Here is a 72,089-nt window from a genome sequence, read left to right as displayed (position 1 = left end):
TGGAACATCTTTCTGGATGAGAACAAACCACAGGCCAATAACTGACCCACTTTTTTTTAATGATTTCCCAAATCAGAAATCATTCAAATTCTACCAAGATGTCTTTCTCTGCAGGTGTCCCAGATTGCAAGGCAAGATGCATTCTATTTGCCATCTGTATGGCAGTTTTCCTTATCTCTTCCACAACCACGCCTCCCTCCTGGGGGGACATCTGCTGATAACAGGCTATTGAATGTCACTGCATGACTGATAAGAACTACAGCATCCCATTAGGAGATGCTCCACCCAGAGGGAAGAGCTAAGCATTCCTAGCTGCATAAAATATGGAGATTCTGGAATAGCAGCACAACTTCTCCACTGGATTTCCCAGAGGAATAGCAGCTGCCTCTTCTTCCACTGGATCCTCAGAGAAAGACTACACCCTTTTCTACAGGACCCCCTGCTCCAACAGAACCTGACACTCCAGGAGGACTGCAGCCACATTTCCAATTGGATTGCTACCAACACCCTGACCAACAGGGTGTCATATTGTGTTTTGACTCTGCCATAGTTTTTTCAGTTTACTGCATTTTTCATTTTATCCTTTTACTGTCTTCCCTATGAAAGAACTGTTATTTCCTGCTCCCATATTTTTTGCCTGAGAGCTCCCCTTACTTTAAAATTTATAGCAATTCCCAGGGGGAGAGTTCACATTCTCCATTTCATGGGAGGCTCCTGCCTTCCTTAGCAGGCACCTGTCTTTCCAAACCAAGACAGCAGGACAGAAGGCACTTTGATTACTTTTGTCCCAGGTTTCTCCTGAGTTTACGACTTCAGATGAACTGGAATTGTCCCAACAGCACAAAAGCAGCCACAATGAGCAGGATCAAATCCTCAGGTCACGATTAAATGCACTCGATCCACACCTTCCACAGCCCAGCAGCAATTCCTGCCTGTGCCCCCAGCTCTGGCTCAGCCTGAGGGGCATCGCTCTGGTGTGTGCAGGGCCGGCTCCTGCAGGACACAGTGCTGGGAGCCGCTCTGTGTCCCACAGCTTCAGCATCTCAGGCACCGCTCCACAGCTGCGGGGCTGTGCCACCACTGTTCCATGGCTGGAGTTCCTGTGCCACCACTGTTCCATGGCTGGTGTTCATGTGCCACCACTGTTCTGCCTTTTCCATGCTCATTCCATTTCTGCTCAAAAGCTGTGCTGTGCTGCTTCAGCACGGTTCCTCAGCTCCTCCACCACTGCTCCACTGCTGCTCCAACACTGCTCCTCTCCCACTGTTCCACTGCTCCTTCTCTGCTCCTCACCTGCTCCCCTGTTGTTCCATGGCTGTTGCTTCTGTTCTAGTGCTTCTGCCACAGCTGCAGAGTCACAAAGAGGGGAACGTTTGGGCAGCAATCACTGTGGTGTCATGGAAACCGGGACAACGGGACTGCCACAGTTGTGGTTTCACAGAGAGGGGAATAATGGGGCTGCCAATGCTGTGGTGTCACAGAGAAGGGAATGTTGGATCTGCCACTGTGGTGCTGCCATAGAGAGTAGAACTTTGGCTGGCCACCCCTGCAGTGTCATAGAGAGGAGAACTTTGAGGCTTCCACTGCTGCGGTGCTACAGAGAAGGGGACATTGGGGCTGCCACAGCAGTGGTGTCACTGGGAGAATTTTGGGGCTGCCACCACTGTGGTATCACAGACAGGGGAAGGTTGGGGCAGCCACTGCTGTGGTGTCAGAGAGAGAGGGACATGGGGCTTTCACAGCTTCAGTGTCACAAGGAGGGGAAAGTTGGGGCATTCACTAGGTCTCCACCAAGGCTAACAGTGAAAGCAGGGTGCTGGGGGAGGCAGCAGGGAAAGCAGACGCTGTGCTGGGTGAGCGAGGGAAGAGGATGAGTGCAGAAGGCACAGGAGGCCACTAGGCAGAGCCGTGGAGCCTCCCCAGTGAGGGTGACCTGCCCAGGGAGTGCCCTGCTGCCCCCCAGGACTGTGCTGCCACCCTTGGCAGAGGTTTTTGCCCAGCAGGATGTCCCCTGGTCACCCGGGGCCATGTTGCTGCCCACGCGGGAGGGCGCTGTCAGCTGAGTGTGCCATCCCTGGGGTCAGTGGTGGAGGTGCCCCGAGCAGCCTGGCTGTGTTAGATGAGCACCCTGCAACATCTCCGTGCCCTGCCGTGGCTGCCAAGACTCCTGAAAGGACTGGCTGCTGTGCTGCTGTGCCCTCTGCTGCCCCTTGTTCTGCCCTGCTGGCAGAAACTGCTGCAACCGCCCAAGAACAGCGCGGGTTGTCAATGGAGCGCTCTGCTGCCGATCCAGAGGGTGGAGAGAGGTCATGCTGTAGACCCACATTGAACAGGCACTCTGCCACTCTTCTGTGCCCTGCTGCCACAGCTGGAACCCCAGAAGCAGCACTTGGTAGCAGCAGGGAGGTGCTTTTCCCCTGCAGCCGCTGCAAGGCACCCAGCTGCCACCACTGTGAGATGCCTTTTTCCTGCGGGACAGTGCCTGGCCATGGAGCGGGATTTGCTGCCCCTCCACCAGGCCTGCCATACCAGCTGAGATCTCAGAAGCAGTGCCCGGCCCCTGTGAGATTCCAGCTCCTCTGTGCCATGCTGCTGCCCCTGTAGCCATCTCTGCCTGTGGTGGAACCACCTCTCTGTGCTTTGCTGTGACTGAAAGCGCCCCTACAGCTGTGCCCAGCCACGGCGAGACAGTGCCGGGCCCCGGCGGGAGAGCGCCCTGGCACTGTAAGGGGGTGCCTGGCTCTGAAGGCATTCCTGGCTGCTATGGAGCTGCCCGTGCCTGTTGCCAAGCTATCCCTGGCTGTGAGACTCCCAGCTGCTGTGGAACACCTGGCTACCATCAAGCCATATCTGACGCTCCATGTCCTGCTGTCAACTGCTCTGAAAAGGCGTCGGCCGGGCGGTTCACATGGGGGAGGTCACCAGGGGGTCCCCAGGTGGGTGCCCCGCCTTGGCCAGCACCCAGCAGCCATCTTAGAACTGGTGCAAACCAGGGGAATCTGACTTAAGTTAAAACAAAGCATCACAAAGGCCTGAGGTGGGTGTTGATGCAATGTGATTTCTGCCCAGTGCTCTGAATGTCAAAGTGAAGAAATTCAATGAAGTGCAGGCAAGTCGCAGGAGCGACTATGACTCTCTTAAGGCCGTTTTTGAGAATATAGTTACAAACTGGGCATTGGTGCAGAGATTGCACCTCCTCGTGGTCCTGCTGGATACCTTGTGTAATGTAACCCAGTCGATCTCTGCCCCAGCACAGAGGCAGTGGAGATGGCCAGTTCAACGTCCTCCTGTTGAAATTTCATCCTCCTGAAACAAATTTAGAGTAAGAGTTGTGTGGCTTTTTTCCAAAAACCTGGCCCCAGAGTTTTAAAGTGGGCAAAAGATTGCTATGTGGTTGAGGGTCCACTACTGTTCTTATTCTACTGCTTCTAAAATTGTGGCAAATTTGCTATCCTGGTCTGTAAAATGGGGCTGCTGATACGCCTGTACCACATATCAGTTGGCACCCAAAACTCTAGGCATCACAGGGCAGACCTGGTGTCCCAGGGTCTTAAACCGGACACCTTGTCTCAATTTTGCAAGGTAAATCTGGTGTCTTTATTTTCTAAACACCAGCTAGACCTGTTGTCTAAAAACCGGCTAGACCTAGAGCCTCAAAATTTACCATCAGAATCCCCCATTTTGGCAGAACATGAATTGGCTTCTCTGGTAAACTTAGAGTTTTATAGATTGGACTTGTTCATGAATAACTTTGAATGTGTTCATTTTTCCACAAGCTGGGAGGGTTTGAGCAAGCTGCCTGAGGTGCATGAACAGCTTGCACCACGGCCAAGTGTGGGACTGAAGACCTGCCTTCCAAGGAACTGTGAATTGTTTGTGCTTGACAACGGGAAGGGAAACAGCAATTGTGAGATGGAGGGCACGCTAGAAACATCGCCTGCTGAGCTGGAGAATGACACCAAGCCGGCGACATCCCCAGCTCAGCCAGAGAACCACGGGGAACAGACACTGGAAGACATTCTTACTGTGACTGTTCCTGATAAAAAATCCACCTTGTCCTTGCTGTGGTACCTGAGTGAGCTGTGTGTTGGGCTTGATTAAACATCTGAGGGTAACCCATGGGAAAAGGAGGGTTTGTTTTCAGTGTGCTCAATGTGGAAAAGAGAAGAGTAATTATCATAGTATTGTTTGTCGCTTTCCTAAATGCAGGGGAACAGCAGAAATGGCTCCAGGCAGGGAGTGGATATGTGAGGAATGCAGCATGGACTTCAAGATGAAAATTGGTCTGGGACAACAGAAAAGATTGGCACATTTATTGATTAGAAATCAGGAACGGGTTGCTGTTTCCCACCCAAAAGAGACTTCCAACCAAGGAGCCCACAAAAGATGCTGGACTAAAGAGGAGGAAGAACTACTGATAAGTTTGGAGGCTCAGTTTGAGGGGAACAAGAACATCAATAAACTCATTGCAGGACACACATCACAAGCAAAACAGCTAAACAAAGCAAGGACAAAAGGAGATTGCTGCCCAAGAAACCAGCTGAGGATGTAGATAAAGAAACAGGGACGAGTCATCAAACCAGGAGAGCACATGAGGGCCTGAGAACGGACTTGGACAAAGATCTTGGGAGGGGTCAGATGCTTGGGAGAGCAGCTGCTGGAAGGAAAACAGATCCCAAGATGAGTCACCACCCTGATAAGGATAACAACAGCTGGGAAACAGCAACTGACAGAGGGAGGGGCAGCTGCAGGCCCATTATCTCAGAACCCTCAGTGAATGGTATCAGCTGGGACAATTAACACCTTCCCACAGGCATTCAAGCACTTCCTAGATGGCCAGGAGATGCAATCAACAGTCAATCAATCAGCACACCAATGCTTCTGATGCTTTGAATCAATCAGCCAGATAAGAATAGCAACCAGAGATAAGGGAAAAATGGGACCCAGGAAAAAGGAACAATAGGACCTTTTCAAAAATGGATGAAAAGAAGAACAATTAAGAAAGGTAATTTTCTTTTTGTCCAGGGCCTGTTCCATCTAGATAGGGGAAAACTTGCTAAAATTATCCTGAATGACACAGTGTTTGTCCTGTGAAATCATACCCATTGAACATTTTTCAGTTTTAAAAGCCATATGAGAACACTTGATAGCCTTGGGAACTTCCAAACTAATGGGAAAACCGACAATGGTGCTTTCAGAGAATAAATTACAGCAAAAGAAATTGAGAAAAATGGGCAGGAGATGAGCAAAAACTCAGCTCCCAGTTTGGGATAACTCTAAGAGACATCAAGAAGATGGACCCAGAGAACTCCTGGACCACGGAGATCTTCAGCTTATGGTTAAAATCAGGAAAAATCCCAGACATGGTGAGGAGTTGCAGGACTGTTTTGATTCCTAAGTCAACCAAACCAGAGCGCCTCAAGGACATTAACAATATGTAGTAAAGCTAAGGGGACTGCAATGCTACTAAATGCATATGTATAATAAAAAGCTTAACAAAATCATGTAGCAGACAGTGGTGAAGGGGCCTCCCTCCAGACGAGCACAAGGACAGAAAGCCAACAACCACCTGGAAAGATGATGAAATTGCTGATTCCAGCTTATTGAAATTTACTCATTTGTACTAACCAAGCACATCGAAAAATGCTTTGTAGGCTTCAAAACAGTATATATACTTTACTGAATTTGTAAGTACTGTGTGCCGTGAGTGGAGCAGTGACTCCCCGGTCCTCCAGCACTGCTTCCTTGCCTTCTTTCAAAACAAAGATATTGAAATAAAATTTGCATTGGCTATTGAAATTTTATGTATTAGTATGATCCTTGTCACATGCCAGCACTCCCAGTATGGTCCCAGAATAATCCCAGTTACTTTCAAGCAGTCCCAGGATGGTGCCAGTTGCCTCCAGCTAGATCAACCCAGTCAATCCCAGTATGATGCCATTTGCTCCCAGTGTGCTCCCAGTTGCTCCCAGTCACCCCCAGTCCAGGGATGATGTGCATGGTGTGTTCCCAGTCACTCTCAAAAACTCCCAGTGTTAATCCAGTCAGTCCCAGTATGATGCAGAGATGAGCCCACTGTGGTCCCATTTGCTGCCAGTATGAACCACTTGTGCCCCGCATGGTTCCACTTGTTCCCTTTCACCCTGACTTTTGTTCCAGTCTCTCCCAGTCTTTCCCAGTGTATCCCAGTTCCTTCCAGCATATTCCCAGTCCTTCACAGCATGATCCCACTTCATCCCAGTAGAAGCCCAGTTGCTTCCAATGATGCCCAGCATGCATTCAGTCACTCCCAGTTCTTCCCACTTGCTGCTGGCATGATCCTAGTGGCTCACAGCTGCTCCTGGTCACTCAGAGCATGATCCCACTTGCTCCCAATATATCCCATTTGCCTCCAACAGGGTCACAATTGCACCCGGCAGGCTCCTATGCAGTCCTGGTATGATCCCACTATGATCCCACTATGATCCCAGTCTCCTTAGTGTGATCACAGTCTCCCCTGGCATGGGTCCAGCTGCTCCCAGTATGATCCCAGAATGATGTCAGTACAAACCCAGTACAATTCCAGTCACTGCCTGTATGATCCCAGTATGATCCCAGTACAGCTCAGTCCCTCCCAGTGATGCCATTCCTGGGATCCCTCAGCCCTCTCTGTGTTCGCCCCTCCTGGATCTCCCAAGAGGAGCCCCAAGGGCTTGCAGTGCCCAGGCAGGGTCCCCAGCAAGGCCCAGTTTGAATGTTCAGCCCCCAGTTTGCCCAGTTTGCCTCTCCTTTGGCCTGGGCCGGGTTCCCCCCACCCACAGCGGCTGGGAGCAGCCGAGAGCCCCGCACTGCCCATGCCGACCTGTCCCGGCTCCATCCCCGCTCCCGCCGCGGGCTGCGAGGGCTGCGGGAACGGGCACCAGGGGCGTGGCTGCTGCTGGGGGAGGAGGAGGAGGGAGAGAAGAGGGGGGAAGAAGGAGGATAGCAAGAAGTGATGAAAGTAGGAGAAGGAAATGGGTTTAGGGAGGAGGTGGAGAAGGGATGGAAGAGGAGGAGCGGGACGAAGAAGAAGAGGAGGGACAAAGGAGGATCAGGGAAAGCAGAAGGAACCACGAGGTCGAGCACTCCCTGAATTCACAGCCCCCACCTGTGGGATCATCACCTCCATCCCACAGGTGACGAGGGAAGGGGAGCTTAGCCCAGATATCCTGGGGGATCCCTGGGTTGGGTTTTTTCAGGGGGGATGTTTGTAGAATGTAGAACTCCAAATCTGAGCATAAAAGGCCCCGTGGGGCAACACCGGGGGGTACCAGTGGCAGCTGCTGGCAGAGACAGCCTGGAGGAGCAGAGCCCTGTGTCCCCCAGGAGCCCAAAGTGGGGAGCCCAGAGAGGGGGGAGCCCAGAGAGGGGGGAGCACCGCCATTGGCGGGAGCCTCAAGAGCCTGAAGAGGGGAAGGGGGGGCTCCTTGGAGCCGCTGCAGCCCAAAGTAGAGATTAACAGGAGAAGGGACCTTAGGATCGCAAAACCCCCCAGCATCCCTAAATGGGGAGATGGAAAAGGGGGGAGCTTTTTGATTCTTGGGACTCCCAGCAGCTTAGGGAGGGCGGGGACCAAGGAGACAGGGGACCCCCAATACAAGCGTGATCCACAGCAGCTGGGACAGGGGGCAATCCTCAAACACCAAAGAGGAGAGACCAGAGACAGGGAACACCTGGGAAGCATTTTCAGGGCTGAATTTTGGTGTTTGGGAGGTTTTCATGGAGCCCAGATGCTGGTGGCTTCTAGAGATGGACTTGGGCAGAGGGACATTCAATCTCAATGTGCTCATCCCTTGTTTTTTCTGAACCAGGACTTTCCATTCCCAATCGTTGGTGGCATGGAGGAGAAGGCTGTGAGGAAGATGAAGATTCCTGTTTTAGGTTGCAAGATGTAGCTGGGGGTTTGTCATCAATTCCCATCTGTTAGAAGTGGGGCAGGTATCATCTCTTAATTGAGCAATTATCTTTATCTCTTCTACAACCAATTCTCCCTCTGGGAAATATCTTCTCTTAATGGGCCATTGAGTGTCGCTGTATGACTGATAAAAATTACATAATCCCATTATGAGATGCTCCACCCAGAGGGAGGAGCCAAGCATTCCTACTTGGATATAAGCTCAGCCTTGGGACCCCATAGCCAGCCTTTCCCACAGGACTCTCAGAGGAGCAGCTTTCTTATCCACAGAATTCCCAGAGGAAGAGCAGACCCAACACTACCACCACTGAACCTTCAGAGGAAAACTCCACCCTTCTACAGGATCCCTGTTTCAACAGAGCCACACCTGTCACTGCAGGCCCTATTTAACAGGATTGCTACCAGGATCCTGACCCACAGAGTGTCAGGTCGTATCCAGACTTGGTGAGTGGGGTTTTTTGTACAGCTGCATTTGTATGTTTAAAATGTTCCTAGTCAATAACTGTTATTCCTAGTCCTATATTTTTGCCTGAGACAACCTTTATTTCAAGGTTATAATAATTCAGAGGGGGAGGGTTTACATTTTCCATTCCAAGGGAGGCTCTTGCCTTCCTTAGCAAACACCTATCTATTCAAACCAAGACAATGCCCCAGGACACCCAGGTGGGTGAGGAGGAAGTCAGTGCCCCATTCCCCCTCTCTCCTCCTCCATCTCCCAGCCCAGCACGGACCCCGGCTGCAGGAGAACCCCACTGCCAATGCCGTCCATCCGGGGAAGCACTCGGGACATCTCCTTCCCCTTCCCTCTGGCACAGAGGCAAATCTCATCCTCTCTTTGTCCTTCCTCCCCCAGACAAGAAGCTGAGGATGGAGACCAGGAAGGACAAATCTTCCAGAGCACAACCTGGTGGAAGAGGCCACTTTGAGTAGCTCCACTGCACATGAATCCAATGGGGAGGAAAAGTCCCAGAGGTCCCACAGGACGAGTGTCACCAAACCAGGCCCAGGTTACTCTAAGGAGGAAAGACCCACCCTGGGCCAGGAAGGCGGACAGACCTTCAGCCAGGGCTTGGAGCTGGTGGTGCATGAGCAGCTTCACGATAGGGAGAAGCCCTATAAGTGCTTGGAGTGTGGGAAGAGCTTCAGCCAGAGCAGCACCCTGATCAGCCACCAGATGATCCACACTGGGCAATGGCCCTACGAGTGTGGGGAATGTGGGAAGGGCTTCAGGTGCAGCTCTGAGCTCGTTACCCACAAACGCATCCATACCGGGGAACGGCCCTATGAGTGTTCCGAGTGTCAGAAGAGGTTTTGGATCAGCTCCCATCTCATCCTGCACCAGCGGATTCACACTGAGGAGAGGCCCTTCTGCTGCCCTGAGTGCGGGAAGGGCTTCAAGCGAAACTCCCACCTTGTCACCCACCGGCGCATCTACACTGGGGAGAGGCCCTACGAGTGTCCCCAGTGTGGAAAGAGCTTCACCCGGAGCTCTGCCTTGACCAAACACCAACAGAGGCACCAGTAAGGGAAGTCCTGCAAATGCCCTAACTGCAGGAAGAGCTTTGTGCACAGCTCCAGCTTCATCCCCCAGTGGAGAACCCATGTTGGGAAGAACGCTGGTGCTCCATGTTCCCTGTGATCCTTACTGGCAAGATTCCTGTCCCTTTTCCTGCCCCTGCCAACGACTTGATGTCGGATCGAAGAACATGAGGGTCTGGCTAATGCCATGTCATTATATTCACTCCTGCTTCAGGTCAATGCCAGAGGCAGGAAAGGGACGCTCTCCCCTTGAGAGAAGGGTGTCCTTTCCAGGCAGGAGTGAATATGTGGCTGGAAAGAGACAGTCAGTGGTGTTGTAGTTTTCCCTGTAAAAAGTTTTTCTGATCCCTTCTGTTACCAGTGTTGTTGCTGTTCCTGTTTGTTCCTTATCTGGTTGCTGTTCCCAATAAATTGTTCTCATCCCAGGCTGGGATCTTTGCCTTTTGTGCTTTCCATGGGAGGCGGGAGGTCAGCGAGCAGCAGCGCGGTTTTAGCAGGAGCAGGAAATTGGGGAATCCCATTCCTGAACCCTGGCCCATGGAAACCGAGCATCCCAGCTGGTCCCAGCCCTGGTGGCCATGGCAACAGCCTTGGGAGCAGGTCCCTGGCTGGGCCTGTGGGAACCTCTTCCCTCTGGTGCCCAGGGACAGGAGTGGAGGGAACGGCTGCAGCTGAGTCGGGGCAGGCTCTGGTTGGATGTCAGGAAAAGGTTTTTGCCCAGAGGCTGCTGGGGCCCTGCCCAGGCTCCCCAGGGAAGGGTCCCAGCTCCAGGGCTCTCTGAGCTGCAGCAGCGTTTGGACAGCGCTGCCAGGCCCAGGCTGGCATTGTTGGAGTGTCCTGTGCAGGGCCAGCAGTTGGACTGGAGGATCCTGATGGGTGGCTCCCAGCTCAGCCAATTCTGTGGTTCTGGGATCCCATGAGCCTGGGGATGGGGCTGCCAATGGTTGCCATGGCAACAGGCTGTGGCTGCAGGCCTGAGCTGGTGTCCATGGCAACCACCCCAGGCATGGGGTCTCCATGGAGCTGCCAAGGGACTGATGATAGCAACAGGGGGCTGGTGATGGTTGCCATGGAAACTGACCATAGCAACACGGGCTGGAGAGGGTTGCCATAGAAACTGTGCAGAGCAACAGGGGACTGGGGAGGTTTGTCATGGAAACTGTCCAGAGCAATGGGTTCTGGTGATGGGTGCCTGCTAAGAACTGAGTTGCCACAGGCACTCAGAGGGGTTTCATGGGAGTTGCCCTGATTTTTTAAGATTTTCTAAGATATTGACATTCTTGTAGCAAACTTTCTCACACACTTGCTGTAAATAACTCATTGTTTTGCATTCCTTTATGGAGGAGGAGAAAGTTGATGGACTCTTGGTTTGTCCAGTGTCATTGGAGAGGTGACACTGTCACCCTCCAATCCACTGTCACTCTTGGGAAACTCTAAGTGTTGGAGTCAGAAAATTAACTTCCTTTTTTTTTCACTATGATAACAGCAGTGTGCACTTGTGTTCTTTCATGTCCTATAGCAACACATGGGGACATTCCAAGAGTCTCCAGCCTGTTCCAGAGCTGGAATGTCACACACAGAGACAGGGGCTCCATGGAGACCTCCCAGAGCTTTCTCGGGATGGTAAAGAGCCCTGTGGTCAGAGGCAGTCACAGCCATTCCATGGTGACATCCCAGGGCACCTTGGGCTGCAAAGGCACCGATCTGTCACAGGCACTCACGGGGGGCTCCACGGTGACATGCCAGGAGTCCTCAGGCTGCCAAAGATCCAAGATATCCCAGACACTCACAGGGGTTCCTGTCATGGGCCGAGTGGGAGCTTCAGGCAAAAGCTTTGTTTCTTTCTTGGAGAAACTCCTGCTGAGTCATGGGGTGGAGAAATGGCACACAGCAGCCATCATAGAACCCATAAAACCCTCCAGAACCCCATGACTTCTTAAATTCCATCTCAGAGAGGAGATTGGGAGTGGCTGGATCCAATCCCATCCCCAGACATTGACAAAGGTGCAAAAGATTGGACAGGGGGAATTGAACTTGTCCCAAAGATTAATGATAGTATACCAGATTTCTAGAAATACAGCTCTGATTGATTCTGATCATTAGACAGAAAGATTTTGATGAGAGTTATTTCCTCCACAGCACTGGAGCTCTAACAATTAGAATATTCTTCCCTGGGAAGAAATTTTGAAGTCAACAGGGAGTTGCTGGAGTTGTTGGAGCCCACTGCAGGCAGAGCCTCCTGCTCCAGCAGGAACTGCCTTTCCTGTGCCATCAGCAGGGCAGGTCCCGCTGCACGAAAAGCCCCAGGTCAGCCCCAGCACAGGGGAGGCCTCGGGCACAAGGGCAGAGTGCCGTGCTGGGAGCTGTGCCAAGGAGAGCCTGAGGCACCAAAGGCACCTTGGCAGCAGCAGCTGCTTGCAGGCCATGGCCAGAAGCCTCCCTTGGCAGCCGGGCCTGGTGGCCACCACTGCAGAGCTGCTGCCTCAGGGCTCATTCCTGGCTGGGCTCTGAAAAGCCACTTCTGCCCCAGGAGCCTGACTGAGAAGCCATTGGCCCCAGCACCTTGGGGACAAGATATTAATGACAAAACTCTTCATGCCAGCAGAGCCAAGGCAGGGGCAGAGGAAAGGGCAGAGCCAGGTCCAGGGGACAGGGCTGCCATGGTGATGGCTGTGAGGTCACTGCCCCTGCAGCAGCCTGGCTGCCCTCAGCAGACATTCTGGCCAGAAGCCTTGTGAGGGTACCCAGCACATCAAAGAACCCACACTACGGGAATTCTCTTCTTTGGGTGGGGAGGGTTTCACTGGGTCAGGCTGTACAAAGCTCCCGCTCTTGGACAATTCCTGGGATGCGACATCCAATTCTCTAGAATAACAGGTGCAGTTTCATGCCACTTTCATAATTGTAAAATATTTTTTCCTTCTAACAAATGTAAATCCACCTTCATTCATTTTAAAGATATTGACCCTTTTTCTGTCATGGCAAGATTTGGGAGAAAATAACTTTGACCACAATTTTTCCATTTTCACAGACCTTATTTTTTTTCCAAACATCTCCCAGGATGGGGTTTTGGAGGCCTCATCACAAAACCAGCAGGGGGAGTCTGCAGGCTCTGGGCTCAGTGGTGTGGAGACTGAGGACTGTGGAGAGCTAGGAATATGCATGTGGAAGAAATCGAGCTGTACGGTCAGTCAGGACATCCCCCTCCCTGCAGTCAGACCTTCGCTCCGTACCTGGCTGCACCCAGCCGGACGTGGGCAGAAGGAAATGACACTGACTGCCCAAGCTATAAAAAAACCCTGTGACCCCTCAATAAAGGCCATTTGCTGTCCACCACGTTGGTGTCAGGAGCATATGGACTGAGTGACCCTGGGCTTTGGGCCACCGTGCTGGACTAAGAACCAGGTAGCCACGCCTTGAAGGCAACATCTGGTGCTGAAAACCCAGGACACGATCAGTGCCCGGGGTTCGGGGATCGCCTGGACGAGGAACCGGCGGCTGCACTGCTGGCCTAGGGCAGCGGGGGGGACGCCCCCGGACCAGCGAGGAGCATGGATGCTATCGTGAAGGTAGTAAGTCAGATCTACGTGCAGTGGAGTATCGAGTGTAAGCTTAAGGATTTATGTCTGGAAATACCGACACTGATTAAGCTTGGGGCTATAGAAAGCCCAGTAGAAATTCTCCATCCAGAGATATGGGATAATTGCACAAAGGCTCTGGCCGAGAAACCATGTCCTCAGGCTCAGGGAAAGCCCTCAAATCGTGGGGCAGAGTTATCCAGGCTCTGCAAAAAGCTCGGCAAGAGCAAAAACCTGGAAAGCCACGCAAACTTGTTTATTAGCCACGCCGCAGTTGGGGGTAGGGGCAGCGATGCAAACCACAGAGGACTTTGACCAGGTCGGGCGCACGGAGGCGCGAACGCCAGATCCCCCTCAGCGAACGGATGGACTCACCATCGGAGGAGGGGGAGCGCGCGCGGACGTTTTGGCAGGGGCTAGCAGAGGAGGCGCGGAATGCTGCTATAATATCGGACCCCAAAGCGGTTGATAAAAACACACCCCCACCATATGCATTTGAAAAGGGCACCAGAGCGCGCGACCAGGTCTGGAATGAATACACGGGGGGCGGAAATGCAGAAGGATTGCTGAACAGCGCAAGCGTGGGTGAGCGGGGAGGAGGGGCGGCCCCCGAGAAGGGACGTAAGACCAATCAGAGTGCTCAATTCGAATTAGGTCCTTATAGGGCAAGGACCTCCCCCAGCAGGAGGCGGGGGGAGCCCAGAGGGAGGGAACGGACCGACCCCCACACGAAGGGGCGGGGTCAGAGCCTGAGAAAACGGCTGAGCAGCCCGGAAATGTCCGGCCAGTCGACTTCCAGCTCGGACTCTGACTCAAGCTGGGACGGGCTCGAAAGGTGCTCGGAGGACGATCCCAACACCGACTCGGGCTTTAACAGAAATGGAGCAGTGGCATACAAGATCACTAGCTGCAGCGCTCCTGCGTGGGTTAAGGGGATATCAGAGAAAGATCGAACCCCGCTTACAGACTGCCGGAAAATAAAAATGGCTTGCGCAGAGTGGGCTCCGTCTGCCACACTGGTGTTCCTGGTCCGCGGGGGGGGGGGGGGGGGGGGGGGGGGGCAGGCGGAAACCAAAGAACCTACTCCCCAGTATACCCGAAAGATGTACAGGCAATTGTTAAAGCGGTTGCAGAGGGATTAATTCTGCCATGGTTTCCACACTCACTGACAGTGTTTTTGGAGGGGATGATATGCTTCCCTTTGATATAAAACAGACTTGCAGGCTGATTTTTGATGGGGTGGGATGATAGTTTTTAAACAGGAATGGGAGGACAATTGTGTAAAGCAGCTAGCCTTGGTAACAGGGGCAGACCATCCACTGCACGGCTCCAGCATACAGAGGCTAATGGGCACAGACTCCACTATGATCACCCCCCAGGCACAGGCTGAGGGCCTGTGGGCCCATGAGGTTATGACAACCACCCGTGCTGCCCGAGAAGCCATCCGTGTTGCTTCCAAAGTAATAGCCAGACCATCGCCACGGTCCACTATAAAGCAGAGTGAGAGTGAGAGCTACACTCAGTTTGTGGACCGCCTTCAGGCAGCATTAGATTCCTCTGCATTACCCTCAGAGGCGAAGGATCCTGTGCTGCCTAGGCCAGCAATGCAACTCAGCCACCAAGGACATTTTAGGATCACTGCCACCAGGGTCCAAAGTTGCTGCCATGATCAGACGTGTGTCAAAGGAAGAATGCCTAGCTCCCATCCAAGCAGCAGTTCGCACTGCAATAACCAGTGTGATGGAATGCTTTAAGTGGGGCCAAGCAGGCCACGTGGCAGTAAACTGCCCCCAGTCAGGACGCCCACCAGCTGCTGCTCCACCACGCCAGGGGAAACTTAGGGGACCATGCTGGGCATGTGGAAAGAAGGGGCATTTAGCTAAGGAATTCAGATCCAAGCCTCAGGGAAATGGGAAGGGGAGGGGGCAGCCGGGCCGTACCCAGCCTCCTCCCACCTGGAACATTAAGCGGCCCAGCTACAGCAACCCTCAATGGGGCACAGGGCTTCCATGCCCACTACCCCCTCAAGAAATTATCAACTTCGTCATCCAACCAATGGCTCAATCAAACCCATCTACACCTCAGGAATACCAAGAACAGCTCCCTGGGGGCGAGGCCCCTGGGTGGCTTTGGCCATGAAAGCATGGGAACGAGACCCATGGGTGGCCTTCGCCGCAAAGGTGGGCAAGCACCCACTGATCGTGTGGGCAGTGTGTCGTCTCCACAACAGTTCCGACGACTCGGCCATCTGCCTTCCCTTCTGGGTGAACACAGGATCAGATGTCACCGTTATCCCAGACATACACTGCCCTTGACGATGGAAACTAGGAGAAGCCCCCATGGTGGGTGGAGTTGAAGGGCTGTCCCGAGCCCACAAAAGCACCCAACCAGTAGCAATAACCCTCTGCACCAAGAGAGGACCAGGAAGAACTATCACCCTCACTACATATGTTATGCCAGATTGCCCACCCTTGTTGGGGAGGGATGCCCTAGCCCTCCTGGACGTTAGGGTGACAAATTTATTCTAAGGGCCACTGTCGCATACCCACCATTGCCCATCAAGCTGGCTTGGAAATCAGTCGATCCGGTGTGGATCGAGCAGTGGCCCTTAGAATAAATGCCTCGAATGACTGCTCCCCTTGAGCTAGTTGGCCGTGAGTTACACAAGAATCATATAGAACCGTCCACGAGCCCATGGAACACCCCGATCTTCATAATACCTAAACGGTCTGGTGAAGGCTTTCGTCTCCTGCACGACCTGTGGGAAGTGAACAAGAGAATCCAGCCTATGGGCCCGTACAAATTTTGCTGCCCATGAACTCGATGATACCGAGAGGACAAACCTGTGCAGTGCTCGACATCAAAGACTGCTTCTTTTCTATTCCCCTGCACGAAGACGACAAGGAGTGGTTCGCCTTTTCCATCATCTTTCCGAACAGCCAGCGGCCCAACCTACGCTTCCAGTGGAAAATGTTACCCCAAGGAATAATCAACTCCCTTACCATCTGCCAGATCACAGTAGACCAAGCGCTAGCACCAGTCCGGCAGAGCAATCCGACTGCGACCATCATGCAGTACATGGACGACATCCTGATCGCCGCGCCATCAACAAGACAAGTAGACCAGCTGGTATCAACCATCTCCGAGACCTTAAAGACAAATGGCTTCAAGATAGTGAGTGCGAAAATGAAAAAGGGACCGTGCATGACCTTCCTAGGAGTGGGAATCACAAGCTCCTACATAACTTCTCCCCATATGAAAATCCGCCGAGACATCAAGACGCTCCACGACGTGCAGCAGCTGGTAGGGTCCTTACAGTGGCTCCGCAACATCGTCCTGATTCCTCCCGAGGTCATGGACCCTCTGAATGACCTCTTGAAAGGAAAGAACCCATGGGAGCAGAAAACCCTGACACCAGAAGCGATAAGCTCGCTCAACTTCATCGAACGTCAGATGTCAGTGAGCATGCTCACCAGATGGGATTCAAGTGCACCAGTTGATCTGTATGTCCACTTTACAAAAAAGGGGGGAGTCGGAGCCTTAGCCCAAGGATCCCCCGACAAAGCCCAACTGATACTATGGGTGGTCTTGGGGAAACCGTCACGTGCCTTTTCCCTGGGAGTCGAGTGCCTCAGCAGCCTCATCATGAAAGGCAGGAAACTCGCCCTAAGACATCTGGGCATCGAACCTTCCAAGATATACTCGCCCTTCCGCAAACCGCTCTTGGCGCGGTCAACAACAATATCTGAATATCCAGCCATGGCCCTTGCAGGCTTTGGAGGAGAGATTCACTATGTGGCATAACCCCCTTGGACTCGGCTGCTCACGGTCATTGACATCGACCTCCCACCAAAGATCATCAACCGACCGCAGGCAGGACCAACCATCTTCACGGACGCATCATCGCTGGCCTCCACCGCAGCGGCAGTATGGCAGTCAGGAGAACAGTGGCAATGTGTCAAGACAACCAACCCCACGCTTTCAGTCCAACAGCTTGAAGCAGCAGCCGTAGTGCTAGCATGCGGACTGTTCCCAGAAGAACACCTTAACATTGTGACTGACTCCATATTTGTGGCCAAGCTCTGCCTAGCCATGTCCGGACCAGGTGTGTCAGTGTCCACAGTGGCAACGATGCTGGAGGAAGCACTCTATTCACGGAAGGGCACCATATCAGTCATCCACGTCGACAGCCCTGACCCGATCAAAGGATTCTACCAAATTGGCAACGACAAGACTGACACCGCCGCAAAAGGCGTATGGACACTGAAAGAAGATCGTCAGTTGCACGAATCCCTTCACATTGGAACTAAAGCACTTGTGAAAAAGTGCGGGATTTCTACCGCGGACGCAAAACACGTTGTCGCCACGTGCCCCCACTGCCAGAAGTCACTGCTGTGGTCAAGTGGTGTCAACACCAGAGGCCTCAAAGCCTCAGAAACACGGAAAACAGAATTTACAAAATGCCAGCTGTTTAGACCCCGAGCGTGGCTTGCAGTTACCGTAGATATGTACAGCGGTATGATTGTGGCCACACAGCATCCCAAGACCGATTCCAAAGCGACCATCCAACATTGGCTAACAGCCATGGCATGGCTTGGAGTTCCAAAACAAATCAAAACAGACAACGGCACAAATTTAATCTCAAAGACGGTCCAAGCATTCGTCTCGAAATGGGACATCGCCTTGGTACATGGCATCCCATACAACAGCACCAGACAAGCCATCGTCGAAAGAGCAAACCAGACTCTGAAAACTAAACTGGAAGTACTAGCAAAGGCAGAAGGCTTCACCAATGCCATTCCCCCGAGTGACCAGGCGCGCATACTAGCAACTGCGCTGCTAGCATTAAATCAATTCCCTAGGGGGGATGAAACAAACAGTCCTGCCCAGAGACACTTGGCCACTCGAGCACTAGAGAAAGGCCCACGGGTTGTGATCAAAAATGAACTAGGGGATTGGGAACAAGATTGGAGACTAGTGCTTACGGGGCGGGGGTATGTAGCCGTTAAAAAAGATGGGGACAATAAATGGTGTCCACTCAAATCTATTAAACCAGACCTTTAGAGTGAAACTCATGAGAATTGTGAGACTTTGTTTGCAGAACTGGATCATCGGACGCCCCCGCTACCCATACGCCCCACTACCAGGAAAGAGAGAGAGACCACCGAGCAACCTGACATCACCTGAGAAGCTCGCACCATCAAAATCAAAGCAGCAACAGTATCTCTGTGTGATCTTGTTTCTAGGGTTAGCAGGTGGAGGACAGGCAGACACAAAACATTACCCTCACCAGCCATTCGGGTGGGTTCTACGCCATCTCTCAGGTGAGGGGGTCATCAAAGAAATTGTTACAGCCGACACCCCATCTTTCGAGTTCAGGCTAAAAGACATTTTTCCCTCGCATACAGGGCACACCAAATTTGAGGAGACGACATTATTTCAGACCTACTGGTGCCCTGCTTCCAACCTAGGAAAAAGTTACTGTAATTACCCAGGGTATGGATATTGTGGATATTGGGGGTGTGAAACTATTGTGACAAGCAATAGATGGAAACCACAACAGCCTGATAAGTTTCTGCAAATTAAGTATACTCCCCACAGATGTCTCGAACCAAAATTTGATATGGATGGGTATGTGATTTTGCCCCAAGGCAGGAAAGAGCACACCCGCACAGGCTATATAATGACAATCCTGCAGCCAATCCATGATGGCTGGGCCACGGGCAAAGTGTGGAGAGCGTTTGTTTATCTCTCTCACCGCATGTGGGTGAACATACAAATTATCAGATTCCCACCTCCAATATCCCAATCAGTCGGACCCAATCCGATTCTTGCAATGAGTAGACCCAGGAAGGGGATCGCAGCTAACGGTAGTTCTAGCCACAAAACACAGATGCTAAAACTTACCTCCTCCCCATCCGATCTCTTAGCCAAACCAACTCTCTCTAATCCATTCTTAAGCGTGTTAAATGCTACCTTCTTATCGTTAAACCAATCCAACCCGAACCTCACAGGGTCATGCTGGTTATGCTATGATGCATGACCCCCTTTTTACGAAGGTGTTGCCCTCGATCTCCCATTCATCTTCTCAAAGTCAGACAATCCACACCAATGCAGATAGGACACCCCCCGGAGAGGAATTACCCTAAGTCAGGTTACGGGCCAAGGTAAATGCTTTGGCGATGCAACCTTGGCAAAGCAGATGGGCAACATCTGCCGGGAATTTGTCAAACTTAAGGGAGGGAAGTTCCAGTGGGTGATCCCAGCTGCATTGGGAATGTGGGTCTGTCAACGATCTGGGGTAAGCCCATGTGTACTCCTTGACAAATTCGATCATTCTACTGACTTTTGTGTCCAAGTTCTAATTGTCCCCAGAGTCCTGTATCGCCAGGAAGAAGAGGTGTACTGCTTGGTCGAGGAACCTGACCGGCTCCACAAACGAGAAGTGATAACAGGCATCACCATCGCAATGCTCCTCGGTTTAGGAGCTACCGGTGCTGCCACAGGCGTCTCGGCCCTTGCAACACAACATCAAGGACTGGCACAACTGCAGATGACTGTCGACGAGGACTTGCAGAGGATCGAAAAATCCATTTCTTCCCTAGAAAAATCCCTTTCCTCGCTCTCAGAGGTTGTCCTCCAACACAGGCGAGGGACTGGACCTTTTTTTCATGCAGCAAGGAGGCCTGTGTGCCACCTTGAAAGAGGAATGCTGCTTTTATGCGGACCACACCGGAGTCATTAGAGACTCCGTGGCCGAACTGAGAAACCGACTAAACCTAAGAAAAATGGACAGAGAAGCTCAACAGGGCTGGTTCGAGTTGTGGTTCAACTGGTCCCCATGGCTCACCACCCTGATTTCTCCCTTAATAGGCCCACTCACTATAATCTTACTAACCCTAATCTTTGGGCCTTGCATATTAAACAAACTGGTGCTATTCGTTAAAAAGCAATTAGAAATGGTTAACATTATGTTTGTCGAGTGCTGACAATTACTTTAAGGCGTGCCAGTTACTAACACACAATTTTATACTTATTTTACTAACCCATGAAATTTTGTAACTTCTACATTTTATAATTTTATATGATTTTTACTAATCATGAGGGGGGGGGGAATGTGGAGAGTTAGGGATATGCATGTGGAAGAAATCGGGCTGTACAGTCAGTCAGGACATTCCCCCCCCCTGCAGTCAGACCTTTGCTCCGTACCTGGCCGCACCCAGCCGGACGTGAGCAGAAGGAAATGACACTGACTGTCCAAGCTATAAAAACCCTTGTGACCCCTCAATAAAGGCCATTTGCTGTCCACCACGTTGGTGTCAGGAGCATATGGACCGAGTGACCCTGGTGTTAGGGCCACTGTGCCGGACTAAGAACCAGGTCGCCACGCCTTGAGAAGGCAACACACTCATGTCAGGATCTTCAGCACTGCTGAATACATGCTTCAGGTGACCTGTAGTGGGAAGGGAAAATGAACCAGATGCTGTCAGGAAACTGCTTGGGCCTCTGAAATCCCACAGAACAAGTCAACCCAAACAGAGATGATTTCCCATTTCACAGCTTCCCTCCAGCAGACATATTTCATTCACACAGCCAGCAAGGATTCACGGCGATATTCTTGGCAGTGCCTACACTTCGGCCTGTGTAGCCAGTAAATGAATACAAATATGATCAAGAAAATGCAAATTGTTCTTTAACACTCAATGCTCCTGTTCTACCAAAGACATAAAACAACTTCTGAAATCCTCTCCTTCAGGTCCTTTTTATTTTTAATCAGTTACATGCACCAATTCTCATTAACTTGCAGGAAACAATTGCTCAGAAAAGCTTCCCAAAATTCCCCTAAGCTGTGGCAGACACTCACTGCTTTTAGAGTTTGCACTTCCTTTCAAAGGGAATCACTATTTTAGCACTCAGTAAAAGGTCAAGTTAGACAGTCAAATGCTTTCATGACAAAATTTAAAAAGAAAGAAGCTTTCTCTGAATTCTGGGAACAACTGCAGAGTTTTTAGAAGGCCTTCCAAGAAGCTCTGCCAGTTCTACATTTTCAAAGGTGTCTTGCCTATCTCAGAAACCTGGGGAAATGACAGACACTGCTGCCACAGACTCTCCCGTGCAGGGAACGGAAGCCCTGCAGGTTCCCCTGCAAATGCTGCCCCTGTGGCTACAGACACCCCTTTTTTAGCTGAACCTCTCGACAGGAGCTTGACCAAACCAGTGGCATCCTAATGCTCTTTCTCTTTCAAAATCAGTAACTCAGCCACCAAGAAAGAGCAGGGAGACATACAAAAGCAAGGTTAGGATACACCCTAACCTAAGTAGAATGGAAAACGCTACTTACAAACAAAGTGTGTCGCGTAATAGGCGGAAAAACAAACACCATAAGCAGCAAAAGCTGCCGTGGCCAGATGGTGAAGCATGGTAGCAGTGTTGTGGGAGTTCACCACAACACTAGAAAACACAAGGCTCTTGTCAGTGGGCAGCTACCCACTGACAAATTCCCCAACCAGGAAGGTTCTCCTGATATGAGCAAGAACTAGGGCTGCTCTGACACTCAGGCCTTCTGTGCACCAAGGCAACCGTCTGATGTCACTACGACAATGTGGCAACCATGCCCTGACATCACAAAGCAAACGTTCCATGTCAGTTTGTGAATTTATGCGAAGCAATAATCAACCTTCCCTACAGCAAACACAAAAGAGCCTGGGGAGTTCTTCTCTGTCACAAAGCAGCACAAATTCCCCTCATGGGCCAAACCCTGTTGTTCAGGGGATCCAAGAGGAACTCCAGGAGTGCCCCAAGCACCTACAGCCTGTACCCCAGCTGAGCACTCAGATGGGACACAAGCAAAGGAAACCAGACCAAGAAAATGGCCCACAGCATTGCACATGTGAGAAATGACTCTCATTTTTGAAATTTTAAAGGTTTAGTAAACCATAACAAAGGACTGAATAAGGAAAACTTACAGCATTGGGAGTCTCTGTGACAGGCAGCCATGTGCTCACCCACAAAAAGGATGCTCTGCCTTTTATACCCTCAGCCCCTCTAAAAGTTTTGTCAGTCAACTCTTTCTCTGCTGTCCATTGGTGGAGATTACTTTCTTCCATCTTGACTGGAGGTCAGGTGTTGTTACACCCTGCCTGCTGGTCACAAGCCAGCCCTCCCCAAATGCCCTGACTACCCAGGCTGTTACAAGGAGGACAGGAAAGAGGACTATGGGAGGATATATTACATTACCATCACTACACACTTGAACATCCACATAACATCTACTTCTTAATTGTCAGACCCAACCATTGCATTATTCGTCTAGAACACACAGAACCAGGAGAGAAGTCACTGTTGGCATCACAGCTGAAATGCTTCATAACAAATCTCCCCACATATTTGCACTTTTATTTGACATGCCCAGGGCTCTGGTGCGTGTACATGTCTGCCTTTCTTCCCCTTTGGCAGCAGTCGAACTGGCAGCATCTGCCCACCAGCAGCAGCTGCTCCAAGCTGGGAACGCCACTGGCGGTGCTGATTTCCAGAGGCTTCTGTGTGCCAGGGAAAGCCAAGGCAGGAGCGGGTTGAACGGTGCTGGCGCTGCTGCTGCTCTGTGCCAGAGAGCCCCGGCTGGGCAGGGCACGGTGCCCACTGCGCTGCGGGCTCCTTCTCCTGCCACAGCTGGGCACACCTGGCAACAAGGCATGACAACCTGTGGGCAAGCCAAGGGGTTTCTGGGGCTGCACTGCTCTGCACACACCCAGCACACCTGCAGCACACAATTTTAACCCTCAAACAGGTAAACCAAAGGGAAACAGCTGGAAAAGATTTCATTTCAACCATTCTTTATGCTTCAATAGAAATGACCAAAATGAAAGTTACCGAGCAGGGCCGATCCACACTGCCAGCTCAGTGTGAGAAAGAGGCATTACTTTATTTCAGTGCTGGGTGCGTGGGAATCCCTGCCCTGAAACATGCACACCCACGTGTTAGTATCCATGGAACTAAGACATTACTTTCATTACTTTTATTCATTACTTTGCTCAAACTCACAGGCTAAACATTCTCACAAAGTGTTTGACATGTTTAAATCACTTCCCCAAAATTACTGACATTTAGAGTAGGGGTCTCTTGAGGGTCTCTGGTGGTCATGTGGTGAACATCCCATTCCTCAAATTCTCCTCCCACGGTTAGGAGCCTTCTTCTCCTTGAATGCATTGCAGCTACCTCCTCAGTAGGCCCACTGTCTTTATTCTCAAGGCTAAGACATCCACTTGCACACATTAACCACTGCTGTGAGGGAAGGTACGACTAAGCACTGCCTGGTAAAGCTTAAAAAATTCATAATTTATTGCAGGTCAACTCTTCCCCAACGTCTCTCATTCCTTCTCTGGGAACCAAACACCACCATTTTGTGATCGCTGAGCCCAAGGCTGCCTCCAAGCCTCCTGTCACCCAGCAGCCCTTCTCTCCTCACAAACAGCAGGCCCAGCAGTGCCTTCCCTCACTGGCTCAGTCACCAGCTGTGTCAGGAGTTCTCTGTCACACACTCCAGGACCATCCTGGACTGTTTGCTCTCCGCTGCACTCTGTTGCCAGCAGACATCCCCACCCTGTTCCATGCCCCTTGCAGAACCCTGCACCTGCTGTCCATGGGCACCTGGCAAGGGAGGCACTCACGGCAGAGATGCACCAGCTGCCCTGGGCAGGAACCAAAACCCTCTGGGGCACAGCTGCTTGCCTGGGTCTGGCACAGCTCTGCATGCCCCACTCCTCATGGGCTCTGGGCTGGAAAGGCAATTGCACTTTCTGCCTCACAGAGAAACACCAGGGCTGCACAAACAACGGCCAGCAGGCCACATCCCAAAGGCACTGCAGCATGGAGCTGAGAAGGAAGAAGACCCTTCCCCAATTCCTAACCATACCAAAACCACCATAATGGGGACTTTTAATCTTCTGAATGTAGAGTTGATTCACAGGGTAACAAGGGAATCTTCCAATGGAGTTGAAGTTTGGTAGAGTTTTTATTCTGAGTCCTACTCAGACTGTTGATTTGAAAATTTATTTTAAAATATTTTTTAAAAGGCTGTGCAGTCGTATGGTTTTGTTCTAATACCAAAATGGCTAGATGAAATGTACTGGCATTTTATTGCATCCAAACTGATTCGTCTGTAAAAGCTTTCCTGCAGAATAGCCACTAAACAAGAAATTCAAATCCGTGGACTGTTGACTTTGCAAATTTCTACTAAACTTATCAGATAATGAGGCATTTTTAGTTAGATCATAGAGCAAATTAATTCCTATGGATAACTTGATTTGGATAAACCTGTTGATTTCAAATTAAAACTGCCAGCATGTACTGAGTGGAAATCTGAATGCTAACTTCTATGAACTCTGAATTATTAGATAGTCATTGTTCACCATTTTACAAAAATTAACATTCTGGCTATTTTTTTTTACTTACAGTCAGGTCTTCAACATTCTTTGTAACATCAAAAAGAGAGTTTGTAGCAATGTGAACAGTTGGTTGGTGGACCATTGCAGAAGGCTCCTATGCCAGCACTAAACGTTCACATTTACTGTGGCATCACTTCTTGCCTTTAATTCAAAGCTACAGCTCAGTTCCTGCAGTACAGATTCACACTTGTAGTCTGTATTTGCAGCTGGTTCTTACTTCCCTGTCCAGAAAAAAATCATGCTGATATCTCAAATCAAAATAAAATGAGGAGAGAGTCAGGTTCTGGATAGGTATAGCAAGAACTAAGAGATTTTTTTGCAAATATGTTGAAAAGCAGTTTATAGATGCTGCAAAAATGGCAGATTAAAGACTTGCACTCTAACTTGCAAGCTGAGGTTTGCCTGTTCTTTCTGGACTGATTTCTTGAGGCCAGACACTGAACCTAATCAGTAAGAAAATCAAAACCACAGGAGTAGTTTGGAGAATATTGTAAATTATTCTGTCATGATGCTTTTTGCCTACAAGTTCTGGCCATCATCCGATTGGAGCAATTAGAGGATATTGAAGCCATCACACTGTGCCTGTGCACACAATTCCTTCCCAGGAGTAATCCATGAAGCAACGCTGACAAATCCACACCAACAGCTGCAGCCACACAGTCATGAAGCAGAGAATATGTATTTCTGCTACACTTGGACAGCTGAAGATGCCTCTGCTGAGCTAATTTTAGTGACTGCTCACCACAGATGAGACCTTGTGGTCAGTCTCCAACAAGTCAAGGCAGTTAATATTCTGCCTAAATGAAGTGAATCTAGCAATACATAGACCATGGAGCCTGAGGAAAGCCAGCAGCTGGGGGAGATTTAATTTGTTTCTGTGTCTTTCCTTTTACTAATTTATTGTAGTCAATTATTTAAAGAATGGAAACTTTTGGTCTACCATTGGCTGGAAGGTTGGTCAATCTTCCATTCATGACTCCTCTGAAAGCATCACCCCAGTGTTTTTATCAGTAGCTCTTCCATCATCATGGCTCACACAGCATTTCCTGCAGCTCTTGCTGGAGTCAGGGAAAGGCACCAGGAGAAGGGGGAGGAAGATGTGTGCAGAGACTGTGTCAGCTAAAGAGACATTTGTTTCCTCTGATTTGGCTGAATGGCTGCAGGAACCTTGCTGGCACTGCTGGCGGGGTGGTCTTTTGCAGGGCTGGGCAGAGTTTGGGGCCCAGGATCCCTCCTCTCGGTGGGACACCAGGGTGAGTAGCCCCTGTCCCAGGCAGGAGCAGGCAGGTTCTGTGGCTCTGCCCGGGGCACAGGGACCTGCCACTGCCCTGAGCTCCTGCCGCGGCTCCTCTGGGGCAGCTCCTGCTCTGCAGCGATGATGGGCGCAGCTGGGGGTGGCTGCAATGGAGGGGGGCTTCCAGTGGGCTCTGCTGGTCTTCCACACTGGAGCCAGCAGAGCTTCTGGAAGGAGTCTCCTCTTGTGAGCTGCTGGAGCTGGCACTGGCCACAGAGCCACTGTGTTCATCCCTGACAGGACCAGAGCACAGCAGCCTCTGGGCCTCCTTGCTGTACGATGGCAGTGAGGAGGCCATGGACCAGAGGTTCAGTGTGTATGACTCAGTTTCCTGATAAACTGTGCTAAGAAAACCCTGCATCCCTCCTGCCAGATCAAAGACACTCCAAGAAATCTGTTGGCACACTGGGAACTCAGAATTGTTTCCATTTTGAACAATTGTCTTAGGAGTGCTTTTGATTGTTTTTGTCAGTTTGTGTTGATTCAGTTGATCCTTCAGAGAAGCTGTCTTAATAACATAAAACACGGGGAATTGTGGAGACCCTGCGGGGGGCATTCTCTGGTCTAGGGAGACACAAGAAGCTTCCCTCAAAAAGCTGTTAGACCCCATTGGCTCCTTCCCCTGTTCCAAAGTCTGTTCCTGTGTTCCTGAGCCACACCTTCCCTATTCCCTCACTGGCCCCCTTATCTTTGTACTGCCCCGAGATCAGGGTCAGCCCCCAGGCCCCTGTGGAGACAAACTGAGACCCTCTGTGTGTGGCTGCTGGGACCTGAACATTTCCCTGCACAGCTGAATGAAACATCTGTGGAGATTATGCAAAGGTCCTTTTTGCTTCTTTACCCTGGACTGTGCTAGCAGCAATTCAGACTGCTACAGAGGAGAAGCTGCAGTACTGGCACCAAGATTTTGGCAACTTGACCACAGGCAGAGAGGGGGTGCAGGATGCTGCTCTATGAATTCCTTAACCAGCCATCTCTGGCACTGGCATATTCCCTCCAGCTTCTGCTGCAGCCAGGGCCACCTTTGGTCCAGCAGATGACATTGTTATTTGAAAAATTGGGCCCACTCCTTGGGCAGGAGGCCATCCACAGGCTCTGGTCCTGCAGCCCCTGCTCAGCTGGGGACAGTGTTCCCTGTGGGGAAGATGGAGCAGCCATCACAGGGTCTGGGGGGCTGCTTTCAGCAAGGTGGCCAGGCTCTCTCCCTGCTGGACTCCAGCAATTGTTTGGGGGAGCTGATGGCACATTGTATGTAGTCCTGTTCATCCTACTCAGAAAATCTGACAGCTTCTATCATTCTTCTGCAGAGTGGGCACGCTGGATTTCTCTCTGCCCACTGCAGGATGCAGCCCAGGCAGAACTGGTGGTGACAGGGCAGAGAAAAATTCACATCCTTCTTAGTGACCTGGCAGATGAGGCAGCTCCATTCTGTCCCCATGTCCATGTCTGTCTGTCCCAGCAGCAGGGAAGAGCTGAGGACCATGAGCTGCTCTCATCAGCAATCTTGCTTGGCCAGAGCCCAAGCTCCAGCCAGAATGGTCCATGCTCTGTCAGTGCCCAAACATAAGCAGAAAGGGATGTTGTATCACAATCCATTCCTTGGTGAAGGAGGTCCACAGCAGCCTCAAGAGGCACCTCAGACACTCAAAAGTCAAGGCAGTAACATATGGGCAGGACACAGATGGCAGTTCATGGCTGAGAGAGCATTCATAGACATATCCAAGGACAAATTTCCCAGGAATTCTCCACAGCTCTGGGATTTGCCCATCAGCTCTGTCAGAAGCTTCAGCAGAACAACCAAAGTCCTAAAAAGCAGCTTCCAGACACTTTTCCTACCATCCTGCCTGAGTAGACAGGTTGCTTGCTGCAAAACACTCTTTTTCTTCTCTTCCCTAATGCCCTGTGGACACTTGCAGTCAAAATAAAAAGCTCCTGGCCCTCTGTGTGATGTGATAATACAGTTTTTATATTTCCATGCTGGGATGAAAGAAAGCTGTGCGTGGGTCAGGAGAGGCCAGGACCCACTTGGCCTTCCTGCAGGCTGAGGGGGTCCCAGCAGATATCCTGCTGCTTTTTTGGGGAATGTGTGAGGGGGAGTGGAGGTGGTGACAGAGAGGCCGAGATCATAGAGTGGAAACTCAGCTCCAGAGTGGCAGTGCAGACTCTCCCTGCTGAATGCCTGCTGGGGCTGGCAAAGAAGGAAAAGGCCCCAATAACAGCCCAGTGGCACTGTGTCTCACGGACAGGTACAGGGAGGTGACAACAAACAGCAGCATGGCCCGGTCTCACAGCTTCTAGGAAGCAGTGACAGAGGGGCCTCATATGCCAGAGATTTCAGAAAGGCTGTCTTCTCAAATGGCCACTCTGAAACCCTTCTCTTTGCCTCTTGGGTTTGTGAATTCTTTTGACAGACACAGCTGTCACATGCATCTTTTCATAAAAATCCTTTTTTTAGGATTTTTCTCCCTTCTGAGAAGCTGTGGCCTCAGCAACAAAATATAAACAATGGTTATCTGCTGCTGTGGAATGTAACAGGTGGATCCGTGATTGGTCTCCTGTGGATGTTTGGATTTACTGACCACTCATGGCAGAGCTGCTCTTGCTTTCTGCCAGGACACAGACCTTTGTTAGTCATTCTTTTCTATTCTTAGCTTAGCTAGCCATCTGAGAACCTTCTCTTCCATTCTTTTTAGTATAGTCATAATGTAATATATGTATCATAAAATAATAAATCAAGTCTTCTGAACATGAGGTCAACATTCTCACCTCTCTCTTCACCTCAAAACCCTTGTGACCACTGTCACAATTGGTGAACCCTGAGTGACTGAAGGATAAATCATCAGTTGTGGACTTCTCATCTGAAGAGCAAATCATCACTTGATGAGACCCCAGAGGAGCAATTGCTGCACTGGGTAAACCCCGAATGTGTGGCATTGATGGTTGCTTCACAAGTGACCACAGAAGTGGATTCTAGCCAGGAGCTGAAGAAGTGAAGATCCTAATTTGGACAGAGTTCAAAGCAAGGCTGACCACAAAGAGAACCTTCTGAAAAGCCTCCAGGGAGATGTTCAGACAGCCTAGCAGCACCGTGCAGATGGCCAGAGCATGCTGGATGCTGTCACAAGGTACTGTTGCCTTTTCCCTTCTCGATGATCCTGGCCTTCACAGATTATGGCTGCAAAGGTGGTGGGGCGTTCCCACCAGGGCCAAGGTTCCTTTCTCCCCTTCAGAGGAGAAACTTATTGCCTTCTGGCAAAAATAGGGTGAAGAGGATTGAATTCTCTGAATTTTCCTGTCAGAAAGACATTTCTATGAGTTTTTCCAATGGGCAAAGATTTTGGTTTTTTTAGGAATGTGCTGTATGCCCTGGATGTGTTTGTATGGGAGTGCATGGAATCCATTTTCCAAGTCCTTTTGGACCGTGGATTTGGACAGCCCTGAATTTACCTAACATTTAAGGCACTCTTTCCGGTCTTGGAATGAAGAGCAGCTGTTTTTCCCTGGATTGCTAACTGCAACAGGCTCGCCCCATTTCCCCTGACTCCTGCGGGAGAAGACCCTTAGGAGGGGGATGAACTGCTGCTTCCCAGCCCCCCTGCATCCTGGCATGGGGGGAGATCTTGTCCGGAGCCAAAGTTTTTTTCTCTGCATTTTTGGAGCATGCTAAGATGGAGCCATCTTTTCTCCCCCCTCATCTCTCTCTGGGGGATGATGAGTAGCCGGCCTCCTGGAACCCACCCTGCTCAGAGATGGGGGCAGCACCAGTCTCTGAGGCGCCGCCTGCCGAGCTGGCGTGGCTGCCTCCAGGACCCGCCCCCTGGCGGCCTTCCCGGGCAGCCCTGTCTGCACCTCCGCCGACTTCCCCGCCTGCGCCTGAGAGTCAGAAACACCGCTCCCTGCGATCCTCCGCCACCGCTCCCCCCGGCTGTTTCGCCACTGCCTGTGCCGGCCCCGCCATTGCCCGTGCGCACTCCGGCCGCTTCTGCAACTGCATCTTCCACTGAGCTCACCCCAGAGCCAGGGGCAGGAGACACTGTCAACCCTGTGCCGTGCCCACCAGCCTCTCCCACAGAGGCAGATCGCGCGTCTGTGCTGCCGCTCCTGGGGCCAAGCAACACAGCAACGGCGTGTTCCCGTGCACCTCCGTCACCTCAAACTGAGCCAGTGCCTGTTCAGGGTGATGCTGAAGATGGCGCCAAACCTATGGGACCCTCGGAGCAGCTTGCAGCGGCTGCTGCACCCAGCGTGACTTCCCCCCCAAGTTTTTTGGGCTGTCCCAGGGCTGCCCCTGCGGGGGAAACTGGGACAGGGGAAGAGGGCGCCAGCCTCTCCTTCCATGGAGGAGGCGTGACTCGCCAGCTGGCTGTGAGCGCAGCCCTGTTGCTGGCGTTCCAAATCAGCGTTCTCGGCGGGTTGGGGGGTGTTTGGTCAGTTGCTGCCCCCTGGAGGATGCGAATCTCTCTGCTGCCCCTCACACACACCAGCGGCGAGGGGCAGGTGGGTCCCGAAAGTTCTGCCTTTGGTCGCCCGCCCGGAGGGGGTGGTGCCGTGAGGCAGATGGGAGACACAACTGTTGCATTTGCATTGCAGAGGAAGAGGGCACAGCGGGAAGCGATCATGGCTTGTTTGCTCTGGGGAACAAACATTCCCAGTCCCAAGATGAGGATTTTTGGGAAGGCTTCTGTTTCCCTGCTGCTGGCATGCCTTGGTGATTTTGGGGAAAAGAAGCGTTTCATCACTCGTTCTGCCATTGTACTGGCAGCAGAGTGCAGGCCTGTGGCAAGGCAGAGCCTGCCTTGGGGGCTGGGCCTGAGCTGTTGGGCTCGGGTCCCTGGGCCAGGGCCACCTCCCAGGCTCCTGATGGGTTTGGGGGTTTTGCTTCCCCCTTCCGGTCCTGGGCCGCCTTTCTGATTGGCCAGGGCCCCCCCAGGGCCTTTCTCTGGCTGCTCTGCTGCTGCTGGTCTTCCTGACAAACAAAAAACAAACAAACAAACAAAAAAACAAAAACAAACAAACAAATAAACAAACAAAAACACAAAAAAAAAAAACTTAAATAGCTGGCAGAAGCTCTGAAGTATTGAAGGGCCAAAAATTAGCTTCAGCCCAAGTTGTTCAATAAAGGGCTCTGGCAAGAATTTCCAGGAATTATCTGAAATTGTTTGAAATTGTTTGATGATTGTCAATAGACTTTTGATAACTATTGATGGACTTTTCTGCAGCAAGCCTGTTTCAGGACCAAAAGGATTTTTCAGACATGGCAAAGAGGAACATCTTCAGCCCATGGACTTTTCCTGAAGCTCAGCTGCTTGGACTTAGACTTTCTTTACATTGTTTTTGCATTTTCTTATATTGTAAGATTGTTTTAGTGATTTGACAGAATTGTAAGTTCTACAGGTGAAGAAATTCCCTGTTCATTCCACACCAGCCCGTGAGTGAGGTTTTGATTGGCAAGAGATAACCTGTCAAGTGTTTGTTCTTTCCTCGGCATGGGCCCAGCAGAGAAAATTGCAAACACTTTCCTTTTAATTAAACTAAACTTAAAAGGGTGACATGTCACAGACATCTTTTGTGAAAAAAACTTTCTTGGGATTTTTTTCCCTTCTGAGAAGCTGTGGCCTTAGCAACAAAATGTAAACAATGGTTATCTGCTGCTGTGGAATGCAACAGGTGGGTCCACAATTGGTCTCTTGTGGATGTTTGGATTTACTGACCACTCATGGCAGAGCTGCTCTTGCTTTCTGCCGGGACACAGATCTTTGTTATTCATTCTTTCTTTTCTATTCTTAGCTTAGCTAGCCTTCTGAGAACTTTTCCTTCTATTTCTTTTTAGTATAGTTATAATGTAGTATATATATCATAAAATAATAAATCAAGCCTTCTGAACATGAGATCAACATTTTCACCTCTCTCTTCATCCTGCAACCCTTGTGACCACTGTCACAGAAAAGGGCAGAGGAGAGGCGGGAAAGTGGCCATTTTGGGATGGAGGGTGGAAAAAACTTGGATCAGGAGGGAACAAAATGGCAGGGCCGCCACATTGCCGGCACCATTATATGGGGTAATGGCCACTGGGGGAGATGAAGGAGGGTATGCGGGCATAGGAGGAAGGTTGAGGGGAAGGTCCAGAGCAGCATGCCCAGTGCCGTCCTGGTAAGGGGAGAGAGGAGATCGGGAGGCATCAGGGAGACAGCAGAAACCCTGTGCTGAACAGCGACATCCACTTGCTGATTGCTCCCCAGGCGGGGAAGAGGGTCTAGGGGCTTGGGGAGAGGATGAAGGGAAGGGGTTTTGAAGGGGAGACCCAAAACTTTTCCCAAATTTTCCCCTGATTTTTAAACTGAATCATAAATAGAACAAAAAAGAGGATAAAACATTTTGCCATAAATGGAATGAAAAAGACAATAAAACTTCTCTACTTTAAAATTGCCCTCCATTTATAAAACAAATATCTTGATCCCAACCATACCCCAAATCTCAAGTGATTAAACTGATTCCCTTGTAACATAAAATATTTGAGAAGAAGATGCACAAAAGCTTTCAAATTCCCCTTTGAAAAATTAATTTCCCGAGCAACTAGGGCTAATGTAACTTGGATAGAAATCTCCCATTGTGGAACGAGTTTTGTGCCCATTCTGCAGTCTTTCCACCCACAAGTTAAAATGAGAAAACAAAAGAAAAGGGTGACTGACTGAAACATACTCATCCAGCAGTGCATCAACAAAGGATCTCGTGGGGGTGTGTCAAGGAAAGCAATCCTCCAGCCCACGACTTTGGGAGGATTGCAAGTCTCTCCCTTCAGCGTGCCCAGATAAAATTCAGAGGTTGTCTTAGTCTAGTGGCTGACTCAAAGGCAACTTAGATTGCAGCCATGCTGGAGATGCTCTCCAGGGGCACCAGACGAAGGTCCCTGTTTGGGCGCCACTGTTGTGGTCTACAGTGGTGGTAGATGCAACTTCCCTGAGAGCATGATGCACCAATGGGCAGGAGACATGAGAGCCCCAGCACACACACACATACACACAGACACACACACACATACACACAGACACACACACAGACACACACATGGAGCAGGTCAGCAGTGAAAACACCGGAGGTTCCAGGCATGGAGTTCCAATGTACTTTATTCAGGCAACGCTGAAGAGGTCCAGGGCCAAAGACAAAGCCAAAGGAGGGTCTAGGTTATAAATGAGGAAAAGAAAGGGTGGAGAAGAGCATCAGGGATCCAATGGTCTGAGGGCTCACGGGTGTTACACAGGGAAGGGACCAATAGGAAATGCTAGTGTGGATAGCAAGAGACATAAACCAATGGGATTACAGGGAAGGGAGAACTCATCAGAAGATGAACATATAAGGGTAAAAGGGGTGGGAAAGGTCAACGGGCCAATAGGGAGGAAAGAATTGGGATAAATTAATATAGTGCTGCAAGGCACCATGGGGGAAGCTTCTTTCCTCATCCTGAGCTGTGAGGAACGCCCGGTGTCTAAGGTGCATCTCTCCAGGGGATTGCTGTTGACCTCTCCTCAGTAAGCTCACAGGTCCCAAACACACACTGGAGATGTCTGGGGCCATTCGTCATTTCTCTGCTCTTCAACACCAAGGCTACGGACTCTGGCTACATCCCTGAGCTCGTGCCCATGGCAACCACCCCTGGAAATGGGGCTCCATGGAGCTGCTCTCAGGAAACCCCCAAGAGCTGGGGAGTGCCCCAAAACCACCTCAGAAATGTGAGATACCCCAGCATCTCTTCATGAACATGGAATATCCAAAAACTCACACAGTAACGGGCTTCCCTTCCCTTCATTATCCCCAAACTTCATCTGCCTCATTCCAGACCCCAGCCCACCTCCCCAGTCCCAACCCCAACCCACCCCACCACTCCTGGACATCATGACCCCCTTCCCAAGCTGTATTTCCCCCATTTCACACCTCCCAAACCACATCCCACCCATCCTTCCCCACCCAGTGCCCATCTCACCCCTCCTGATTTGCATCCCACTTTGCCCAATCTACTTCCAACCCCATTTCACTTCCAGGGGCTGTGGAATTGAGGAATTTTGGGGTGGGACTGAGTAGTTTTCAGTAGGATTGAGTGGTTTTGAGCTGACAGATCAATCCCTCTCATCTTTTGGAGTGCCAAGAAATAAAGAAAACCAGTCTAAATACCCCCAAACCCCCCCATATCCTCCCAGACGTCTCCAAGAATTCAAGTTTCCCTCAAAACACAAGAAAAATGTGAGGCTTTAGATGCCTTTGATGAATAGGGTTGATTTTTACCCTGATTATTTGTGTTTTGAAGGGAGAGAGATAAATCAAAAGATAATAAGAAGCAAAGAAAAAGGAACACAAATCACTTCCTCCTGTGTATCACAAGGAATGTGGGTCACCAGGGCTCTGACCATTGTGAGTCCTCCAATGGGGATGGAGATGGAGCAGTGCGTGAAGCTCTACCTGCAGTCAGGGTTCTCGTAAGGCTTCCCTTACCGGTGCCTCCGTTGGTGTCGGTTAAAGAATGAGCGGTCTGAGAAGCTCTTCCTGCACTTGGGACACTCATAGGGCCTCTCCCCAGTGTGGATGCTCTGGTGGGTGATGAGGGTGGATTTGCGGTTGAAGCCCTTCCCGCAATCAGGGCAGCAGAAGGGCCTCTCATCTGTGTGAATCTGCTCATGCAGGAGGAGATTAGAGCTAGTGTGAAACTTCTTCTGACACGTGGGACACTGGTAGGGCCGCTCCCCAGTGTGGATGCGCTGGTGGATGATGAGCTTGGAGTTGTGGTTGAAGCCCTTCCCACAGTCAGGTCAGCGGAAGGGCCTCTCCTTGGTGTGAATCCGCTGGTGGTTGACAAGGGCAGAGCCACAGCTGAAGCCCTTCCCATACTCCCCACACTCACAAGCCCATTTCCCAGTGTGGATCATCTGGTGGTTGATCAGGATATTGCCCTGCCTGAAGATCTTCCCACACTCCAAGCATTTGTAAGGCTTCTCCCTATCATGAAGCTGCCCATGGGCCACCAGCTCTGATCTCTGGCTGAAGCTCTGCCCAGCTTCCTGGCTCAGGGTGGGTCTTTCCTCCTCAGAGCACCCCAGACTGTGTTTGCAGCCCCTCCTCCTGTGGGATGACACTGGCTTTTCCTACCTGTTGAATTCCCTTGCCGTGGAGCTGCTCAAAACAGCTTTTTCTACGAGATTCTGCTGTGGGGATTTCTTCTCCCTGGTCCCAATTCTCAGCTTCTTGTCTGGAGGAGGAAAGACAAGGAGAGGAAGGGATTTGCCTCCATACCTGAGGGAATGGGAAGGAGATCCCCCCAGTGCATCTCCGGTAGGATGGTGTTGGCAGCAGGGTTGTCCTGCAGCTGGGGGCCATGCTGGGCTGGGAGATGGAGGAGGAGAAAGGGGGAAAGGGGCACTGACTTCCTTCTCACATGCCTGGGTGTCCTGGGGATCCTTCTTGTTCCTCACAGCCTCCTTTTCCATCTGGCAAAGGTTTGGGGATGGGAAATTCTGTTTTGGGAGGAAAACAAGGAATGAGTACATTGAGTTTTGCACTGGATTTAAGGCAAACCTGGGGGGGGGGGGCCTAAACCAGAATTACAATTTAAAAGAAAATAAAGATCAAGGCAATGATATAGAAACACTGCCTTAAACTTACAGGGTCAGAATATAACCTGACACCCTGTTGGTCAGGGTGGTGGCAGCAGTCCCATTAAGTGGTGGCTGCAGTCCTGTTGGAGTGATGAACATGATTCTGTCAGAGCAGTAATCCTGTAGAAGGGTCTGGTCTTCCTCTGAAGGTCCCGTGGCGGTTATGGAAATCTTGTCCTCTGGCAATCCAGTAGGCAAGCTGCTCCTGGTTGTAGCAAGGCTCAGCTTATATCCAGGCAGGAATGCTTGGATCCGCCCCCTGAGCAGACCATCCCATAATGGGATGATGGAATTTTATCAGTCCTGCAGAGACACTCAATGGCCCATTCACAGAAGATATCTCACCTGGAGAGCGTTATCAGGGGTGATTCATGGAAGAGATAAAGAACTCTGCCCCACCTGTTTATAGCAGTTGATGAGGAGGGGGATTGGAAAACTGCATTTGGTTACATCTTGCATGGCAACCTGAAACAGTGGGGTAATCCCTGCTCAGGGGTTTAACACCACCCCCCTTACCCAAACTGGCTCAGGTGTAAAACCCCCACCCTGGGAAGGTCACACACACAGGGGACAATGTCACACTTGCCCTGCTCCAGGGGAGGTCTCTGTCCCTGTCATTCCCTTGCTCTCCCCCCTTTTCTCTTTCTTTTCATCTCTCTATCTACCTCACATTTACTATTCAATAAAATCCACTTTGGATTTGGTCTCGTTAGCACCTTAATTGGGGCAGAGGAATCTCTCTAACAATTTGCATAACCAGACTGTGACATTATTTTTGCACAGTGTGTTTAGGCTCTGTTCTCTGACCCCAAGTGCCTTTGACAACAGCATGGCTCCCTCCACTGACGAGGTTGTGGTTCTTTCTGGAAGAACTCTTGGAAACTTGGACACAGTCCCTCCTTCCTCCTGGGGAGCTTATGGAGCTTATAAAAGTTTTATTTCTTTATGGGAGAAATTAGGGGAAAATGGCCTTTATGGGTGGCCAGCGCAAAGAAAATAATTTGCTGTCTTTCCTTATAAAGTTGTTAAAATCACTGGAGGAAACGGAGCAAATGTTACCAGCGAGACTGACAAGGTTCATTCACCCCACAGTGAGGAACCCAAGGCGGCTAAAAGTCCCACAAGAAGCCCAGCTCAAGTAGATAAATTTCCAAATAAGTCCTGAATTCCCAGGCTTGGGGACTTTACCAAATGTGACAATCATTTTTCTCTTTATCCCTGTCACCTTTGTGACTGCTACACAGAGCTTTCCATTCCTTTTAATAATCTGTATTGGGCCAAATTTCCACTTTCCTTTTATCGGAACTTGCCAGCAGCTGAGCTGGAGCTGTGCAGGAAGCAATGAATATTGGAATTGCCACATCACTGCTTGGATTGTCAGTTTATTAATGTTTGGGATTTGTTTGCGCTTTCATCACAAGTTACTTGTGGAAAGAGCATATATTCTTCAAAGTGATTTATGCAGAGTTAAGTTTGATTTCTGCCAAGTTTATTTTGTCCAGTGCCCAGAGGATGCTTAAGGGGTCTCTGCGCCTCTCGACCTGGGGGATGTTTGGGAGGGGTTTGGGGGGGGGGGGTTTCCTGTCCCTGTCACCCCAGGCTGTTCCCCAGGGGGTGCCCCTGTCCCTGTCGCACCAGGGCATTTCCCAGGGGTGTCCCTGTCCCTCTCACACCAGGAAATGCTTGGGGGGTCTCCCTCCCTCTCACCCCTGTGCCAGTGTTGCCCGATTGATAAATGACACAAAACTCGGATAAGTTTTGTGGGTGCTTTATTAAGGGCCCGGGGAACTGGGGGACTCACGTCCCTAAAGTCCGAGCCCCCAAATTCACGTATGGGTGCTTCCCTCTTATACATGCGATTCACAACAAAGTCTCCAAGGAACAGTTTCCCCGTTCCCCTTGCCTAGCCTCCAAGGAACAGTTCCCCGTTCCCCTTGCCTGGTCACAGACCCCTTGTGATACATTCCTTGGTTCACAAACAAGATCATTAATCCTCTGCTTATCTTATTCTAAGAGCATTGTATGCTGCCTCTAGACAGGTTAGCATTCTTACTTTCTTGCACTAGTTTAATTATTTATTAAATCCCTAAGACTACCTGCTAGGTTACACACAAAACTCAACACACTTTTCAACGGCTACAAAACTGCTTTTTAACAAACCAGTTCACACACAACTCACTATAATTAAATATTTTGCTAAATTTCATTTCTTTTCCAACATTTCCCCCCTTTTGAGCATCCTTCAGTCCTGCTGCAAGGATGCTCAATCAACAGTATTGACAGTAACATCTTCATAACGAGGTGGGGAATGTTCTTCATTCTGCCGCCCACGGGTCATCGCCTTCAGCAACCGGAGAGATCGCCTCTTTTCCTTTTCGATCACACCTAAGAGGCATCTATATACAATCCATATAGTCACTAGAAATACTAAAAACATTAGTACATACTGTATAGCAGACGTAATCCAGCCAGACAGGTGAAGCCCCAAAGAATCAAATACTGCTCCTATCCAATTATGCTGTGCTTCCCTTTCAATTTCCTTGGTTTTTGTTTCCACTTCTGCCAGTTGAGAAATATCTTTCTCAACTTCAAGTGTAACATTTGGAATGTGTACACAGCAATGATCTATTCTCCTACTCAGGTAACCACAAACTCCATGTTCCTTTAACAGTAGCAAATCCAATGCCATTCTGTTTTGTAGGGTCATTCTTGATGTAGCTTGCAATTGCAAATTTAGATCCTTAAATCCCTTCTTAGTAGCTGCTGCCAACCTTTCTGTCTGTCCTAACAAATTGTTGAGCATTTCCCTGTTTCGATATGTCGCTACCGGAGGGAATAATGACTCCAATATCCATCCAAATTGCACTCCTGAGCCAGGTTCATGCCACTGCTCCTCTAGGGATTCTTCCCTCTTTCTGAGTCCTTTCCTTTGGATCAACCTGTTCTGTTTCCAGTATGGACACAATGTGGGAACCCCTAGGGTGATTTGTGTTACTGATCCATCTAGAGGTAAATGTGTGGTCCACTGTCCGTGTCCCAACACCCAGACTAGATTTCCAGGGCTATGCACAGTAGTATATCTGCAATCTATAGGCCCATCCATGGACTCTCTGCTAACCGTGTGATCATACCCCCTACACTCGCATCCCCACTTTAATGCCATTTTCACCGGTACCAATCCGATTCGGTCTTCCGGTGTATCACATGTAAAAACCTCAGTACAATTCCAATCCTCTTTCTGCGGTCTGAACTCTCGGGAAGATGTAGACGTGATAAGGGCCCTATAATGTGACTGATTCTTTACTCCTGACCATTGGATGCACCATTGTACTTCCCCAAGGTAATTATAGTGTTCCAAAACACTAGGTCCCCATAATGTCTTCCAACTATTCCAGGTGTCAAAATTCTGTGTGACATTCTGACAACTCATCTCATTTTGTTGGGATTTCGTTCTTATTCATACTGTATTGCATGGCTCATCTATTGGGGTTGCAATTAAACACCTCCTGGTATTTTGAATCCAACCATAATGATTGGATTTCTTTTCACATTCCTCTCTAGTCATAGCCCGAGTGGTCATACACAAATCCCTCCATACATCTACTGGTTTGGGAACTGACTGGCAGGACCATGAAACATTCTTGAATGTTTCAGGCATTTTGGTTACTGGTATTATTCCCCAGGGAATTGGTTCACCTGCAGCCTGTGGCAATGGCAGGCAAGCTGTTATTTTAGTCACATTCTGCATGATCCCAAAATCTCTGATTAATCCTACCACTAAATTTTCCTGCTCAGTATTTCGTTCTATTGTATCATTAACCTCCCGCCTACTCCTACCGTGCCTCTGTAAGGATAACATCATTCTGTCATGCCTCCACCATGCATTTCCTATTCTAGGATTAGTGACACTCGACCACCCACAACCTTTGCCTTCCTTTCCCCACCAATTGGTCCAGTCCTCTATTCTGTCCCAGGTCAGTTCCCTATTTTGCTTCCACCATTTGACCCAAAGGTTCCTTTGATATCTTGATCTTACTAGGAAGGAACAATTTATTCTGAGAGGTGGCCCATCCCACATGTCCACTGCCATTGATACTGGATTAACCTTTATGTTTTCAGCACGATCCCCTGTCCATGGCAAAACCCTCATACTCACTCTTTTGTAATCAAAACTATCCCGTATTTTGACCAAACATGTATATTCTCCCGTATCGTTTGTGGTTACCTTGGTAAGATTCAGTACCGTGTTTCCTTGTTGTTTATCCTGATCCCAACCGACTCCTATCTTGCCTCGGCTTCTTTCAGCCCCCCGTTGCCATATTGCAATAACTTCACCGGCCTCAACTTTCTGGCTGTCAAAGATAACACAAGTTAATTGAACATCCATCCCTTCCATGACTGTAACCTTTGTTTCTTCAACCTGTACAAGAGTAGACCCTTGAACAGGTACTAGTCTCATGATCACTAGCAGTAATATAATTAAGAAGGCGGCTTTGCGCGGAAGATCATCTGGGTTGGAGACACTATCTGGGTTTCCCACTGGAACGGTGCCTTCTTTACCCTGGTGTAATGGATCCAAGCATCCATCCCCTGGACCTTCACCGCCGTGTAGGTCGTCATCATCACCTGGTGGGGGTCCGCTCCATGATTCCCGTAGCGGATCCGTGATCCACTTCTTGACGTACACCTGGTCCCCAGGCTGGATGTCGTGGACAGAATTCTCCAGCGTGAGTGGTCTATTCCACTGTAACGTATTTCTTAAAGAATTCAAGATCTTATTAAGTGACATAACATACTCTGCAATCGCCTGGTCCCCACTCACATGTACCTCCCCTTTTAATACAGTTGCATGATATGGTTTGCCATATAATATCTCATATGGACTTACGCCTACCCTTTCCCTTGGTTTAATTCGAATCCTGAGTAGGGCCAAAGGCAAAGCTTGAGGCCAGTGCAGTTTAGCTTCCTGGCAAATCTTTTTGATTTGTCCTTTCAGGGTTTGATTCATCCTTTCCACCTGCCCACTAGACTGAGGTCTCCAGGGGGTATGCAAATTCCAGGTTATATCTAACATTCGTGCTAATTCCTGCACTACCCCGGCTATAAAATGTGGACCCCTATCTGATGACAATCCTAAAGGTACTCCAAATCTTGGTATTATTTCTTTTAACAAGGTTTTTACCACCTCCTTAGCCTGATTAGTTCTACATGGAAAAGCTTCCGGCCACCCTGAGAACGTACATACGTACACTAACAAGTATCTGTATCCCTGTGCCCTAGGCAATTCAGAAAAATCAACTTGCCAGTAATCTCCTGGTTGTGGCCCAACTTGCAACTTTCCCATTTGTATTTGTCTCCTAACTACTGGATTATTTTTCAAACATACTGGGCACATTGCATTAACTCTTTTTGCCATTGTTAACATCTGATTAGAGATTATCTCATTCTTCAAAAATTTTACCAATACTTCTGCCACCCAATGACATTTATTATGTTCTGATTCCAAAATAAATTTCATTATGCGGGTAGGTACCACTATTTGTCCCATTGGTGTAACGTACCACCCAAGTTGATTCTTCTGTGCCCCTAGCAAGTTTATTAGTTTTCCATCTTCTATTGAATATTTGGGCTCCTGATTCAGGTATGGGGTAGCCAGATTTGTTCTTACCAGTACCAATGCCATTTGAGTCCATACTTCCCGTGCCACTTGCCGAGCTGTAACATCAGCAAATCGATTTCCTCTGTAAACGTCTCCTTCCGCAGTCTGATGTCCTCTAACATGCATTACTGCAACTGCTTTGGGACTGTGTACCGCATCCAGTAGCTGTAGCACTTCTTCCCGGTGCTTGATGTTGGTTCCCTGTGAATTCAAAAGCCCCCTTTCCTTCCACAACGCCCCATGTACATGAACCACACCAAAGGCATATTTAGAATCTGTCCAGATATTAACCCTTTTGTCCTTGCTCAAATACAGGGCTCTGGTGAGTCCAATCACCTCTGCCTTCTGGGCCGAAGTTCCAGGTAACAAAGCCTTTGCCTCTATTACCCGATCCAATGTTACCACTGCATACCCGGCATAGCGAGTCCCATTCTCGACAAAACTGGATCCATCAGTGTATAGTTCCCATTCAGGTTCTTCCAATGGTTCATCCTTTAGGTCGGGTCTGCTGGCATATACTTGTTCAATTACCTCTACGCAATCATGCACCAGTCCCCCAGCTTCCTGGTCACTGCGTAAAAACTCTGCTGGATTAACATGATTAGTAGTCCTTATTTCAATATCATCCTGTTCTCTCAGGATGGCCTGGTATTGCAACATTCGACTGGATGATAGCCAGTGACCCCCCTTTTGCTCCAGAACGGCCATGACCATATGGGGAACAAACACTTTCATTTTTGCCCCCAAAGTCAATTTCCGGGCCTCTTGAATAAGAATTATTGTTGCCGCCACGGCTCGTAAACACGAGGGCCACCCGGAACTTACCGAATCCAGTTGTTTAGAGAAGTATCCCACTGGCCTCTTCCAGGATCCCACCTTCTGGGTGAGGACCCCCAATGCCAGTTTTTGCCTCTCATTCACGTACAACTGGAATTCCTTGGTCACGTCAGGGAGTCCTAGGGCTGGGGCCTCTTTTAGTGCCTGCTTCAATTCCTGGAAGGCCTTCTTTTGCTGTGTTGTCCACTCCAACCGATGCTGCTTCAAGGCCTCATAAAGTGGCTTGGCTAGGAGACCGAAATTCATGATCCACAGTCGACACCATCCCACCATTCCTAGAAAAGATCTCAATTCCTGATGGTTACGAGGCAAAGGAATAGCACATATTGCCTCTATTCGGTTTACTCCCAAACGTCTCTGCCCTTGTGTGATCTCACAACCGAGGTAAATAACGCTATTTTTGACCAATTGAGCTTTTTCCTTAGAAACCCGATACCCTGCTTGGCCAAGCATGTTGAGTAATTTAATTGTTAATTCCACGCACATTTCCCTTTCCTTAGTAGCCAGAAAAATGTCGTCCACGTACTGCAGGACTACATACAAGGATGGGGATATTGTTACCTGGGTTATCTTCCATTCCTCCAGCTCCTTGGCCAGTTGGTTTCCAAAAATAGTAGGGGAGCATTTAAATCCCTGTGGGAGTCTCGTCCACATGAGCTGCTTCTTTCTCCCAAAATCAGGACTCTCCCACTCGAAGGCAAAATATTTCCTACTTTCTACTGCCAGTGGGATGCAGAAGAAGGCATCTTTAAGGTCAATCACTGAGAACCATTTAAACTCCTCTGATACAGATGTTAACAAAGTATAAGGATTAGCAACAACTGGATGTATGTCTTTCACTATTTCATTAATAGCCCTTAAGTCCTGTACCAAACGGTACTTACCATTAGGTTTCTTTACTGGAAAAATTGGAGTATTATACTCCGATTCACATTCCTGTAATATTCCTTGAGCCAAAAATTGTTTAATTAACGGGGCTACTCCCCTCCTTGCCTCAAGCTTCAAGGGGTATTGCCTTATCCTCACTGGTCGGGCCCCTTCCTTTAGTTCCACCTTTACTGGCTGCGCAGCTTTAGATTTTCCGGGGACCCCTGACTCCCATACCCAGGGTACTACAGCCTGCTCAATTTCTTCTGGAATAGGAGAGGCACCCACTTCCTTGATCACAAAAATGCCTGCTATTTGTTCCTCAGGTATTTCCAATTTCACCCTTCCCCCTTCAAATATTATTTTCACATTAAGTCGGGACAACAGATCTCTGCCAAGAAGGGGTGTGGGGCAGTTTGGCATATACAAAAATTGGTGATCTAATTCCTTCCCCCCAAACCTAAGATTTAAAGGTTGTAAAAATGGTTGTTCCTCTAGTTTCCCTGTTGCCCCCACCACCTGTACCGTTGTGTCACTCAAAGGTCCCAATCGTCTATTGAGTACAGAATAAGTAGCTCCAGTGTCTACCATAAATTCTTGATCCTTTCCATCTATTTCTAAAACTACCCTTAAATCCTTTTCTAGTCAGCTTTGATTCTGATAGTTTCCCAAAACTAGTGCTTGAGCGACTTCTGCTGGTCCTCCCGTGAATCCTCCCACAGGGGCATTTCCCATTGGGGCTGTCCTTAATCCCATGTTTCCCATGCCCATACCTCCTCTAACCGGGCATTCATTTTTCCAGTGTCCCAATTGTTGGCAAAACACACACTGGTTTGGATCCAACCTCCCCATGTTAGGTGCAAACCCAAATCCTCCCCGACCTCTTGGCAACCCCCTCTGTCCGTGATTAGCTCCTCCTCGACCCCTAATGGGTCTTCCTCCTGCCCCCGCCTGTTGCATTACAGCCAGAATACTAGCTTGTTGTCTTTTTGCAGTTTCTTTTTCCCTGTTGTTGTATACCTTCTTTTCACCATCACCACCATCACTATCACTCTCACTAGATCCCGTTTTTATAGCTATATCTGCAGGGGGAGCAGGGGGCACATTAGGAGCAACCGGAACCCTCGGAGGTGCTATACAATAAGACAAATCTTCCTCGACTGAAGGATACAAATTACGCTCCTTTCTTTCTTTACATCCCACACACTCCCTTTCATCATTCACTTCTAAAACAAAAATACCGCATTCCTTTTGCCATTCCTCTTTCCGATATAAAACGAAAAACAAATCCAAATATGGTATTTCATCCCATTTCTCATTTCTCCTTAAAAATTGCATCAAAGATTTCATTATCCCCAATTCCACTGTACCATTCACCGGCCATCCCGCTTCCCCAATCTCATATTCAGGCCACCAATGATTACAATAATCTATCATTTTGCTTTTATCCAATTCTTGATAATACCCCTCACTTTTCCACCGTTTCAATATACAACCTAATGGTGTATTTCCAGGTATTTTACCATTGGCTTGCACTAAGGTTTTAAAAGTTTTAAAAGACATCATATTACAACCTTTAATTCCACTATTAATCCCAATAAACCAATATACCTTAAACCAATATACCTTCTCGCCGTCCTTCCCTAAAACAAACAGGAGGCGAGTTCCGGTCCTGCGTCCTTAGACGTCTTATGGCCGGAGCCTAGGCTTTTTTTACCAACCACCAAATCCAAATCCAATTATCACCTTTTTCCAATATAAAGCACCTTCGGGCTTACCTTAATGCAGTTTGTCCGACAGGCGCGGGGGGTCGGGCACGACCGATGACTCCCCGAGAAGTGCTCGGTGCCGGCTTGGAGTGGATCGGGATGCGAACCGCCCCAGCAGCCCTCGGAGTCCTGCCGCGGTCGCCAGAAAACTGTTGCCCGATTGATAAATGACACAAAACTCGGATAAGTTTTGTGGGTGCTTTATTAAGGGCCCGGGGAACTGGGGGACTCACGTCCCTAAAGTCCGAGCCCCCAAATTCACGTATGGGTGCTTCCCTCTTATACATGCGATTCACAACAAAGTCTCCAAGGAACAGTTTCCCCGTTCCCCTTGCCTAGCCTCCAAGGAACAGTTCCCCGTTCCCCTTGCCTGGTCACAGACCCCTTGTGATACATTCCTTGGTTCACAAACAAGATCATTAATCCTCTGCTTATCTTATTCTAAGAGCATTGTATGCTGCCTCTAGACAGGTTAGCATTCTTACTTTCTTGCACTAGTTTAATTATTTATTAAATCCCTAAGACTACCTGCTAGGTTACACACAAAACTCAACACACTTTTCAACGGCTACAAAACTGCTTTTTAACAAACCAGTTCACACACAACTCACTATAATTAAATATTTTGCTAAATTTCATTTCTTTTCCAACACCAGGGGGTGCTCGGGGCAGGCTCTGTCCCTCTCAGCCCAGGGGATGCTTGGGGCTCTCTGTCCCCTCACCCTGGGGGATACTCGGGGGTCTCCATCCCTCTGGCCTCAGGGAATGCCTGTGCAGGGCTGGGGACCAGGGGCTCTGTGTCCCTCTCACCGCTGAGGGTGCTCAGGGCTGCGGGGGCTCTCTGACCTTCTCACACCTGGGGAGGCCGGGGGGGTCTCTGTCCCTCTCAGCCCTGCTGTGACCCCACCCAAACATCATCAGGCTCAGAGGGACAGAGACACCCCCAAAGCCCCAGAAGGGCTGAACCTGGGATTTGGTTTGGGGCTGAGGATTTAGGAAGGGGCTGGAATTGGGGCTGGGATTGGAGTTGGGGTTGAGATTTGGATTAGCGCTGGGATTGGGGTAAAGGCTAGACATGGGATTGGCTTTAGGGCTGGGGTTGGGGTTGGGTCTTGGGATAGATGAGTCTGAAACTGGGATGAGAATAAATACAGAACTGTGAGTGTGTCTAAATGTGGAGTGAGACTGAGACCAGGATCAGGGTTTGGGATTGAGCTCACCCAGAGCCCAATGATGTTTGGGTGGGGTCGCAGCAGGGCTGAAAGGGACAGAGACCCCCCCGGCCTCCCCAGGTGTGAGAAGGTCGGAGAGCCCCCCCAGCCCCGAGCACTCTCAGTGGTGAGAGGGACACAGAGCCCCTGGTCCCCAGCCCTGCACAGGCATTGCCTGAGGCCAGAGGGATGGAGACCCCCCGAGCATCCCCCAGGGTGAGGGGACAGAGACCCCCGAGCATCCCCTGGGCTGAGAGGGACAGAGACTGCCCTGAGTACCCCCTGGCACAGGGTATGAGAGGGAGGGAGACCCTCCAGGCATTCTCTGGGGTGAGAATGATGGAGACCCCCTAGGGAATGGCCTGGGGTGACAGGGACAGGGACAACCCCCCCAAATCCCTCCCAAGCATCCCCCATGGCGAGAGGCACAGGGACCCCTCGAGCATACCCTGGGCACTGGACAAAATAATTTGGCAGAAATCAAACTTGACTCTGCATAAATCACTTTGATGAATATTTGATTTTCCCACAAGTCAGATGTGATGAAAATGCAAACAAATCCCAAACATTAATAAACTGACAGTACAAGCCATTTTGTGGCAATTCCAAGTTCCACTGGTTCCTGCACAGCTCCAGCTCAGCTGCTAGCACGTTCTGATAAAAGTGTAAATTCAGCCCAATACAGATATCATTAAAAGGAAAGTAAACTCTGTAACTGTCACAAAGGCGAACAGGGATGAAGAGAAAAATGATTCTCACATTTCGCAAAGCACTCAAGCCTGGGAATTCAGGAGTTATTTGGGAATTTAGCTACTTGAGCTGAGCTTCTTGTAGGACTTAGCAGCCTTGTGTTCCTCACCATGGGGTGAATGAACCTTGTCAGTCTCGCTGGTATCATTTGCTCCCTTTCCTCCTGTGATTTTAAAAAAACATTTCAAGGAAGGATGTCACAGACATTTTTTCATAAAATCCTCTCTTTTAGGATTTGTCCTTTCTGTGAAGCTGGGGCCCCAGAAGAAAAATGCAAACAATAATTATCTGCTGATTTGGAATGTAACAGAAGCATCTGTGATTGGTCTTCTGTGAGTGTTTGGATTTGCTGACCACTCACGGGAGAGTTGGTCCTTGCTTTCTGCTGGACACAGAACTTTGTTATTCATTCTCTTCTTTCTATTCTTAGCTTAGCAAGCCTCTGCAACTTTTCTCTTTATTCCTTTTAGTATAGTTATAATGTATTATATATCATATATCAATAAATCCAGCCTTCTGATCATGAACCAAGATTCTCATCCACTTCTCTCACCCTGAAGACCTTCATCAGGTCGCTGTAATAGAAGGACAACAAAATATTTTCTTTACTCTCCAGGCCCACAAAGGCGATTTACCTCATTGGTTCTCCCATAAGTCACTCAGAGAAATCTGCAGCCCAGTTTCAAAGAGTTCCTCCAGAGAGAACCACAACTTCCTCAGAGGAGGGAACCATGCTGTTGTCAAAGGCACTTGGGGTCAGAGAACAGTGCCTAAACTCACTGTGCCAAAATGATTTCACAGTCTGGTGAGTCTGGTTAAGAAAAGTGTTAGAGAGATTCCTCTGCCCCAATTAAGGTGATAATGAGACCAAACCCAAAGTGGATTTTATTGAAAAGTAAATGGGATAGAAAAGGGGGGACAGGAAGAAAATGACATGAAAAAGAGCCCTCCCCTCCCAAGTGTGACATTGTCCCCTGTATGCATGGCATTCCCAGGGTGGGGGTTTTACACCTGAGCCAGTTTGGGTAAGGGGGGTGGTGTTCACCCCCTGAGCAGGGATTACCCCACTGTTTCAGGTTGCCATGCAAGATGTAACCAAATGCATGTTTTCAATCCCCACCTTCAGCAGCTGTTATAAACAGGTGGGGCAGTGTTCTTTATCTCTTCCATGACTCAGCTCTGATAACGCCCTCCAGGGGAGATATCTCCTGTGAATGGGCCATTGAGTGTCACTGCAGGACTAATAAAATTCCATCCTCCCATTGTGGGATGCTCCGTCCAGGGGGAGGATCCAAGCATTCCTACCTGGATATAAGCTGACACTTTGCTACACCAGGAGCAGTTTGCCTACTGGATTGCCAGAGGACAAGAACTCCCTAACCACCATTGGACCTCCATAGGAAGACCAGACCCTTCTACAGGATCACTGCTTCAACAGAATCACCTTCATCTCTCCAACAGGACTGCACCACCATTTACTGGGACTGCTGCCACCACCCTGAATAACAGGGTGTCAGGTTATAACCTGACTCTGTCAGTTTAAGGCAGTGTTTCTGTATCATTGCCTTGATCTTCATTTTCTTTTAAATTGTAATTCTGGTTTAGACCCCCCCTCCCCAGGTTTGCCTTCAAACCAGTACAAAACACAATGTGCGCACCCTTTGTTTTCTTCCCAGAACAGGATTTCCCATTCCCAAACCTTGATTGGATTGAGAAGGAGGCTGTGAGGAAGAGGAAGGATCCCCAGGACACCCAGATAGATGAGGAGGAAGTCAGTTCCTATATCCCTCTCTCTCCTGCTCTATCTCCCAGCCCAGCACAGCCCCTGGCTGCAGGACAACCCTGCTGCCAACGCCATCCTGCCGGGGATGCACTGGGGGAATCTCCTTCCCCTTCCCTCTGGCATGGAGGCAAATCCCATCCTGTCCTTGTCCTTCCTTCCCCAGGGAAGGAACTGAGGATGGAGACCAGGGAGGAAAAATCTGCATGGCAGAACCTCGTGAAAGAGGCCGCTTTGAGTGATTCTAACACACAGGAATCCAACAGGGAAGAAAAACCTCAGACATCCCCCATGAGGAGGGGCTCCAAACCCAGCCCAGGGTGCTCTGAAGAAGAAAGAGCCACCCTGAGCCAGGAAGGCGGGCAGAGCTTCAGCCAGAGTTCAGAGCTGGTGGTCCATGAGCAGCTTCATGATGGGGAGAAGCCCCACAAGTGCTTGCAGTGTGGGAAGAGCTTTAGGCGGAGTTCCCACCTGATCAGCCACCAGATGATCCACACCGGCGAATGGCCCTACAAGTGTGGGGAGTGTGGGAAGGGCTTCAGCTACAGATCCAACCTTGTGACCCACCAACGCATCCACACTGGGGAGAAGCCCTACGAGTGTCCCCAGTGTCAGAAGAGGTTTCAGACCAGCTCCAATCTCCTCCAGCACCAGCGGATTCACACTGAGGAGAGGCCCTTCCTCTGCCCTGAGTGCGGGAAGGGCTTCAAGCACAACTCCGACCTCATCAAGCACCGGCGCATCCACACTGGGGAGAGGCGCTACCAGTGCGCCACATGTGGGAAGAGATTTCAGACCAGTTCCAGTCTCCTCCAGCACCAGCGGATTCACACAGATGACAGGCCCTTCCACTGCCCTGAGTGCGGGAAGGGCTTCAAGCACAACTTCACCCTCATCATCCACCGTCGCATCCACACAGGGGAGAGGCCCTACGAATGTCCCCAGTTTGGGAAGAGCTTCAACACCAGCTCTCACTTGACCAGACACCAACGGAGCCACCAGTAAGGGATCCCTGCAAATGCCACAAATGCAGGAACAGCTTCATCCACCACTCCAGCTTCATCCCCCATGGGAGAACCCACATTGGGAAGAGCCGTGGTGATCCATGTTCCCCATGATCCATGCTGGGAAGACACCTGTCCCTTTCCCTGCCCCTACCAGCGTCATGATGTGGCATTGAAAAACATGAGGGTCTTACCATGGCTGTGTCATTACATTCACTCCCACCTCAGAGAATTTCCAGGTGCAGAAAAGGGACACTCACTCTCTCTCTCCCTGAGAAGAAGGGTGTCCTTTCCAAACAGGGGAAATTGTGGCCAGGAAGACCCAGTGAGTTGTGTTTTAGTTTTCCCAGTATACTGTTTAATTTATCCCTTCTGTTATCAATATTGTTTCAGTTCTGTTTGTCCCTTATCTTGTTCCTGTTCCTAATAAATTGTTCTTATCCCAGACCGGGATCTTTGCCTTTGTGCTTTCCATGGGAGGCAGGAGGGCAGTGAGGGCAGCACGGTTTTAGCAAGAGCAGGAAATTGGGGAATCACATTCCTGAAGCCCGGCCCATGGAAACCGAGCATCCCAGCTGGTGCCAGCCCTGGTGGCCATAGCAACAGCCTTGGGAGCAGGTCCCTGGCTGGGGCTGTGGGAACCTCTTCCCTCTGGTGCCCAGGGACAGGAGTGAAGGGAACGGCTGCAGCTGAGTCAGGGCAGGCTCTGGTTGGATGTCAGGAAAGGTTTTTGGCCAGAGGCTGCTGGGGCCCTGCCCAGGCTCCCCAGGGAAGGGTCCCAGCTCCAGGGCTCTCTGAGCTGCAGCAGCGTTTGGACAGCGCTGCCAGGCCCAGGTTGGCATTGTTGGGGTGTCCTGTGCAGGGCCAGCAGTTGGACTGGAGGATCCTGATGGGTCCCTCCCAGCTCAGCCAATTCTGTGGTTCTGGGATCCCATGAGCCTGGGGATGGGACTGCCAATGGTTGCCATGGCAACGGGCTGTGGCTGAAGGCCTGAGCTGGTGTCCATGGCAACCACCCCTGGCATGGAGTCTCCATGGAGCTGCCAAGGGACTGACCATAGCAACAGGGAGCTGGTGATGGTTGCCATGGAAACTGTGCATAGCAACAGGGGGCTGCTGATGGTTGCCTTCTTAAGATCAGATTTGTCACAGGCCCTCAGAGGGGTTCCTTGGGGACTTTCCAAGAGTCTCCAGGCTGTTCCAGAGCTGGAATGTCACAGGCAGAGACAGGGGCTCCATGGAGTTCTCCCAGGGCTTTCTGGGGATGGTAAAGAGCCCTGTGGTCAGAGGAAGTCTCAGCCATTCCATGGTGACATCCCAGGGGACCTTGTGCTGCAAAGGCACCGATCTGTCACAGGCACTCACGAGGGCTCCATGGTGACATCCCAGGGGTCCCCAGGCTGCCAAAGGGCCAGGATGTCCCAGACACTCACAGGGTTCCTGTCATGGGCAGATATATTTATATAAATATGTATTCTCTATTATGGTAATGATTAGACAAAATTGCCTTAATCAGAACTATTTATGCCAGGATGTAAGAGACGTAAAATATATTATACAGAGCACTAGGAAATTATTTCAAAGCAACTGTATTAAGCAAAACTTGTAATTAAGCAGAGATTGGTGTCACTCCCCCAGACCAATGATCATGGGCAATTCCCTTTGGCTCAGCCTGGAGCAGTGACCTTGAGGGTTTCCCCACCGCTGGGAGGAATCCCCACACCCCTCAAGAAGGGAAATGTCAGGAGATGCTGCCATTAAAATTTGGGATGGGGCTTTTCTCATCTGAGGTGCTTCCCTGTCAGTCAGATGTGCCAAGCCTGGACCAGCTCAGCAGCTCTGCAGAAGCTCTCAGTGGTGTCACTTGGTTGTTCCTTTCTCTGGGGATTTTTCCAGCTCTGCCACAGCTTCAGCTCCCTCTGAGGATGTTGAACTTTGAGATGGAGGAGTCAGGCTGGTTTCAGCATTATTCACCCCCAAAGCACTGTGACTCCCCTCCTTCATTTCCCACTGGGGGCTTTGCAAACAGGACCTTGTTGGAGCCCATTGCAGGCAGAGCCTCCTGCTCCAGCAGGATCTGCCTTTCCTGTGCCATCAGCAGGGCAGGTCCCGCTGCACGAAAAGCCCCAGGCCAGCACCCAGCACAGGGAAGGGCTCGGGCACAAGGGCAGAGTGCCGTGCTGGGAGCTGTGCCAGGGAGAGCCTGAGGCACCAAAGGCACCTTGGCAGCAGCAGCAGCTTGCAGGCCATGGCCAGAAGCCTCCCTTGGCAGCCCGGCCTGGTGGGCACCACTGCAGAGCTGCTGCCTCAGGGCTCATTCCTGGCTGGGCTCTGAAAAGCCACTTCTGCTCCTGGAGCCTGACTGGGAAGCCACTGGCCCTGGCACCTTGGGGACAAGATATTAATCACAAAACTCTTCATGGCAGCAGAGCCAAGGCAGGGGCAGAGGAAAGGACACAGCCAGGCCCAGGGGACAGGGCTGCCATGGCGATGGCTGTGAGGTCACTGCCCCTGCAGCAGCCTGGCTGCCCTCAGCAGACACTGGGGCTCCATGCTTTCCTTCCTATAGAAAAAGAACTCTCCTTCTTCTCCAAGCATCCATGGCCAAAACTGGGATTTCACCTCTAAATTTCCTTATGTCCAGGTATTGTTCCAATAGGAATGTTGCCAGGACAAGTCTGGCTGGTAATGGTTTCACAAGGGTCAGCTCTCATCTGTCCCCAAAACAGTGGGGAAGGCTCCGTACTCTCTTTCCTATGGGAAAAAAATGTCCTGATTCTTCAGGTGCCCATGGCTGAGATTGAGATTCCACCTCCAAAATTCCCTAAATCCAAAGACTGCTCCCAGACAAAATCTGCCATTCCAGTCTGACTGGCCTTGGCCTAGTGAGGCTCTCACCTGCCTTCTAAACACTGGGGCTCTGTGCTTTCTTTCCTATGGAAAAGAACTGTCCTTCTCCGCCAGGTGCCCATGGCCAGAATTGGGGTTCCACCTCCAACATTCCCTTACTGTGACAGACTGGAGGAGACTGTTGGCTCAAAACATTTCATGTGTGGGGGAAGAAGGGGCAGGTCCAGCCTTGCCCTGCCCTGGAACCCCAATCCCCCCAGAGCCTCTATCCCAGCCCAGCAGTGTCTGCCAGTCCCTAGCACAGCACAGGCAATGCTCCACAGCCACCTCTGCAGCCCCAGCCCAGCTCCTGAGGGACCAAATGAGCCCAATTCCCAGCTGAGGGAAGGGCCCAGGGAGACAAAGGGGTATTGAAGGCTGACCACAAGGCAAGCACACATCTTGACCCTACCTCATCCTGGAATTTCCATCTGAACGCTACTGGAATCCAGGAGTTGGTACCTCTGTGTATGTTCCTCTGTATCTGTAGATTTTCATCTTTCTCTTTTCTTTGCTGATTTATGCTTGTTGGTTTTCTGTTTCTCCTGCTGGCTGATTTATGACCGGTTTATTTTAGGTTGATTTATGTCTGGAGATAGCTCAGGGATGCCTCTTGCTCGGTTTCTCGGCTGTTTCAAAGACCTGGAAAGGCCCAGAGTGGCCTTGGACAGCCCGCGCTTCAAAGGATGAGGAGAGACTTCTGATCTTGTTTCGGTCTCGGTGTTTATTAATTGTTTATCTAAAAGATTTTCTTTCAGCCCGACAGAGGTCTGCACAGCAAGTCAGCCATGGGCACACTCCCCAACCCCTGGGGCGGTCACTTATCTTTATACCCAAAGTTACGTGTACAATATTTATAATTTTTCCCCAATACCTTCTACTCTTATAACTGGTGCACTTCTAGTAAAGACCAATCCCAAAGTGCCAACATCACCACAGAAGATGGAGGCCAAGAAGAAGAAGAAGAAGGACAGGACACGCCCCAATTCCTCCATCTTACTTCTTTAGACCCCCCTGTACAGAAATCCTAAACCCTGTGTTCTACACCTTAATTAACTTATCCCTTCACCATTCACCCCAGTGAAATCCTCCCAGTCCTCATACAGGTGTCATCTCCTGTGTAGGATCAAAGTCCAGCCACCAGACACTTCTGGCAACATTCCAGGACTCCCGAGCCCCCCAAGGGTGTTCTCGGCCACTCTGCACCCTCATCCTGAGGTGCTGAGATCCCACATGTATCCTTTTTGCCTCTCTCTCTTTCTGTCCTTTTCTTCTATTTCGGTCCTTTTGTAAATTGGAGTAATGTAAAATTCAAATAGCTTAGAGTTTGTGAAGTTGAATGGGCCAAGTCAGTGCTTTAAGAAGTGTTCTGTGTTGATTGAATGTCATATTAAATCTTTTGCCAAAAATTCTCTGATTTTCTAAAATTACCAGTAAAGACTGTTTTGTTGTTTTGAGCTCCTGAGGATCTCTTGTTGGTATTTCTCCAGGAAGTCCAATTCAGAATACAGAAACAATTGTAATTCCTTTTAAATGTCTCCTTGACAGAGTTTTCTACTGGATGGAAGTCAGGGCTTGTCTGTCCTGCTTGGCACAGCCCAGGCAGGGCTTTCCCAGCCCCTTTCCACACTCCATTTCCCAGCTGGAGCCGCTGCTGCCTCTGAGTTGTGCTGCCCCAGCCCCAGGGACACTCTCCTTGTCTGCCCATTCCCCCACGGTCTCTGGGCAGGGATGGCCTCAGTGGGGGCTGCTGACATCCTCAGCACCTTGGAGGCTGCTGCTGAATTTTCCTGCTTCAGAGGCTTGTTCAGCCTTCAGCTCTTGAGTGCAGGAATCCAGTGTCCCAGGGCTCATTAACATTCAGAACAGCTAAACAAGCTAAGCTTCTGGGAATAATTTGATTTAAGCGTTCAAATCAAATGTGTGGTTAATTAGTCAGATTTCAGAAGCCAATTCAATGTGAATACCCTGAATTTAAAAAAACAGCAAGAAAATATTTTTAGGTCCTGCATTTTTTTTTACTAGTAATTCATTGAAATGTGCAATCTCCAATTGACATTGAATCCAAGTACCTCCTCATGCAGTTTGAATAGACATGAAAATCAAGACCTTCATGGCTGACAATCAATCAGACTCTGTCCCTACCCCCACCCCACCATTTTCCCCATCCAAGGCTGGCACTCAGAGCAGCCTTGTGCAAATCTGAGCTCCCTCCAGCCCACACTGGACCTAGCCAACAGACCACAGTTGAACAGGATATAACTTAATAAAAATTACACCATTAAAATAACAATCACACAATTACAAACTCTTCTCTGAGCTATGTGCAATGTCCCAGCATGTCTGATGACTCCACTGTTCACAACTGATTTGCATACTAAAATTAATTTTTTACTAATGTGGTTCTGTGATAGATATAAACACAATTAAGTTCTTGTATCAGGATTCTTGTCCTGGACTGAGGACAGAACAGCTCAAACAATTCCTGATTTGCAAATCTATCAGTGGTGGATGGAGAAGGGAGGTCTGGCTGCTTTTGCTGTTGAGGAAATGCTGAAACCAGCCTGACTCATTTCATCTGCTCATGCCCTGGCTGATGTCCCCTCTTTCCCCTTCCACCCATTGGCTTTTGTCTCCCACCAGCCCCCGGTGAAGAGCCTGGCTCTGTGTTCTCCATCCCCTCCTCGCTGGCACTGCCAGGCTGGGATGAGGAGTCCCTCAGCCTTCCCTGCTCTGGGCTGGACAAGCCCAGCTCCCTCAGCCTCTGCTCACAGCCCAAGGGCTCCAGCCCCACCTTGGAGGCCCTTCCCAGACCCTGCTCCAGCTGCCAGACATCTTTCCTGCCCTGGGACCCCAAACCAGGCCACAATGACCTGGATAATCCCAGTCCTTGATGTCCTGGTCGCACAACCCTTGCCCCTTGTCCCCTGTCAAGCTCTGGGGTGGATCCTGTGGAACATCCTTTGGTGGAGGCTGTGGCTCCAGGTGGGCCAGGGGGGATCCTGGGGGACAGGGACCCTGCTGGGCATGAACAGCATTGGACGTGTTGGGAGAAACTGTGAGGGGGAGCTGGGGCAGAGTGACCAACCCAGTGACCTGACACAGCCTGCTGGGATGTCACACAGCCCCTCTGGAATGTCACACAGTCCCTCTGGAATGTCACACAGCCCCTCTGGGATGTCATAGCCCATTCTCCAATGTCACACAGCTGGTCTCTGATGTCACACCAGAGTCTGTGATGCCATAGTCTGCACTGTGATGTCAGACCTCTGCCCTGTGATGTCACAGCTGGATCTCTGATGTCACAGAGGCAGACTATGATGCCATGGCTGCTCTATGACCTCACCTAACCCACTCTGTGATGTCATAGCCCACTCTGTGACCACATGGTACCAGATGATAAATTGTCTTCACCAGGTGAGCTCACACCTGGAGCTTGTTCTCCACAACCCCAGGCCTGTGGAAACCACACAGTGCCCATTGTGTGAGAAGGGGAACTGGAAGTTCAGCAGCCTCAGTGTCCTGCCAGCTCAGCCAGGCCCACGGGAACATTGGGATCCATGACCACCAAGCACCACCAGAGTGACCCTCAAGACAGGAGAATGCATGGGTAAAGGGGAGGGGAAATATATTAATGATTTTGGGGAAATGATTATCATATGTATTTTTAGTCCGGGACAATCAATGAATATGTATGCAAAATACAGAATATAAACAGAAACTTTCCTGTACTCAGCATGCACAGCTTTGGGAGGAGCTCTCCCCTGTGCATCCAGCTGAATAAAGAATGCTGCTTCTTAACGCTACATTGGGGTTAAGGAATTTTCTGTTTTACTAAATTTTTCATAGCACTCCCACTGCCAAGGAAAGCTCTGTCTGCTGCTGTTCACAAACAGAGAAGGGCTGGTGGCAGATGTGGGGCTCAGAGGCAGCCTGGGGCAGGCACAGTGACCATGAAATAATGAAGTGTTCAATGTTCTGTGAAAGAGGGAGGGGCAGTAACAAAACTTCTGCACTGGAAATAGGAAGGGCAGAACTTTGGCCTTTTTAGGCTGCAGATTTGGGGAATACCTAATCAGGTACTGATTGCTTTAAGGAAACAGCCCTTAACAACAAAGGGGTCCTGAAAGGACGGAGACATTTCAAGAAAGTAATCACAAGGGGGAAGAAGCAGCCTGTCCCAGTGCGGCAGAAGATGAGCTAGTGAGGAAAATGACTGGCCTGGCTGCCCATGGAGCTTTTCTGGAGACTCAGGGGTGGAAAAAGGACCAGCAACTCAGGAAGTCTTTAAGGGTGTTGCTGGGTCATACAGAAAGAAAAGCTGAGAGTTGAAAACTCTAACCAGGAGGGTTCTGCAAAAAGAATAAAAATGTTTTTATAAAAAAAAAAAATAGCAAAAAGGAGGAGTAGGAGAACCTCTACTCTTTATTGGTTGCAGTGGAGAATATAGTAACACAAGATAAGGAAAAGGCTGAGCTACTTTACCCCTAGTTTGTTTCAATTTTCAATATTAGGGTAAGATATCCTCAGGACAAGTGTTCTCCTGAGCTGGTAGATGGGCACAGGGAGCAGAACAGCCCCTGGAATCCAGGAGGAAGCAGTGGGTGACCTGCTGAGCCACTCAGATGCTCACAGGTGAATGGGATCAGACAGGATCCATCCCAGGGCAATGAGGGAGCTGTGGATGAGCTCCCCAGGCTGTGCTCCATCATTTACCATCAGTGCTGGCTCAGCAGGGAGCACCCAGAGGACTGGAGGTGCCAATGTGAGCCCATCCCCAAGAAGGGCTGGAAGAAGGATCTGGGGACCTCCAGGCCTGTCAGCCTGACCTGGGTGCCGGGCAAGGTTATGGAACAGATCACCTTGAGTGCCATCACAGGGCACCCACAGGATGGCACTCACAGGAAACTCCCAGCTGATGGGAACAAACTTTCTGGCTGACTGCAGAGGCCAGGACAAAGCTGGGTGGTTTCCCTGCCATCCCCCAGCCCTTGCTTGCCCCAGGGGCTGATGGCATTTGTGCTCCCTCAGGTTCATGTCCCCACAGCAACAGCATGGGGGTGCTCCCTCTGCCGTGTGCAATGCAAACAGGGGCTGCTGAGCCAGTGCTGCCGTGTCTGTGCCTGCAAGGATGGGGCACCTGTGTGAGCTGGGGGAGAGGCCAGGGCTGCAGAGGGCGGATGTTGACAGCTCCATGAGGACGCTCTGGGACGCTGCCCTGGGCTGTGCAGCGCACTGGGGATGGATCAGGCCCTGCTCTGCTGCTCCTTCCCGTTCTGCCCCAGGGCCCTTGCAGAGCACCAGCTGCTGCTGCCCTCAGCTCCATGGCAACCCTCAGGACAAGGCGGTGCCAGGGCTGTTCCAGGTACCATTGCAGTGACACTCGTTGGTGCCACCAGGTGCCATGGCAACAGTGACGGGACCCGTTCCTTGGTTTGTTGCCATGGCAACCAATGCCCGGCCCCCTTGTGATGGTTGGTGTCCATGGAAAGCTGCCCTGGGCCCTTGCTCAGGGCTGGTGTCAGTGCCCAGAGCAGGAGGGGATCCCTTGCTGGGGGCTGTGCCATGGCCACCTGCCCTGTGCCGCGCTGGCCGCTCAGGCACCAGGAACCAGCAACCACCGGCACTGCCAGGGCCAAAGGCCAGGTCAGCCAGACAGAAAGGGGCAGGGCTGGGCACTGTTTCCATGGCAACCGGCACTGGGGGGACACCTGGGTCACCTGTCCTGGCAGTTGCCATGGAAACCCCTGGCAGGGACTGAGGGCACAGCCCCTGGCACTGAGACACTGCTGGGCCGGGTGCTGAGCACAGCGCTGAGCACGCAGAGATGGTTTTGTTCTTGCTGAGCTGCAGCACAGCCAAGGCCTGTCCTGCCCCTCGTCCAGCCACGCTGGGGAGGGGCTGGGGCTGCGGGGGAGCTGGGCAGGGGACACAGCCAGGACAGGGGACCCCAACTGAGCCCGGGCATAGCCCAGACCAGAGCACATCATGCTCAGGGTGTGAAGGGGGGAAACAGGGAGGAAGGGAGGAATTTTGGAGGGAGGGCTTTTGCCTTCCCAGGGAACACTTAGGCAAGAGGGGGCCCTGTGTCCCCAGTGGGCAGGGTCACTACCAAAGACACAGACACCAACTTAAAGAATTGTAATTTATATCATGCACAGCTGCAAAGAAACCCTTGGTGAAACACTAGAGGTGTTTGTGGCAGACAAAGATTCTGGCTGACTATCAAGGTACACCTTACAGACATCAGGAGTACTTTAGTGACACCGTTTTTCATTCTATTTTCTCAATCCCATTGGAGTTAGGAACAAGAATTCTGTTGTGCCTGGAGCTGGCACCTTTTTAATTCCAGAATAATGCCCCCAGGCTCTTTGCTGTTCAGCTTTCCCATGCTGTCTGTGGCTAACAAGGCTTGGGGGGCCCTTTCCCCTCTGGCTGGAAGGGGCCGGGTCCCAGTCCCTGAGGGGCACCCAGGCTCCTGGATGGAATTCCTGTGCAAGTCCCTCAGTGTCACTGCAGCCTTCGCATGGAGCCCCATGGATCAGAGCATTTTCCACAGGGGCCTTTGGGGCAAACAGGGAGATGTGGTCTGGCAGGATGTGTAAAACAATCTCCTGTCAAATCTCCTTGTTCTCACACAGAATCTTTGGCTGCAGGGACACATTCCCATTGTTCCTGCCCAGGGTTCAGTACTCAGAGTTGTCTTTCCTAGGAGCTGCTCCTTCAGCTGCCTCGGGAGGGCCTTTTGGCCTCTGGACCCACACTCTGGCTCCATTATTAGGGCTTATGCATGCAAACCCTTTATCTCCACAAATGGTGGTGACTGGAGGTGGATCTCCTTTTTTCAAAATCGTTCTTAAAATTGCAAGATCAGTAATTGTGCTACCCTGTCATGGGGTTGAATAATCCTATCCTGGTCACTATAGTTTAACAGAATTACTGTAATTTCTCCTTGATATTCTGCATCAGTTCCTCCTGCCATGACAGGAACACTTTGCAAGGCCAAGCTCCAAGGGAGCAGTTACCAAAGCAAAGTGTCCTGGAGGAATCTGAATTCCTGTTTTGGTATTGATAGCTCTCATTTGCTTTGAATTTCTCGACATTAATTCCAATGCATGAAGGCCCAGCCCTGCAGCCTCTGGGCTGGCCCTGCCAGGGGCCATCACAGCCACAACAATTTCCCAGGCAACCCAAGTCTCACTGCCCAGGGTTGGATTTGCAAACCATTGGGGGCAGCCGTGCACAGACAGGGGACGTTTCCATTTCCCCATGGGCCATTGTGAAGGGCATGGAGCCCATCTGGGACAGGTTCCCATCTCCTCATTTTTTCAACGGCTCCTTTAACAACCCCTTCACCTGTTCAACCAGTCCTGCAGCTTGTGGATTGTCTGGGATATGAAAAACCCAGCAGTCTTAATCACTGCATTTTTCACAGTAACAGACAAAGCATTCCACATCACAGCATCAGCAAATCCTATAAAAATAGCCAATTTCATCCCTTCCTCCTTTATTCCTTGTATAAAATCTCACTAAGCTTACCACTGACATTTGGGTCTTGGCCAGACCTTTTCTGTGGGGTATTCAGTGTCACAGTGAGCGGCTAAAGCTGACATATTAAAATTGTCAGCCATATTTCACTGGGTCAATTTTTAATTACATAGATAAAAATATAAATTACTGTCTTATATATAACTATTAAAATCAATTATTGTTATTGTTATTGTTATTGTTATTGTTATTGTTATTGTTATTGTTATTGTTATTGTTATTGTTATTGTTATTGTTATTGTTATTGTTATTGTTACTGTTATTGTTATTGTTATTATTTAACTTGCACAAATGAACCTGAGCTCAAGATTTGAACCTTTTGTCACTCTGTGTGGGAGTATTTCAACAACAGTTTTTCCTTCTGTTGGTGCTGTTAATAAAATTCACCCTCGTCTGCCCAAACCCACAAGGTCTTTTCCTTTTCCATTTGCAATTTTCGGATGCATTTGAAGACATCCAGGGGTTCAGCTTCTTTTACCCGACTGCCCCACTGCTCACACAGGGCTCTGACCTCAGCCCACTCCAGAGCCAGGGAACTCCAGGGAAGGGCTTCCCAGCTGGGAATTTCTGATGGGACTGATTATTCACATTTACATTTAAAAAGTGACATTTTGTTGGGATCTGGTCAGACTGTGCCAGTTTTGTTTTACCAGTGGGCAGGGTCAGCACCAAAGACACAGACTCCAAGTGAAGGAATCAGTGTCATTCACTGCAGTTCAGAGCAGCAAAGAATCACAAAAGGAGCAGCTCAGCAATGCACCCAACCATCCCCACCACAGATTGCCTGCAGTGATTAAGAAAGATCCAGCAGCATTCACCCTCAGCCTTTACCATCCCCCAGACCCACACAGCAGCTGGGGAAGCTGTCACAGCCAAGGGCTGCAGAGCCACTCCTGGCCACTGGGAATTCCTGCAGGTGCCTCCAGCCCCAGGTGAGGCTCCAACCCCAGCTCTGACAGTGCTGAATGAACAAACTGACAGCACTGCTAGTGTGGCAACATCTGCTTTCATCCTCCTCTTGGGTCCCTCCCAAAGCCTGGCCAGGGCTCAAGGAGAAACCAAGGGAGGTGACTTTGACCATTCAGCCCCAAACAAGGCCAGATGTCAGATTTCATGGCCTTGTCTGGCTTCTAAATACACAAAGGTCAATACATGTCCCACTAATGAGTGGCTACATCTATTACGGGGCCTAATGACCATGCATATTTCATCAGGGAGCAGATACAAAGATAACCTTTGCTTGGAAGGTTCATCCAGAGGCCACCTTTGGCTCAGGGCCTGCTGTCCAGGCCTCACTCAGTGCTGGTGTCCAGGCCTTGGCACTTCAGGGACATGGTTTAGTGCTGGGCTTGGCACTGCTGGGTGAGCAGCTGCACTGAGTGAGCTCAGAGGGCTTTTCCAACAGAAAGGATTCTGTGATTCCATGATTATATCCACTGCATTCAGCTGGGTCTATTTTAGCAGCATTACTTTGCTCCAAAAGTTCCCTCTTGCCCAGCTCCTGTGGCCTGAGGCTTCAGCTCCTTCAGCTCCTGGTGCTGAGCTGCTCATGCTGAACGAGACGGCTCAGAGAGAAGAACACAGTCCATGCAATTCCTTCTGGGACACGGAGAGGGGAGGCTGTGCAAACAGGAGCATTGTTTGCTGTGGCCTCCTCTCTGCCCTTCATGCCTTTCAGCACTTTGAACCAGCCAAGAGCTTTCTCCAAGAGCGCAATGGAGCAGCTGTTCCTGCTCCCAGGCCTGGCTCTCTCCAGTCTCTGCCCTTGCCTGGTTCTGTCCCTCGTGCTGTGCCCTCTGTTCCCCCAGGGCTCGCTGGCTGCTGCCCAGGACTGTGGCACTGGCACAGATCCAGTGCTCCAGAGCCTCCTTTCTGTGCCCTTGCAGCTGCCTGGGCACAGCAGCCTTTTCCATCTGGAAGCTCCCCATGCACAGGGAGTGCCCAGCTCCGTTCCTTGCACAGCCTGCAGGAGCCCAGGGCTGCCATCTCCAGTCCCTGCTGGCACTGGGGGCTCCCAGGTGCCTCAGGCTGCTGTGACACCGCTGCACACGGGAGGGAAGAGGGGCAGGGGCTGTGCTCAAAGTCAGCTCCATCTGCTGCTGCTGCTGATGCTGCTGCTGATGCTGCTGCTGCTGTGGGGTCATTTGTGCAGCCCTGGCCCAGAGTCAGGGATCCGATCCTGCCAGTCTCTTCCAGCCCTGGCTGCTCAGAGTTTGGGCCTTGGAGCCTCAGGTGGCCAAAGGCAGCTGCTGCTGGTGCCTCTGTGTGCCCGTGTTCAGCAGTGCTGCTCCATCAGTCTGTGCCCAGCAACGGGGAAAAGCCTCAGCCCTGCAGGGCCAGGAGCTGCCGGGCTCTGCCTGAGCAGCTCAGCCAGCAGGAAGGGAGCTGCTCCACACGGGAACCAGGAGCAAAGGACATTCCTTTTATAGGACATGTTTTCTATTGAAAGGAAAAAAAAGGAAAAAGTAATCAAAAACTATATAAAATGTGAAAGATAAAAAAAAAAAAACCAAGTGTGCAGTGAAAAATCATCTCTAACTTTGAATTAAGAGGCAACTGATCTTTTGAAAGAGAACTCAGTTATTTACTTTGTAAATGTGCTGATGGCATGGATCCATCTTACTGACCTCAGCAGTCTTTTTAAAAAGTTTTTGAGGATTGTTTCCAATATTGTTATTTTAAATTGTGGTCGAGGCAAGAGGAAATTGCTTTGTGCCCTTCCAGCTCCACGCAGGACTGGGAGTGGAAACTCTGTCAAAGCCCAAATCCTTTAGAAGATGACCTTCCTTCTCAGCCTGGGAATGAGCGGAACATTCCCATTGAAACTTTCAGGGATTTCTTAGAGTCACAAAGTCCCACTGACAGCTTTTTGCTCTGGTGTGGAAGTGCAGAAGGGCAATTCTCCATCCACCAGCTCCAGACTGCACTGCCTCAGCAGCACGGCCCACTCGCCAGCTTTGGCCCACTCATGGCACTTCTAGAGGAGGAACAAAGTGCAATTGCACAATCCCAGCCAATCAAGAAGGAAGAATGGGACAGACAAAACACCCTGTACAGATCCAGGCATTCAGCTGGGACTGTAGAAAGTTTGGGTCCTTGCCAATTGGATGTGTGTCCCCAGCTGCAATCTCTGGGCCCTGCAGCAGAGTCTCACTCACCGGCCAAAGCACAAAGCTCAGGCGCTGTGCTCACAACGGGCTCGTCTGATGCAGAGCTGTCAGAGCAATGTGAGGGCAGAGCCAGCCCAGCTGGGCCCAGGGCTGAGCCCAGCAGAGCCCTGGCAGAGCCCAGATCAGCCTCAGCACCCGCAGAGCCTGGCTGCAAGGGGAGAAAGCACAAAGTGCTCATCAGCTGAGGGCTCCTGTGCCCTTGTGCCAAGGCCTGCGGTGCCCAGGACATGTTGGCCGTGCCCAGAGCTGTGCCCAGAGCTGCCCATCCCTGCTGCCTTTGGCAGCAGAGCAGGAGGGCAGGACACGTGCCAAGCCTGCAGCCAGCCAGGGCACATCCAGCCCTCAGCAGCTGCCCAGAGCCAAAAAGCAGCTGGGCAGCTGACAGAAGAATTCATTGCGTCTGCCCCAGCAAAGGGGGAACCTTTGGTGCCCAGCTGTGCCATGCCCAGATCTGGGAGCAACCCCATGCCTGTAGACTCACCTGCAAATTGGACCTGGAGACTGGCTTTGAAGAAGGTGCCAGAATCCAAGTCCATCATCTTCAGCTGGCCAGGCCAAGAAGAGATTGTCATCCTTGAGGTTGTCCTTGGTGTCTCCAGCACCAGCCCCATTTGGAACAGCTTCTCCAGGGGCTCCTTCTCCTTCCCTGGGGTCAGACCAGGCTGTCAGGGCTCTGCCTAGGGCCCCAGCCATCCATGAACCATACAAACAAAACCGGGGGGATGGTGGCCACCAGTGCTTGTCACACCGGGTCTCCAGCTCAGCTCCAGCCCAAGCGCTGCATGTTCCCTTCTGCTGACCCCTGCTCAGAGCTACAGGCAGGACAAAACCAGCCTGGTTTGCTTTGCCACTGATTGCCAAGAGATGTGTGGAGCTGGTACCTACTAGGTCCCTGGATCCAACTGTGCACGTGGATTTCTTCAGTCTTCTAGGGCAGGGAAACACCCTTCACCCAAGGATGACAGAAAAGCTCTTCTAAGGATGGCCTGTCCGAGGGTTGCATGGACAAACACCTCTTAATAACATCTTGGCACTCTGGGGAGAGAAACCAGAAATCACCAGTCAGTTGGAGAAGTTGCCCTCCTGTTCCCATGCCCAGGTCATGCTGGTTGTGACCAGAGCTGGGCCTAAACTTCCCCATGGATGCTCTGTTTGGAGGACAGCAGGAGAGCAGGACATGTGCCTGCTCAGCAGCTGCCAGAGTGGTTTGCCCATGAGCCCGCTGCTGTCTCCCAGCACTGGTATTCCCCCCGTGTCCAGAGATGAGGATCCACCTCGAGAGAGCCATCGTGGGAACAAGATTCGCCCCCGGATGATCTCCTGGCCCCTCCTGAACGGGTGCTTCCCCATGACCAGGTGGCACAACAGGAGGCCCAGGGACCAGATCGTGGCTGCCTCGCCGTGGTAGCGTTGGTGCTGGATCCACTCTGGTGGGCTGTAGGACAGGGTTCCTGTGGAACACAGACACAGCTCAGCAGGGGGTTGCTGCTGCTCCCAGAGCCCAGCCCCAGCATCCCTGGGCATGTGGGGGCTGTCCCAGAGGCACACGGGGTGAGCGCTGCCCTCTCGCCAGCACCTGGGACTTGTGCACAAACTTGCGGCTGGAAAAGAAGCCACTGGTGCTGGAAGAGGGCAGCAGAATCCCTGGGAAAGCCCAACCATGACACACAAAGGAAAAACCCACTCAGTAGTGGAGAAAACCCACTCTCCTCCCCACCTGCACGGCCCCCAAAAATGTTAATAAGCCAAGGCGAACAAGGAGAGCGGAGCAGTCCAGCCCTTCCTTGCCTGCACACCAAACCATCCGGGGCACACGGTCAGGCCTCCCTCTCTGCTGCCCCCATGGGGGTTTGTGTTGGGCTGGCTGCCCCAGCTCCAGCCCCAGCCCAGGGCACAGTGGGCGCTGAAGGCTGTCAGCAGGGCTGGGAGCTGGCCGCCCTCACACCCCACCCAAATCAACTCGGCTCTAGCATCAATCCCATCCCGGCTGCAATAGGGGGAAGCCCCAGTGCTGCACCCAGGCTGGGCCACGAGATGCCCAGGAGCACCCCCGGTGAGGGCTCACCTGCAAATTGGGTGTAGGCTGTGTCTTGGAGGAAGGCGCCACAGCCAAAGTCGATCAGTTTCAGCTGCCCGCTGGCCAGGTCGACCAGGACATTCTCGGGCTTAACGTCCCGGTGCAGGACCCCGCAGCTGGTGCAGTGCCGCACGGCCTCCAGCACCTGGCGGAACAGCTCCCGCGCCTCCTCCTCTGGCAGGAACCCCCGCTCTGCCAGGAAACCCGAGAGCTCCTGGCACCGCTCCGGACGCTCCAGCACCAGCAGGAAGCTGTCGGGGAGCTCAAGCCACTCCAGGAGCTGAATGACACCGCCACAGCCACAGGACACCTTGGCCAGCAGCACGATCTCCAGGGGTGCGCTGGTGCCGTCGGGCTGCGGGAGGAGCACGACGCCGTCAGTGGGGCCGAGGCCGTGCCGGGGCTCTGGGAGCCCTCAGCCAGCCCGGGATGCTCTGCATGCCCCGCTCAACCCACGCCCGCTCTCCCCGCAGGGCTCACGGCGGCTCCCACCGTGCCGGGCCCCGGCTCCTCGCCGCCCGGCACGGCCCGGCTGCTGCCGCTGGCCCCGCTCACTCACCAGCTCGCCGCAGTGCCGGATGCGATCCCTCGGCACGCGTTTGATGGCCACCTGCGAGCGAGGGAGAGCAGCGGGCTGAGCTCGCCGCCCGTCCCGCCGCGCCCCGACCTTCTCCTCCTCCTCCCTCCTCCTCCGCCCCCTCCGCCTGCGCCCGCCGCCGGCCCCGCCGCTCACCGGGGCGCCGTCCGAGAGCCGCGTGGCTGCGAAGACGCTGCCGAAGCCGCCGCGCCCCAGCAGCGATCCCAGCCGGTACCGCTCCAGCAGGGCCTCCTGCGCCGTCCCTGCGGGCGGGACGCGGCTGTCAGCGCTCGGCCCGGGGCCAGCAACGGCCCCCGAGCGCCCCTCACCCGCCCCGGGCCCGGCATCCCCACCCGCCCCGGGCCCCGACAGCTCGGGGACGGAGGCCGCGCTGCCGAGCGGCGGAGCTCGGGCCGGGGAAGCCGCATCGGAAGCGGCGGGAGCGGCCGCGCCGCAGGTGTGCTCCGCGGGCCCCGGGAGAAGCCGGGGCCGGGGTCGGGACTGGAGCCTGCGTCGGGTCCGGGGCCGGGCTCGGGCCAGGCGGAGGCAAAGGGCGGCGATGCCGCCTCCGCACCAGGCACTGATGCCCGCCCGGCAGCGCCACCGCCAGTACGGCCAGAGCCGGGCGGAGGCGAGACCGCGGCGGGACGGCCGGGGCCGGGCATGGGGCCGGGGGCGGGCCGGGGGCATGGCCCGGCCCTGCAGGGGGGAGGGAGGCGGGGAGAGGAGAGGGACGCCGGGCAAGGGACCCCGAGAGAAGGGTGCCCGACAGCGGGAAAGGGAGAGAAAGAGAAATAATAGGACAAAGAGAAAGAGAAAGAAAAATAGGGGAAAGCGTGTTTTAAATTATCTGTTTTGCTGCTCTCGCCGCTGCTGCTGCTGCCGCTGCCGCCGCTGCAACTGAAGCACCGGGGCCGTTCGTCCCCGTGTCCGTTCCCCTCTTGCCCCACGAGCCCCACGTTCAAGCCCCGCGCGCCCCGGGGACAGCCCCTCCGTCTGTCCAAACACGGGAACTTTGCAGCGCTGAGCCCGGATGCAGAGCCCTGACTCCTGCACTCTGGCACAGCGATCCCCTCGCTTGCTGATGTGCATTGTCCTTGCTGAGGGGCAAACACTGTCGGGCCACCTTCCCTTGGGGTAGGATTCCTACCTGACCCCAGCACTGCACTTACATCTCCAGTGTTGCTTTCCCGTAAAAACAGGGGAAGGAAAACTGTGTGTGGCTCATGGTATTTTAGAGTGTCTAAAAATCACTAAGTCATCGATCCTAGAGGCGAGGTGCATCTGGAATTACTGGACGCAAGATAGAAAAGGGGAGCATAGAAAAAAAAAAAGAAAACACCTTGGATTGTTTCTTTTATTTTACATCTGGAAAGCTGTTTCAGTTTTCCAGGAGTCTTCTCCTGTCTGCTCTTCCCAAGAATCTCTCATGGAGAACAAGGTCAAGCTTCTGTCACAAGATTTGCCACCAGGAAATTACGCCACTGGTGAAATTTTCATTGTGACTGTTTGTGCTGGCTTAGGGTAAATTTGGGGAGGAAACCTCCTAAAGGGGCCTGTCTAGAAAGCAAGTTCAAATGGCCCCTCCCCCTACTAATTCAGGAAAAGACTTCCCTTGAGAAAAGTGAAAAAAAACCCCATTTTTTTTTTAACGAGTAAAGTATTCACAAGCATGAAAAATGAATAATATTAAATAAAACCTTGGACAGTGCTGAAGAGTTGGCCAATTCAGAAAGTCCTTTTTGTGGGTTGTAATTGGCTCACTCAGTCTCTTCTAAGTCCCTCTGGTTGTGGAATGCAGCATTCCAGAGCTCGGGGGGCCACAGGTGTGAGCTGCAGGTGTTTGTCTGGGTTTTCAGTCCAGAGCAGGTTTAAACAGTTCCAAGAAAAAGGAAAGTCACAGTCCGAGGAACTTCTCTTCCTGAGGTGGCTAAAATCAAATTGCTGGACCTTGGCTGTGAAGGCATCGGGAAATTTCCAAATCTGGGCACTGGCGGTCCCAGCAAACACCAGATCATGGTGGCGCTGGAGCCAGAACCTGAAGATTTCCAAACTTTGGCTTTCTGTGCAAGCAAATCACTGGGCTTGGGCTGTGCCAGCACCAGGAAGTTTTCAGATCTGGGCACTGGCACTGCCAGCAAACACCTGATCTGGGTGGTGTCGTTGCCAGTGACAGAAATCTGCCGGATTTGGGCTCTGCTGGCATCAGGAAATTTCCAAATCTGGGTTCTGGTGCAGCAAACACAAGATGTGGGCAGTGCCAGACCCAGTAGCAGAAAGGTGAAAGGTTTTGGATTTCTGTGCCAGCAAATTGCTGCACTTGGGCTGTGTCAGAATAGGGAAATTTCCAGATCTGGGTACTGGCAGTGCCAGCAAACACCAGTGAAACCTTCTGGTCCTTGTCTGCACTGTTGAGCAGTGGTTTCCCTGAGAACCAGCTCTGGCAACTTTACAGACAGAGACTGCTTTCATCTTGTTGTCTGGAAACAGAACTTTACTGAAGGCAAACACAACAAACAGGACGGCGTACACAGTACAGAGAGAGAAGCAGAAAAAGGCCTGGGTCCAGGGTCTAGCAGGAATATTTATACATTTATTTATGGGGAGGGGTTAAGGTGGGATCTGAGGGAAGGATCCAAGAGGAAGGAAGGATTAAGAATATTACAGTTTTTGCAGTATAAAGTAACCAATGGTAGCAAAGAGAACTCGGAACTTTCTAGTAACAATTGCATAACTGAACAAGAGGATTATGGGCGGGAGCTCCTGCTGACCCCAGCTAAAGAGGGTTTTCCCACGGCCTTAAGCTGAGGTCTCCCTCTTCTTTTAAACCAACCCCAACACACCAGATCTGGGCAGTGCCGGGTTTTGGCTTTCTTTGCCAGACAATTGCTGCATTTGGGTTGTGCCAGCACCAGGAAATTGCCAGATCTGGGCACTGGCGGTGCCAGCTAACCGCAGATCTGGGTGGTGCCGGTGCTATCACCAGAAAATTGCCAGGATTTGTCTTTCTGTGCCAGCAAACTGCTGGACTTGGGCCGTGCTGCCACTGGGAAACTGCTGGATATGAGCACTGGCAGTGCCAGCAAACACCAGATCTGGGTGGGGCCAGCACCAGGTATTTGCAAGGTCTTGGCTTTCTTTGCCAGAAAATTACTAGACTCAGGCTGTGCCGGCACCAGGAAATTCCTGCATCTGGGCACTGGTGGTGCCAGCAAACACCGGATCTTGGCATTGCCAATGACGGTAGCAGGGAATTGCCAGATTTTGGCTTTCTTTGCCAGAAAATCGCTGGACTTGGCTCTGCCAGAACAGGGAAATATCCAGATCTGAGCACTGGCAGTGGCAGCAAACACCAGGTCTGGGCACCTGTATTGGCATCAGGAAATTGCCAGATTCTGGCTTTCTGTGCCAGCAAATTGCTGGACTTGGGCTGTGCCAGCCCTGGGAAATTTCCGGATCTGGGCACTTGTGCAGCAAACACCAGATCTGGGTGGTGTCTCATAGTGTGTTTTTATACTTTGTAATACTTTGCAATAGTTTTGTTTTTGAATCCCTGACTTTTTCCCAAATGGTTCATCCCAGATGGTACCCCCCTCCCTTTACCTGTGTAATCCCTTTCTCTTGCTGAGATCATCCCCAAATCCCCAGCCTGGCTCTCTGTCAATCACTCAGCATCCCATCCCCTCCATCTAGAAGCTTTGGTCCAGGATGTCGAGTGATTAGCAAGAGGCCAGGGGTGAGCCCCCCAAGCCTTGCCCCAAATGCTGTCCTAAATGTCTGTCCCCCAGTACCCATCCCTTAGGGTCACTTATTGTTTAGTAAAATGTTATCTACTTTTGGTTTCCACTTCCCTTTAAATGTAACCTTGTGAAATCTCCCGGGGCTCTCAGCAGGAGCCGCCTGAGGTGTAGGGGCTCCTTTGGGACTCCTAGAATAAAACCTGGGATTAACCCCTGCTAAGAGTCAGGCCTTAATCTTGTACCCATGTCTCCGGTGTCTCTCCTGCTGCAAAGATGACCACGTGCCCTCCATACCCTCAGGGCTTGGGAGAGTGTCTCCCCGCTGTCGGCCGTGTCGGGGTTCCCCCCGGTGTCTGCCAACTCGGGACTGGCTGAGGGTTCCTGAGAGGCTCCCAGAGGGACAGAGACACTGCCCATATAGGTAAACTGAATGGCCCTGGGATTTTGGAGGTAATTACAAATTGGCCTGAAGGTGAAAATTTTGGTGTCACAGATGAAGAACAAGACCAGCAACATGGACTGAAGAAGCTCCTCCATATAACCAAGTTTTCCCAGAGGAAACACACTACGGTCTTTTCACTGATGGTTCCTGTCCAATCGTAGGGATGAACCGAAAGTGGAAAGCAGCCGTATGGAGCCCCACACGACAGGTTGCACAAGCTACCAAAGGAGAAGGTGGATCAAGTCAATTTGCTGAACTCAAAGCTGTTCAGCTGGCCCTGGACATTGTAGAAAGAGAGAAGTGGCCAAAGCTCTACCTCTACACTGATTCATGGATGGTGGCCAATTCTCTGTGGGGGTGGCTGGAGAGGTGGCTGGAAAGAGGCTAACTGGCAGCATAGAGGAAAACCAATTTGGGCTGCTGATGAGTGGAAAGACAGTGCTTCCAGGATAGGGAAGCTGCCTGTGAAGGTCCACCACATAGATGCTCATGTCCCCAAGAACTGGGCTAATGAGGAACACCAAAACAATGAACAGGTAGATCAGGTAGCAAAAATAGAGGTGTCAAAGACAGACTTAGATTGGCAACATAAGGGAGAGTTTTTCCTAGCTCGATGGGCCCATGATGCCTCAGGTCATCAGGGTGGAGATGCTACCTATAAGTGGGCACGAGACCGAGGGGTGGTTCTAACCATGGACAGTATTTCTCAGGTCATCCATGACTGTGAGACGTGTGCTGCCATCAAGCAGGCCAAGCGAGTGAAGCCCCTGTGGTATGGTGGGCGGCGGTCCAAGTACAAGTATGGGGAGGCCTGGCAGATTGACTACATCACACTGCCCCAGTCATGCCAAGGCAAGTTCTATGATCTGACCATGGTGGAAGCCACCATTGGATGGTTGGAGACCTACCCTGTGCCTCACGCCACTGCCAGGAACACCATCCTGGGCCTGGAGAAGCAAATCCTGTGGACACATGGAACCCCTGAGAGGACTGAGTCAGACAATGGGACTCATATCAAGAACAGCCTTATCAATACCTGGTCCAGAGAACATGGTATTGAATAGATATATCATATCACCTATCATGCACCAGCTGCTGGGAAAGTTGAACGGTGCAACAGACTACTTAAAATGACTCTGAAGGCAATTGGTGGTGGAACTTTTAGAAATTGGCAAATGAACTTAGCAAAAGCCACCTGGATGGTCAACATCTGAGGGTCCATAAATCGAGCTGGTCCTGCCCAGTCTGAACCCCTGCACACAGTGGATGGAGATAAAGTCCCTGTTGTACACATGAAAGGTGTTTTAGGAAAGACTGTTTGTATTAATTCCACCCCAGTCAAAGACAACCCCATCTATGGGATTGTTTTTGCTCAAGGACCTGGTTACACTTGGTGGGTAATGCAAAAAGACGGAGAAAGCCATTGTGTACTACAAGGAAACCTAGTCATAAGTGAAAACTGTGTGTACGGTTTTACTCTGATGCAGATGGAAATAGAATAAGGGGTGGATAATGTCCTGGATTGCAAGGAAATATGTGTGTTCTGTTCCCATCTGTTAGAGGTGAAGCAGTTATCTTCTGTTAATTGGGCAGTTTTCTTTATCTCTTCCACAAACCAATCCTCCCTCTGGGGAGACATCTGCTGTTAATGAGCCATTGAGTGTCACTGCATGACTGATCAAAATTACATCATCCCATTGTGAGATGCTCCACCCAGACTGAGGAGCCAAGCATTCCTAACTAGATATAAAATCTGAGATTTTGGGACACCAGAACAGCCTTTTCCACTGGATTCCCAGAGGAGCAGCAGCCTTTTCCATTGGATTCCCGGAGGAAGACCAGGCCTATCTACACCATCACTGGATCTTCAAAGGAAGACTACACCCTTCTACAGGATCACTGCTTCAACAGAACCACATCTGCCACTTCAGGAGGACTTCAGCCACCATTTCAATTGGACTGCTACCAGCACCCTGACCAACAGGGTGTCAGGAAATATTCTGACTCTGTCAGTGCTGCTTGTATTACTGCATGGTTTATTTGTTTAATTTTCTTCCCTAATAAAGAACCGTTATTCTTGCTCCCATATCTTTGCCTGAGAGCCCCCCCTTCATTTCAAAATTACAATAATTCAGAGGGAGAGGGTTTACATTTTCCATTTCCAGGGAAGGTCCTGCCTTCCTTAGCAGACACCTCTCTTCAAACCAAGACATAAACCCTTAGGGGGAAATTGAAAATATATACCCCACACTCAGTTAGAAGTATCCTAAGCCAAAAGGCTGAGAAATAGCTCACTGATTCCTGTATGTTAAATTATGAGGCCATCTTAATAGATAATGA

At 50.8% G+C, this 72,089-nt stretch overlaps 1 pseudogene; it reads right to left on the bottom strand.

Annotated features, from left to right (window-relative positions):
• Window positions 1-29,296: 29,296 nt before the first annotated feature.
• On the bottom strand, window positions 29,297-69,724 carry LOC134434467 (serine/threonine-protein kinase pim-1-like; annotated as a pseudogene).
• Window positions 69,725-72,089: the final 2,365 nt, after the last annotated feature.

Source organism: Melospiza melodia, unplaced genomic scaffold (genome assembly GCF_035770615.1).
Source record: "Melospiza melodia melodia isolate bMelMel2 unplaced genomic scaffold, bMelMel2.pri scaffold_37, whole genome shotgun sequence".
Lineage (NCBI taxonomy): Eukaryota > Metazoa > Chordata > Aves > Passeriformes > Passerellidae > Melospiza > Melospiza melodia.
This window is presented reverse-complemented; position numbering and strand designations above follow the sequence as displayed.